Source organism: Pelobates fuscus, chromosome 2 (genome assembly GCF_036172605.1).
Source record: "Pelobates fuscus isolate aPelFus1 chromosome 2, aPelFus1.pri, whole genome shotgun sequence".
Taxonomy (NCBI): Eukaryota; Metazoa; Chordata; class Amphibia; order Anura; family Pelobatidae; genus Pelobates; species Pelobates fuscus.
The window spans coordinates 392665497-392737585 of NC_086318.1; the positions used below are offsets into that span (position 1 = coordinate 392665497).

Below are 72089 nucleotides of genomic sequence, written 5' to 3' on the forward strand. Positions count from 1 at the left end.
ATCTCCTCCCAGACCTGGACTAAAGCATCTGCCAACTCCTGGACAGTCTGTGGTGCAACGTGACATTGGTGGTTGGAGCGAGACATGATGTCCCAGATGTGCTCAATTGGATTCAGGACTGTGGAACGGGCGGGCCAGTCCATAGCATCAATGCCTTCGTCTTGCAGGAACTGCTGACACACTCCAACCACATGAGGTCTAGCATTGTCTTGCATTAGGAGGAACCCAGGGCCAACCACACCAGCATATGGTCTCACAAGGGGTCTGAGGATCTCATCTCGGTACCTAATGGCAGTACCTCTGGCGATCACATGGAGGGCTGTGCAGCCCCCCCCAAAGAAATGCCACCCCACACCATTACTGACCCACTACCAAACCGGTCATGCTGGACGATGTTGCAGGCAGCAGAACATTCTCCACGGCGTCTCCAGACTCTGTCACATGTGCTCAGTGTGAACATGCTTTAATCTGTGAAGAGAACAGTTACATTGTGTTAAGTGTTCCCTTTATTTTTTTGAGCAGTGTACTACATCAACACATATTATACTGTTGTTTAAAGGACAAATAGGGCTTTAACTTGATGTGACATATATGTAGTTCCAGATCAAAAAATACAAGGGAGTAATATAAAATTTCAATGCGGAGAAATTTTAGAGGTTGGTATGTTAGTCTTGTAAGTTTAATAGTGAAGACAAAAAATTAAATTGGCACATAAAAAGTATATATTTATAAAAAGTAGATATCATAAGCCATTTACCTAAAGTTATTATTTAACTGCCAGTTTCTGCTAAATATTGTTGTAAAATTTAGTTTTCATTTCCTAAAATGTTAACATATAACGTGTTTTTTTCATAAATAATTTGCAAACCTGATATGTGCTAGTACTGTACCAAACTCCCTATTGTATTTAGCTACATCTTTTGAGTACGATACCCGGAATGCCTGCCTTTCCACTATCCTGTGAAACTACAACGCCAAATACGAGACCCGACTATTTCAGTTTTTGCAGTTGCAATTTTTCTAGATGGATTTGACTGTTGAAATTACCCCACAAAGACCTACCATTTGTGAAAGTAGACATTCTGGCAATCTCATGTGGTGTATATTGTGCCTTGGCGTGCTGCAATTTTTTTTTTGCCAGTTTATGTAAAGGTTTGTGGCAATTTCTCCTTTCTTTATTTTTTTCACATAAAATTACAGAACATTACATTACAATTTAACTGCCCATTTCTGAAACCTTATATGTGCCACTCCCTGACCCCTCCAAACATGCTCAGCAAACTCTTCTGAACAAATACCCCAAATTTGCACTTACATTGCAATATAAGAGACCAGACTCTTTCAATTTTTACTATAAGACTTTTCATTGATTAATTTGTTGGGTCTATTACGCATTTTGGAGCATTGTAGCAGTTTTTCAATTCAAATCATGTCATAAATGCACGTCATTTGTAAAAGAAGACTCCACAGGCATGACATATGGCACATTTTGAACCTTATTTTAGCACCAATTTCTTTCTAAGTTTATAGTATTTTATTTTCACATTTTTGTTTTTACATGCACATTGCAATTTAGCGGTTTATTTTCTAAACTTCATATGTGCTACTGTAATAATCATTAAAATGTGCTCAGCTATATCTACTGAATACAGAATGACACCCTTTGCATACCCTTGTTAAGTTTTTGTGAAAATACAGAGCTGACTTTTTAACTTGCCCATTGCAATTTATAAAAAAAAAAAAAAATACAAAAATTGGCAAATTGAAGATGGTTGTTTCCCTTTGCTAATATGAGTACTGATATTGGCAAATGGAATTTAAACTAAAACAGAGTGGTATGTTGCTGCCATCTACTGGCTATTTTCAGTATGACAGATTTATATCTTTAACATTGAACAAATATACCCAATGAATTTCGATCAGTAAACCTAATAACATCCATCACTGATCAAAATACCATTGGAGCAGAGAAGGAGATCCTCCAGGGTCTGTTTAGACAATCGGGGGCTCGAAATCACCACATCAAGTGAAAGAACTGTGGCTATGCTTGATCACTCAGCTGAAGTGTTCTCTATGGATTTAAAGGGCTATGATCAGTAGAGATGTCGCGAACTGTCCGCCGAACCGTTCGCGAACATTTCGCCGGCGAACAATAGCGTGTTCGCGGCGAAACGAACATACACAATTTCCGGTCCGCCCCCTATACGTCATCATTGAGTGAACTTTGGCCCGGAACCTCACAGTCAGCAGACACATTCGCGAACGGTTCGCGAACGGTTCGGCGGACAGTTTGCGACATCACTAATGATCAGTAATAATTTTCAGCAATGCATGCAGCTCATCAAAAAGTATAGGGACACTAAAAATTGCCCCAAGTGACAGAGATAGGATTTAACCCTGCTTGCACTACATTGCTGTCTATGTGAATTTAAATCCCCATTGAAAGACCTACATGACAATTGCAATCTGAGCTTTGCTTGCAGCTCACCTGTCCGTCTGGGGCCACTAAACATGTCCCCCAGCTGACAGAGGGGATCTACAGGTATCAAAAAGTTCCTTGGTACCAGCAGGGATTTAACCCCTGAAGGTATTTTTACTGTATGTTTAAAGCCCTGCACTGCATGATGGTATAGGCTTTAAGTAGTGAGCAAGCTCAGTGAGTCATCTATGGGTTTATTTAGGTATGCAAAAAACAAAAAAAGGGGAACTTTAGGGAATACTCTACTAATGTACTCAGCAGCAGCAGACAGGGGAAAAAAACAAAAGAAAAACTGCATTTTAATAATTTCAAGTCAAGCAGATTTATTGAATAAAGAAATACCAACCTCTGTCCAAAATGTTTAGATCTCAAAGTATTACGCCTATTTTTGAACTCCTAGTTAAAAATAACCAACTTAAAAAAAGACTACTTTTTAGCAACTCCAAACAAGATAATGAAAAATTCAAACCAAAGAGGAAAAACCTGAATATATTTTCTAAATGTATATATATATTTTAATATAACATTATTAGATTGTTTAAAATTACATTACAGCATAGTGCTCTTAAAAAAACAAACAAACAACCCACACAAATGGAACGATATGTCAGTTTTATCCATACAATGCATTTACTAGCATTACTTTATTTTTTTCCCGCAATCTGGAAAGAAATTAAATGCTATAAGTCAATGCAAATTTTTTTTATCCAAAAGTTATATTGGAGAAGTCAGTCTTTACATTACCCAAGTGCAATATTTTCATACATATATATATATATTTTTGTTTCAATTCAAACACTGCATATATACAGACACATATATGCAAACTACTCTGCCTCGTGCAAATTATGCCATGTTTCTATAAAATTAAATATTTAGGATATGTCTATTTACTGTATCAGTGCTCAGTATAGGAGGATAAATAAACTATTGATAAATCGATAAGTTATTACTTGCATATGTAAACAATTAAGAATAAAAAAAAATGTATAATTTATAAAATGTATATTTGCAGAAAACCTGCATAGATGGTAAAACTCCTTTGGTTTTCCTATATTACAAAACAAGGAGCAGTTAGTACACAGTCTTTCTACATTTCCAAAATAAATAGTGTTTTTGCTTGTATGCTCAAAAAAAAAAAAAAAAAATAACTCTGTTTCTTTAAAATCTGGTTGCACAGATAAGCAGCCAAACAAATATTAAAATTCCAGCATGTTTTGAGATTGTTTATGGACATGCTAGAAAAGCTAATAAGCATTTTAAATTTCCATTTTCACAAGGCATAGTCTTGGCAGGAGGAGTCACTTTTTTTACGACGTGGAGAAGTGGTGGATTTAGTAGGAGATGGTGATGCTGTACCGGGTGATTCATTTCCACCATCCCCTGAACTTGGTGATGAGCCTAAAAGAGGTGCTTGAGAAATTTTTCTTCTTCCCAAAAAGGCTCCATCGAATCCACTTTTCTTTTTATTTTCTGACTTTGATTCGTTGTCATCATCTACAGATTTTTTCCGGACATCTGTGTTTTCCTGTATTTTACAAGCATCCATAATGCCTTCTAGAACTTTGCTAGCTCTTATCGTTGTTCCACCCTTTTTATCAAGGGAGCTGCTTTCCCAATCAGACTGTTTTGCTTCATTTTTAACCAAGACACTCCCATTTTCTGACATTGCCTTCTCGATCGGGTTTTTGCCAAAGCTCAAAGAATGAAAATCCCTATAGCTGTGAAAACTTTCTGTTCTTCTTGCCCTGGCTAACAGTGGGCTCTCACGATAGGGCCTTACGGAGCCGTAGGTTGCAGCTTCATGAATTGTTTCATGGTGAAGTTGTAAACTGAAACACAAATAAATGAGAGTTTTGTGTAATGAAATCTAAGAAGTTTTGTTACATCTATATTGTAATGCATCTAAAAATAATAAAATAATATTGTCTTGCACATGTGATTACGGTAGTCATTAAAGGACCACTATAGGCACCCAGACCACTTCAGCTCAATGAAGCGGTCTGGGTGCCAGGTCCCCCTAGTTTTAAACTTGCAGCTGAAAACATAGTGTTTACACTGCAGGGTTAATCCAGCCTCTAGTGGCTGTCTCCCTGACAGCCACTAGAGGCGCTTCCGCGATTTACACAGAGTAAATTGCACTTATTTGACGCTTATTGCACTCTGTAACTTCTGAAAACACCATAAAACCTGTACATGAGGGGTACTGTTATACTCGGGAGACTTCGCTAAACACAAATATTAGTGTTTTAATACAGTCACAACAATTATATCGTCAGTGTAAGTGCCATTTGTGTGTGAAAAACACAAAAAATGTCACTGTCACTGACGATATCGTCGTTGTAATACATTTTACTGTTTTGAAAAACTAATATTTGTGTTCAGCGAAGTCTTCCGAGTAAAACAGTAACCCCCATGTACAGGTTTTATGGTGTCTTGGAAAGTTACAGGGTTAAATATAGTGCTAGAAAATGAAATTCCCTGAACTTTTGGCCTGGGTTGTCAGGCAGGTCCTGCAAATTGTAATTAATAAAATGACCTAATTATGTAAAATTATTACATAAATATATACGTAGAAATATTATATATATATGTGTATATATATATATGTATATAATTTTCTTTTATTACTTTTATTTATATATAGGTATATATATCGTGATATACTTATGTATATAGATATATATATTATTTAGTTCTACATGTATTTTGATATCAATATACATATATTAATTTTAAAATACAGTTAGAATGAAATTACGCATGTATATATATTTTTTATCTATTTATTTTTTATTATTTATTTTATTTTTAAACGTATTTATATATTTATTTATTTTTTATTATATATAAATATATATATAATGAAAATTATATATATATTTAATCAATATCATTGTACGTGTATTTTGATATTAATATATATATATTTATATATAGATATATATAATTAGGTATATATTAATATTAAAATACACGTAGACAGTGTATGTATATTTATGTGTATGTGTGTATATGTGCATATATTTAATAAATATATATATGATCTAAGTATATATAATTTCATTTTACACTGTTTTAACATGTTTTAATTTTATTTTCAGACAGCAGGGGGAGTACCTGTCATTACAGGCACTCCTCCTGCTGGCATTGCCTTGCAAGGACCTGGCGATCACATGGCCCGGGGGGGCCGAAGAGGACGGAGGGGGACTCCCTGGGCTCCCAGGTAAGTCCCCATACCGCGATCGCCGGTGTGGGATCGCCGGCGACCGGGTAAGTACAAAAGATCGCAGGGCGTTCTATGCCGCCCTGCGGCATTTAGAGCCATCTAAATAAGGTCGGCATAGAACGCCCTGCGGTCTTAAGGAGTTAAGGATGAATGGGGGCATCTTAAAAGTTGTTACAGTACATCAACAGTAAAATTAGTTTTGGGAAATGTAGGAGAACAGTCAATAGACAAAGTGTACAATACAAATGGTCAAGAGCAGAGAAGGACATTGGTGAAGTGAAGTAGGCAGCAACACAACCCAGCCAGGGGTCTTGCTTCTCTGGCTAGAGGCAGTATGACTTGAGGTAAAAGTGGGAGTGGTGCCTTGGAAGTCCTGAGATGTAGATATATGAAATGTCAAAACATTGGACAAGGGGAAAATGGATAGTGTACTATATTCTTTCAAATAAGAGGCAATAAGTAGTAAAAAAGCATGCACACTTCCATGAGCTAGGGTCTAGCTGCAACATATGTGTTTAAACAATGTAATCTCTGCTCATGGATAGAGATGCACTTCTCCCTACATATAAAATTCTCAGCAATTGGAGGTAAACCATATAGAGCAGTATATTTGTGCATGATGGGTGCAAACATATATAAATGCAATGCAGGACGACCATAGAGACTAACAGTCTGTTTTCAAACACTGCCTGATCAAAGGTCCGTGTATTTGGCTGAAGTATCCAGTCATATACTAAAGGTAGGGATAAGTTTTTCCTTATTTTTTTACGTGTACTTCATTAAAAAAAATACTTTGAAAACTTGATGAAAGATTATTTTAAAAATATTTTTGAGGGCATTGTTGTTGGTTTTTTAAACATTACAGTGCACACTACATACGTATGTTCGGTTAATCATATAGAAGCTGAAGACATTGTAAGATAATATATCCTAGAGTGAGGATTATACAACTCCACACTAACTCCAGTATTGTTTGCCTTTAATTTGTTTCATACCCTGCTACGATTTGTAAATAAATAAGTGCTAGCTCCAGTGCACTAAATTCTAGCTCCTTAATATGCAAGTGTAAATTGCTTCTTAACATAACATTGCACTATAATTATTTTGCTTGCTCAAATTTTAGTCATTTTACATATCTGCACTTAAGGACGTCCAAAGCGCCACTCCTACTTTTTCCTTAAGACAATAGATAGAATGTATTTGCCAAACACCACGTAATTAACTTTCCGCCATGTCAGGTATGAGGAGAGGGGAGAAGTGGTTCTTTGTGCAACTAATATACTGATCAAACTGATGCCACTATAATTGCATTATTACCCTGCTTTAGCTAGTAGTATTGCCAATAAATAAATGTTAGAAGCTGCTTTGAGTTTATTGGTCATATGTTGTTCCAGAGTAATACTTGAACAAAGATAATTAAAATGCAGATCTCTGTACATTATTTACATGTGGTGAATGAGAACTAAAGATCTATAATCAACCCACCCAAGGATAACTGAATAGATGCAATGGAATGCAGATTATTTCCATGTATTAATAAAACATGCCGCATTAAATGTTAAATTTTTTACAGACAAAAAAACTATGGATATTTCTTACGGAAACTCAAGTAAATGTGTTTGATCCCTCATAAATGTCAATATAAGCAAATTCACACAAAAGCCATTTAGATTTTACCTTGAGCTAGAGTCACGAAGACGGCTTTGGTATACTACAGATGTGGCAGGACTGATGTTAGGTGTGGCACAGCGAGATGCACTGAGGTCACACTGATCCAATAACTTAAGCAGTTCTTCTTCTGTAGGGCCACCGACTTCTTAAAAAACAAAACAAAGTTAATTAGGCAAAACACTTTTCTACGTATCATGTTAATTTCAAATAGACAAGTTCACTGTCACTTTGTTTACCTTTGTCTTCTATTTTGGTCGCCATGTCCATTGCTGTAGTTAGATCCCACATTTGAATACTTCCATTCGAATGGCCAGTGAAGAGGTAGCGACGTGGTCGAGAACCCATTCTACTAGAACCTTCACATTCTCTGACAGTAAAGCATGTAATTGTAGTGCAATCGACTGCCTGAATTTCACAGATTCTGAAACAAACGATGTGACCAGAGGTAATAGTCACAGCAAAATACAGTGAGAATATAGAAGAACAGAAAAAGGTATGCTTATCTGTAGTGCTTATAGTAGAGCAAACTATTTCTAAAAAGATTTATTTAGTATACTTGCCCTTCCAAGAATGAAAAAGCTAATGAGGCACTCTTCTCCATTTTAGTAAATACTAGCTGCAGGGTGAATAATTTAAGTGTTTAATTGTTTACTTAAATGGACACTATCGTCAGCAGAACAACTACAGTTTATTTGTTCTGTGGAGTAGAATCGTTCCCTTCAAGCTTTATGCAGTAAACACTGTATTTTCAGAGAAAAGGCAGTGTTAACATTACAGCCTAGGGATACCTCCACTGGCCACTCCTCAGATGGCTGCTAGAGGTGCTTCCTGGGGCAGTGCTGCACAGTGTGCTGCACTGTCATTCAGTGTCTCCACCCTCGGCATGGAGAAACTGAACTTTCCTTATAAGGAAGCATTGATTCAATGCATCTCTATGAGGAGATGCTGATTGGCCAGGACTGTGTTTGGCTTGTGCTGGCACTGCTCTGTATTTGCCTCCTTGACACTTTCAGCCAATCCTTCCTATGGGAAAGCATTGTGATTGGCTTGGCACAAACACTTCTGATGTCAGCCAAGCAGGCATATCAGGAACAGACTGTAATAAAAGTAAGATTTTACTATATTTAGGAAGGGCAAGGGGGGTGGAGGGGGGATAGATGGTGTTTTTAGCACTTTAAGGTTTGTGTTCCTAACCCTATAATGTTCTTTTAATATTTGTTGTGTAAAGAGCTAGGTTATGCCATGAAGTAGCAAGTCCATAATGTCCTATGTATTTTGAACTCTACCAGTACGTATGCAATCAGTCAATTACATGTTTATAAACAACAGGGGTGATAAGCGTACTAAATGGGTAGTTTTTGTAGGCTGCAGTACACAGTACAAGGATTCCCAAACCTCGTGAGAGAACAAATAGCAAAAGAAATAGCGTATACCACACCCAAAATTAAATGTACAAGGAATACACGTACATAACTCTTCAGATGGTATAATACTGTAGACCTCAGAACAACAAAAAGAATACAATAATAGTGCAATACAGTATGGATAATATTATGTATAGATAATAATTGAGATAATAGCTCTGTATAAGATTCACTCACATTCTATTGAGCTATTATCTCAATTATCATCTATACCATACTGTATTGCACTATTATTGTATTCTTTTTGTTCTTCTGAGATCTACAGTATTATACAATCTGAAGATTTATGTACGTGTATTTCTTGTACATTTAATTCTGGGCGCGGTATATGCCATTTTGTTTTGCTAATTACATGTTCATAAAAATTTCAGAACGGTACAAGTTTTGAATTGAGTGCTTGTCCGAGATCCCACTGTGGCTGCATCAAGTTCCAATGGCCATAACTTATTCCTATACAGAATTGTTTTGGTGCTAGATATGGACAGGTTTTAAGACATGGATATAACATCTCTGTGAAGACAACTGGAGGACCAGGACTGCCTAATAATTGAGTCACTTCCTGATGCATGCAGATATACAAACTGAGTTTAATTATACAATATTCGAATTGCAATTATACATTTTTGTGTAAATTTAACTCCAGTGGTAACTAACTTTGTCACTGCAAATGTTGTTAAATTACAATACTGTGCTAAGGCTAGTAATTTATTTAAAGGATAGAGACAAAACGCAGTTGAGTTAATACTTACTATCATATGCTTAATACACATGTTGGAAATGTACGTAGATATATGCTATACCACTGGGAATCAAAAAATCTACTAAAGCAATTCTCCCTCATTCTCAACAAAACTATTCACAACAGCAGATGAAAGAATATGCTGAATGCATACAAAGAAAAAAAGGTCAATATAATATAAATGGTATATGCTCATACTATGTAGCTAGCTGTGACTAGCTTTCAGTCTCCTTTTTAAAATAAGGATATCTGGGGGTGGGGGAAAAAAATATCTACAGTTACCTTTTTCCAGTAGAAGAGAGTCTTACAAATAATTTGTTTGTTATTGGAACAACTTTTTGGATAAACACTTGCTGATCATCCCTTTCTCCAAAAGGACCTGTGAAGTAGATAAAGTTCTCAATGATAGGAAAATGTGGAAATAGAAAGAAGCTGGGAACTGGCAAATAAATAGGTAAAAACAGAAGCTGGTAAAACAGCGCTTCAGAGTAGTATAACTCACAGGGTAACATTTTGAGAGAAACTAACATGTTACCTATGTCATTTCCAGATGAATAGCTTCCATGGCTTTCAGTTTCTTCTAAAGACAAGATTTTGAACGATGCGAGTGGTGTTGAGCCTGGCTGTGTTGATATCATTCCTCTAAAGCGTGTTACTGTCCATGTCCTGACGTGATTATTATCAGCGCAAACTGTAAGATCAAAGAATAACAAATGCATCCACTATGTAAATTAACATTCCTTAAACCATGTCAAAACTTTACAGTGCAATAAAAGAGAATTAGATCTATATACTCAGCACAATGGCATTTGGCTGTTCAAACTCAGCTGTTTTAAACAAAAATTTGAAACGTGAAACACCAGCTATTCACAAAAGGCAAATTGCGTTACTTCAGCCTTACTTGCACTACTATTTTGGGGTCATTCAGTTAATTGTTAAAAATCTGTCACATTTGCTATTGTAGCTATTCACAAAGACTCGGACTGTAACCAATTCCTCTTATTTAGTTTGATCCAAATCCACTGATAATAATTTAGGGAAACTGCACCTAGCCCAAATCCCCCTAATCCGAAGCCGCCCTATATAATAATACAACCCTACTTTTACCTTAGTAATATTGTTTTCTGTTGTATTTATTTATTTTAATACCAGGTACATTTTGTTGCTGTTATGATTTGGGGGCTGTTTATCTATCATGATTTTAACAGACAATATAGTGAAATTGTACCTGTTTAAATGAAAAATCTTGGGAACAAATGAGCCAAATAAAAGTGGATGAATTTGTAAAGTAAATTCTATGCTTCATAAATAGACACCTGAAACAACAAATGGAATCTTACAACAAAAATTCTGCTCATTTTGTATGGAATTACAGACTGATATTTAACCTAACATGTGATCAATATGTTGACTTCAAAAACCTGCAGGTTTTAGAAATCTCTCTTATAACTGGGTCACACAGCAGATTATATGACCAGCAGGTTATATATTTAATTGAATACTCATTTTTGATGCGATCTGATCTGTCAAAGTTTGCTTAAAGGGACACTATAGTCACCAAAACAATTTTAGCTTAATGAAACAGATTTGGTGTATATACCATGCCTCTGCAGTCTCACTGCTCAATTACCGTATTTATTCGAGTATAACGCGCACACGTGTATAACGCGCACCCCTAATTTTAGATTAAAGATCGGTCTAAAATTTTATACCGATTTTTAATCTAAAATTAGGGTGCTTGTTATACTCGAATAAATATTCGAGTGGGTGCTCCGATAATACCGACCGCCGGGCTCATTACAAGCCCGGCGGTCCTGGGGGGGCGGGCAGCAAGCGTTTACTCACCTCCGTGCAGCTCCTCCAGCTTCCCAGTGTAAATCTCGCGAGACCCGCGGCCAGCTCTGACGTCAGAGCTGGCCGCGGGTCTCGCGAGATTTACACTGGGAAGCTGGAGGAGCTGCACGGAGGTGAGTAAACGCTTGCTGCCCGCCCCCCCAGGACCGCCGGGCTTGTAATGAGCCCGGCGGTCCTGGGAGATATAATCGGAGCACCCACTCGAATATTTATTCGAGTATAACGCGCACCCCTAATTTTAAATTCAAAATCGGTACAAAATTTTGCGCGTTATACTCGAATAAATACGGTATCTGCCATTTAGGAGTTAAATCAATTTGTTAATGCATCCCTAGTCACACCTCCCTGCATGTAAATTGAACGGCCTTCCTAAACACTTACTGTAAAGAGTCATCTAAATGTTTATTGTAAATTCTGCTTAATTTAGAATTGTATATCTTCTGCTTTAAAAAAAAAAAATCAAAAAAATTCTAGACCTTGCAAAAGCCTCCCTGTGTGAATACAGTTAAATTTAAAGAACAGGTGATAAAATTAAGAATAAGGAAGTTAACATCTGATTAAAATGAAACCATGTTTTTTCATTCAGGTTGTGCAAGTCACAACCATGGAAGGTGTGGCTAGTGCTGCATAACCAGAAACAAAAGTGATTTAACTCCTAAGTGAACTCCAAAGTACCTACTTTGACTCAGTATATCTCTTGACTGGGTTGGAAATTACAGTGAAATTCCAACAGAGTCAAAATGAGTATTTCATAAAGATTTTATCTTAATGAGATACACATTTTTCAAGAGGGGTGACAGTGCTGCTATAACGTAAAAATATAACAGCTGATCAATTTAATAAGGACAGAGAAGAGGCTTCCACACATACAATTGTGTCTGCATTTATCTAGTTGTTGATTGTATAATAAAACCACCCTCAAATTCCAGAAAGTGTTGGAGCAACCATGGTTGAAATTATAAACAATATGTTAAACTGTTATCAATCAGACCTGACACAAGATGTTTCTCTGATAACATGATCTTTGTAACAGGGCTTCGATGAACTGTAAATGTCTGGAAAAGCTGTGGGCCAGAGCCGACTGTCTCTGGATGCTGAACAATCACTCTCACAGCTCCAGAGCTTGTGCCATAAGCAATTTCTATCCAGTTCCCACTGACACCTAGGAGGAAAAAAAATACACAGACTGGTGAGAGAAAACAATAGGAGTAGGAAAAATATTGTTAAATGTTACTTTAAAACTTGATTTTCAAGTCATTTAAAAGTACTGGAAACATCAAAGGCAGGTAACACCATTAAAATGTACCTCTTTATTTAATAGTAAGTTATATTTCATCTATACATTGTGCTAGCGGAAATGTACTGTGTAAAAAATGTAATTAAAAATAAGTCCCTTATCCACCTGTCAAGCAATGTTTAGGGACAGACCTGTATCCCGAGAAATTGACTGGCAGGCTGAGCAGGAGAGACTCTTTGGCACATTAATCTAGGGTTAATTGAAAAGGGAACTTATAAGAGATCTAAGGACTTGGAATTACACAGTGTTACCGGTCTAAAGGGGTGTTGAGGGTTTCAAACTACCTGTCTTCAAGGTAACATGATCTGTAAGTCACATGATTCTCAGCAGGGCAAAGCTCCCCTTAACCCCATCTGTAAATAACTTAAAATATACCACGCAGGGTACAATGCCGAATTACAGTACTAGATATGGCAGTATACCTAGAGTTGTAATGATACATGGCATTACAAACAGCAATGTAACGCAACCAGTCTTTTTTGTGTGACTGGTTATCCATACTGTCATCTGAAAATTAGTTGAACAACTCAGTACAAGATGTTTAATCACTCAATCAAAGTGTAAAACAGCAGGTCTTGCTCTTTAACAGCACATGGTGGAACCTCAAACAACCATTGTTGTGGAAATGTAGTTGATATATCCTATGCGTGGACTTGAGACAATTCAGATCAGTTGTAATCACCCATGTTTCAGTTTATGGATAATTAAACTGGATTCTGCATTATACATTAGAACTTGGCATTCTAATCAATTGTTTAACTGTAAAGCTTAATCATTTTAGCTTTTTCTCGTTTTTAAGTACGCCTTTGGGTAAAGACGTTATTATACAAAGATAGCTTATTTTATCAACCTTGAAAAAGACCTAAGAGACTTCTGACAGGACTGAATCTTAGATCCTGAACTTTGGACAGGCACTATAGCTACGGAAATTAGAACACTATTCACCAAAAATCCAATTTACAAACAATGCTAACATATATTTATTTATTCAAATTTAAGCATTTTCTGTATGAACATTCATGTCCTCCACTCACTGGTTTTGGGGGTGAGGTAGACACTCAGCGCAGTGATAGCATCATTGGAGGGATCGTGATACAATTCAGTCACAAGAAGGTCATTGTCTTTCATTCGTAATGGGAATTTCTGCATATCTATGAAGACAGAAATTATACACACAATTATTATTATTTATTTTTTTTTTAAATAAAATGTATTAAAACAAAACCCCCACAAACGATTTGTATGATGAAATTTAACCCCTTAAGACCGCAGGACGTACCATGCCGTCCTTATTTGGGCGGCTCTAAACGCCGCAGGACGGCATGGTACGTCCTGGGCGGTCTTACCCCCCACGTGGCCGGCGGAAAATGGCCGCTGCAGATCGCGGTCGGGGGGCATGCCTGGCCCCCCAGGCAGCCCCCCTGTGCCTGGGGACCGCGGTCTGCAGCTTCCGATCGCAGTGACAGGCTGTCACTGCGATCGGTATTTACCATGTGTCAGCCGATTTTAAAATCGGCTGACATATGGAGCCGGCGGAATTCTCTGCAGCAGATCGCGGTCGGGGGACATGCCTGGCCCCCCAGGCAGTCCCCCTGCGGTCAGTGACCGCGATCTGCAGAGTCTGATCGCAGGGAGAGGCTGTCTCTGCGATCTGAATGCAGAGACAGCCTCTCCCTGCGATCTGATCGCAGTGACAGCCTGTCACTGCGATCAGAGTTACTATGTGTCAGCCTATTGGCTGACCCATAGTAACTGCAGGCAGGATCCCCCTGCAGATCGCGGTGGGGGGCATGCCTGGCCACCCAGGCACTCCCCCTGTGGCCAATTACCGTGATCTGCAGGAGGTGATCACAGTGACAGCCTGTCACTGTGATCACTGATCCTGTGTGTCAGCCAGTGATGTAAAATCACTGGCTGACACTGTCTCTGCCCCTCTCCTCCCCTATTAACCCCTTAATGTAAAAAAAATAAATAAATTAAAGTTAAAAATAAAATACACTTACATCATTTATATATATATATATATTATATATATGATCTATATATAATATATATATATATACGCACACATTTACACATACACTAAGTGTATTTTAATATTTATATATATAATTATATATATATATATATTAATATCAAAATACACGTAGAAGGATATTGATTAAATATATACATAATTATAATTATATATATATATATATATATATATATAATAATAAAAAAATATGTAAATACGTAAAAAAAATTAAAATAAAAAAATAAATAATTAAAAATATATATGTGTGTAATTTCATTCTAACTGTATTTTGATAATATATATATATATATATATATATATATATATATATATAGATATCAAAATACACGTAGAACGAAATAATATATATATGTATATACCCAAGTATATACGTATACATCACTATATGTATACCTATATATAAATAAAAATAATAGTAAAAAAATTATATACATATATATACATATATATATACACACACGTGTATATATAATAATTTTACATATATATTTATGTAATAATTTTACATAATTAGGTATCCTAATTAATTACAATTAGCGGGACCTGCCTAACAACCCAGGCCGAAAGTATAGGGAATTTAATTTGCTAGCACTATATTTAACCCTATAACTTTCCAAGACACTATAAAACCTGTACATGGGGGGTACTGTTTTACTCGGGAGACATCGCTGAATACAAATATTTGTGTCTCAAAACCGTAAAATTTATTACAACAATGATATCGTCAGGGAAAGTGAAATTTATTGCCTTTTTCGCACACAAACGGCACTTACACTGACGATATTTTTGCTGTCATACTTTTTACTGTTTTGAAACACAAATATTTGTGTTCAGCAAAGTCTCCTGAGTATAACAGTACCCCTCATGTACAGGTTTTATGGTGTTTTCAAAAGTTACAGAGTCAAATATAAGGCTTGCGTTTCAGTTTTTTCACAATGAAATTCGCCAGATTGGTTACGTTGGCTTTGAGACCGTATAGTAGCCCAGAAATAAGAATTACCTCCATAATGGCATACCATTTGCAAAAGTAGACAACCCAAGGTATTGCAAATGGGGTATGTTCAATCTTTTTTAGTAGCCACTTAGTCACAAACACTGGCCAAAATTGGCTTTCAAATTAGTTTTTTGCATTTTTCACACACAAACAAATATTAACGTTAACTTTGGCTAGTGTTTGTGACCAAGTGGCTACTAAAAAAGACTGGACATACCCCATTTGCAATACCTTGGGTTGTCTACTTTTGCAAATGGTATGCCATCATGGGGGTAATTTTCATTCCTGGGCTACCATACAGTCTCAAAGGCAACATAACCAAACTGGCAAATTTCAATGTGAAAAAACTGAAAAGTGTAACATGCTATATTTGACCCTGTAACTTCCCAAAACACCATAAAACCTGTACATAGGGGGTACTGTTTTACACGTGAGACATCGCTGAATACAAATATGTGTATTTTATTGCAGTAAAAGCAAACAGTATTATGACATTCACAGTTAGAATGTCACATAGAACTAAGAAAATTAAAAAAAAATCATATTTTCTCTAATTTTTTTATATTTTATTCATATTACGTTATGTTCCATACCTAAATATTTGATGTTAAATGAAAGCCCTGTTTCCCCTGAACAAAATGATATATAATAAGTGTGGGTGCATTTAATATGAAAGAGGTAAATTATTGTTGAACAGACATATAGTCAAAATCTGTGGTTTGTTTACATTTTTTTTGGTTCACAACTTGTACATTTGGCTGCGGTCTTAAGGGGTTAAAGACAAGAAAACATTGTCATTTAGTAAACAAACAAACAAAAAAAAAGGATATAAAATCATATTCGAAAAAAATTTAATAAAATTTAAACTAAAAGTTTAACTTAGCTCACCTATATAATAAATTGATCCATTGTTACATCCCAAAAGAAGGAAGGACCCGGCAGTGTCATAACTTGTTATAGGAACAACATCCTGAACCTAAGAGGAATGAGAACTCATCACTAAACTGCCATGGTATAAATATTTTATTTTACTTTTTATAGGTAAAGTAACAACATAGGGGTACAAAGAATTGGTCATACAATGAAACACGAGACATTACTTAATATACCTACTGACCTATGCATCCTATGATTTGGTTAGCGCCTCAGAGAGGACAAAGTCCCCTTTAGAAAGGGACATTATGTTGGTAAAATTACCAGTAAGTGAAGATTAAGGTTACCTAAAAGTAGAGTTGAATGTTAATGCTCCAAAGAACACCCAAAATGCATGTGGCTCACTCCCAAAATGCTATGTACAGTATTTTCATATATGCATTTGCTGGTAACTTGGATCGTTATTAAAAACCAACATCTTATCAGAAGGATATTGATACTTTTGAGAGAGTTCAGAGAAGGGCTACTAAACTGGTTCATGGATTACAGGATAAAACTAACCAGGAAAGTTTAAAGGGTCTTAACATGTATAGCTTGGAGGAAAGACAAGACAGGGGGGATATGATAGAAACATTTAAATACATAAAGGGAATCAACTCAGTAACGGAGGAGACTATATTTAAAAGAAGAAAAACTACCACAACAAGAGGACATAGTCTTAAATTAGAGAGGCAAAGGATTAAAAATAATATCCGGAAGTAGTGGATGCATGGAATAGCTATCCAGCTGAAGTGGTAGAGGTTAACACAGTAAAGGAGTTTAAGCATGCGTGGGATATGCATAAGGCTATCCTAACTATAAGATAAGGCCAGGGACTAATGAAAGTATTTTAAAAATTTGGGCAGACTAGATGGGCCGAATGGTTCTTATCTGCCATCACATTCTATGTTTCTATCTTCTACAAATATTTTTTTCCCTGCAAACAAGGAAGCTGAGAAACACAGTCTGTGTCAGGATTATTTTACTGAACATTCTTACAAACAGACAGTTAAAATGAAATACAAAAGTAACAAATTAACTTTAAATTTCACTTTGCAAATTTTAAATTATAATTGCACTTCAAAGTGCCAATACAGGCACCAAAATCAACGCAATTAAGCCATTTAGCATATAGATCATGCCCCTGCAGTCTCACTGCTCAATTCTCCAATGTAAAAAAGCATATAAAGAATAGGAGAAATGTTAAAAGTTTCTACTTCTTCTCTTCATTTGCAATGTTTGACCTGACTTTGCCTTATCTCAATTAGATCATGGCGTCATTTGATAATTCTTTATTGTAAAAATGGTGAAAGGAGCTTCACTTAATCAAAGCAGCCACCCGGTGCTCCGGAGCAGGACCATCAATCCCACAATTTATTGTGCTGCTTTGGTAATTCTTTAACATGAATTTAAAAGAAAAATTGAGCATCTAACAAAAAAAAGTTAAAATAAGTTATAGGTGATTGTCAGTATTCTATTCAGTGAATTGACAGTTCCCATTTAGAATATACAATTTGTTCTTACTCTGCTTCACTTACCTGCCAATGTTGGGTAACTGCATTCCACACTCCAACTTTCCCTGTGTGACTTGTGGCTACCAACTGGTTACCAATAAAGAAAAGTGCATCCACTGGCACTCCAAGACTGAACACACCTACAACATCACACAACAGGTGCACATTACAAATAAATATATATTATTTTAATATTCTACATTTCATGCAAGACCTGATAATCAAACAATATGCCATGCAGTGGGCAATTTAGGTCTGAAAGAAGTACAAGAAGTGCTTTTACTTTATTAATGAAAAAAGGACAGTCTAAGCATGAATACAATTACATCTCAATCTAGTGGTGCACAATGGTGCTGTCCCTCTTGTTTCATATAATCATTTTACTTAGAACACACCTCTAGTGACTATCGAACAGCTACTAAAGGCATTTTCTCATTAAGACCGTAGATTTGTTTTTTAATATTTCAAGTTTATTGTCATCACTCATAGCATGATGATCCTGAAGGTCACCAATGCTTCTTGAGGACCAATGGATTGGTAGAGTGTGACAATTAAAGGGACACTCCAGACTCTAAAGCACTTTAACTTGCTGAAAAACTGAATGTTTGTCCTCATTTTTTCATTTTGCAACAAGTGTAGATTTCAATAGAAATGTGCAGTTTTATAAATTAACCTGATTACAACCCCTTGGCTTTCAAGCAGACAGGTCCTATTACTTCCTGGTTTGGTTAGCTCAGAGGAACAAAACTCAAGAATCAGCAACTGCCCAGAGTACCTGTCTTACAAAGATTTTTCATTGAGCTGCATTGGCAAGTCTGTGATTGGATAGTCACAGGAATCTGGAGAGAAGGGCTTGCAAAGACTGCAGACAATAGACATGTAGGTTTTGCAAGTTTAGATATGCCCCCAATGAAAAAATGCTTAATTAAATGCATGCACATTTTAATTTGGGGAACATCTACTAAACATTGATTTCTATTTATGTTGTATTTTGGCGTATTTTGTATTTTTTTCTTTAAGGATGACCTTCACCTGAGTGAAAATGTTAAATTATGGCATATTAAAAAAAGTGCGTGTTATATTAACTGCTCTGTAGTTTCTTATACACATAATTTCAAGTAAAACAAATAATGTTATGGGTATTTTGGATCCATCTCACATGTTTAGCGTGACAATTAATGACAAGTATCACAAAGGGATCAGATGCAGGGTGAGAAATTATTTTTCAATATAAGTAGGCATTTTATTCAGCTGTAGAACAAACTGTACGAACATTTAAGAAAGCTAGCATATTTTGTAATCGTATTAATTTCAAATGATGATAAACATTCTAATTACACAATGTTTCCACCAAGGATTTTTTGCTGTAAATGCTCATACTGCTGATAAATGCTGATATTAGGCAGCTTTGCTAAATTGATAGCGGGAACACAAATGGAGGAAGAACAAAAAATTAAACCAAAATTTGAGAAAGTAGCGTATTTGAGAGACTCAAAAGCACCATAATCAATACAGCTTATTGTAATTATCTTATATGCAAAGAATCTTTGGGTGAAGGCCTTCATTTAGTTTTGTTTTCTGCAATTCATTCAAGTAAACACATTTTAAATCTTTCCCTCATCCACTCCTGCATTATCAATACAAATTTGAACAGCAATGAGAGGATGCATGAACTTTAACAGAATTACAGAATTTCGCATGATGCTAACTGGATAATTCTGCAATAGTTTTAAACTTTGCAAAGATCAGACAGCTGGTATATGGCATTTACATTAAACATTTAAAAAGGAAAATGGAGGTGAGGGGGGCAAAGCTTTAGATTTGGAAAATTTATCTATAGTCGGTCACATTGTGTATCTGAATTTTTTTTAAATGTTCAGAACTATTTAATTAGTAATAATACAAAAAATATGCATTAAGAAACTACATGGCAATGACATGTACACAATAATAAAAACAGAAAAACAAGTAGAATTGATTACTCCAGAGAAGAATGAAGTTCAGGGAAATCAAAGACGACAGCCTGAATGGTCTGAAAGAATTTAAAGTGTCACTCCTGCTTAGGCTCAACAATCTTGACTGTTATCCACAGGGAGGAAGATGGTATAAGTAATGACATATTCCTGTCTTAAGGGGCCCTCTCAGTAAAATACTGCTTATAGCAGCAATCTGGTAGTGGTGTCTTCAGTAAGTAATATTGAAGGCACAGCAGCCTAGGGGACAGTTCTATCACAGAGATGCCAGCCTTTGTAATTTTCTTTAGATGGTGTTACTGAGGTCTGAAGTGTTTGTAACAACAAATTGTTTCTTTTACAGGGTATGAACAAAGAGCATCTTTGTAATCCCCACATGTAATCCCAAACTATCATTTCCAACAACAGCAATCAAAAGAGAGTAAAAGAGCACTTCATTATTAAATAAAATGGAAACCTAATTGCAGTGGATTCTGGCAATTTCCTTACACCTCAACCCTAGTGTCCCGAAATCAGATTGCCCTGCATGACATGCTGAGATTTTTTTTATACAAACCACCAGCATTGAGATAGAAACTAGTATATTGGCTGCAGCATGTGAATGCTCTCACAATGCCTAGAGTGGGGCTGCCCACATTACAGATCACATCAGCTGCAAGCGTGTATAACACTGCATCAATAGATTACTGTGGGCAACTTCACTCATTTACAGGCATTTTTTTTTAAATTACCCGACGGATGTTTTGTCATTGACGTGTGGGTGCCAAATCCAGTTGGAACTGTGTAAAAATTAATTATCAGCTAGTGAACAGAGATCACCATATGTGTGCAGTGTAATGTTGTTTATGTAAATATAAGGCTACGGAAAGCCTTTGACTGAAATTCTTAAAGAAATTTACCAAACCAAGAAATTTGTCAAGGGACATTCTGTTAAAGAAGGTACTTGTAACTCAATATAACTCTGTCATACCAGAACATACCATCGTTTATCAAATCGTAGCGACTTCAATTACAGCCACATTCCCAACAGTATTTGAGGTGACATTATTTCCTATTTAAAGTGATGGACTTTGGGCTGTCATGCTCACAAATTGCATTTACTTTTTCTATTTCTGAAATGATCAATACCTGGTCCAAATAACATTTACTATTTCTGTTTAAAACAGTAGAATTTGAGTATTGGGTTAAATAACTAGAAATGTATATGGTGCAGTAAATAGAGAATTAGCTAAATATGGGGTGTGGAGAAGTGTTCTACAATTAAAGGTTTACTCCAACCACCATGACCCCTTCAGTAATTGAAGTGGTCATAGTGGTAGGAGTCTAGATGTGCACTGTTTCTGCTTGAATCACAGCACATCAAGAGATATATTACCTTTTGTGCTGAAGGTTAGTTACACCCCTCTGGCACAAGTGAAATTAGCAGCCTAATGTGAATTCTATGCATACTTTCTGTCGGTCGTCAAATCTCACAGCACACTAGAAGATGTAATAATCTTCTCCATTGCATGTAGGACACCTATAAGGTAAGCTTGCTTTCCCCTCCCTCACTCCATGCTAAAAAGTAAATACCCATCTAAAAAAAAATATACAAGAAATTCCTCCCTCCCTCTCCTCGGCTCTATGAGAAGTCAGTTATGGGACCCTGGCAGGGCTTCCATGATGTCAGTTGGAGATCTCTGCCGGGAGGTTCACCTGGTGGTGGATTGCAGGTAATTTTTACAAACCATTTTTTTTCCAAAAAAAAAAACTTTAAGGGGGATGGTGGACTTACCTTGAAATACCCAATAGGGCATCATTCGTTAAAGAAAACCTCATGAATAAAACCGGTTGGAGTAACTCTTTAAGCAGCCTATTTTGAAAAATTTTCCATGACTTTCCAAATTATAATCTGTTTTATAACTTTTTTTTTTTTTTTTTAAATGATGTAAGTACCAGCCATTTTACATTTCCATTATGCTCCCTGCTTTGGACACTTACTGCAGGGATAGAGCGAAGAACCTTCTCTGACTCAGTGGCTTTAAACTTTTAACCCCTTAAGGACCAAACTTCTGGAATAAAAGGGAATCATGACATGTCACACATGTCATGTGTCCTTAAGGGGCTAAAGGGACACTCCCGGCAGCTAAACAAGCCAAGCATACATTAAAGCTAGTAAGCTCAAATACCTGTGGTTAGTTTATTTTTCTTTCAATTGTGTGTAGGTTTTTTTCTGCAGTGCTGTAAAATGTTTTGAAATGTATTCAATAAAAAAATAAGCAGTCACCAATCAGTAAGCAGTCACCAATCAGCAGAGTTTTGAACTTCAATTACCTCTTTTTCGATCTACATGAACTGTAGCTGAATTTGTGTGTCCGGTTGCCATAGAGATCAATGGCCGCTGGAACGCATTTGGAATGCAAATGTACCCGCGACGTTACTTCCGGTTTCGGCGATGACGGCCACTTCCGGTTTTCTGCTGAAAAAGGGCGCCAACTTTATGGAGAAGCTAGAAACAGCTGATGAAGGAAGGTTCATTCTCCAATCCAAATTGAAGAGGATCTACACGCCCACTGAATCCACCAATGGACTTAGAGATTAGCCCTATTTAAGGACACAGGGAAGGGTTTTTTTTTAGGATATGTTTGTTTGTAATATGTATTGATACATTTCAATTGTTTTTATTGCGGTCCCTGAGGAAGTTCATTTAGAACGAAACGCGTAGGACTTTTTTCCTGCTCTTCATATCCTATGCTGATTGATGACTGCTTACTTTTTTATTGAATACATTTCAACATTTTTTACCCTGACCTGTGGAAGTCCTGTGGTGGAATAATTATCTGGAGGTGATCAGAGAGATCTGTTGGCCCCCCATTACATCGGGGGAGGCACCTTGAGAATGCTTACACTTATCTACATCTAGTGAGTGCAAATATTGCTGCGCATAACAAAATTGTGTTGTTACAATATTACACAATGTTTTATTTTTTGTCTTTTCTGTAGATTTACACGGCCATATTCCGAATTGTTTGTTGTGGTTTTCTATATATGATATAGGTCGCTTCTGGGTAACGACCTAGGGAGGCTGTTATTCGTGATCTAAAGCTAAGTACTACTCATTGTCAAATATTTTACTATTTGTGTTCTTCACCGTTTGGTGATATATTTGTTGGTTATCTGTAAAATGTTTTGCTGTTTTTCTCTTACATCTCAACATGTTTCTGATTCCCAGTCTCCGAAAGAAACAGACCTTTTTCAGCAAATGAAAATAGAGGCATGTCGTATCTAGTTTAAGGAATGCTCACAACACAGACTGCACTGCAGAGACAAGGCTAGAGCTAAGCACAGTGTATGTCATATAGGTTTTGTTACTCCTTTGCCTTCACTTCTGTTTTTCTTTTCTTTTTATTTGTTTCATAGCTTTGATGTATCCTTATTCTGTTCTGATTCATTTCCTCCTTTCTTTGATATCCTCCCCCCCATGTTCCCAGCCATTCTATATGTGCCCCTCTTCCTCCCTCCCTGTAATGCAAGTAATACATTCCCTTCCAACCCTGTCAACCAACCTATCTACCCACTGTTAATTCCTTCCCATCCAGCCCCTGTTAATCAACCTCCCTACCCACTGTTAACCTCTTCACCGCCAGTTACAGTTATCCACCCATCCAACTGGTAACCCTTTCCCTGCCAGTACCGGTTATCCGCCCATTCCGCTGGTAACCCCATCCCTGACAGTTCCTGCTATTCACCCATCTCGCTGGTTCCGTTTCCCTGCCAGTCACTGTTATCCATCCCTCTGGTAACCCCTGCCCTGCCAGTCCCTATTATTCACCCATCCCTCTGCTAACCCCCTCGGTGCCACTTCCTGTTATCCACCCATGCCGCTGATAACACCATCCCTGCCAGTCCCTGTTATCTGCCCATCCCTCTAGTAACCCCTTTCCTGCCAGTCCCTGTATTCGCCCATTCCTCCGGTAACCTCTTCCCTGCCAATCCCAGTACAGTTAGCAGACAGGCGTCATGTATCCATCGTTCTTTGTACTTAGTAGTGCAGTATTTGTACAATGTATATATTACAGAGCTCGACAAATCCAAGGTGCCAGGTCGCCATGGCGACCTGGAAATTTGTCCTGGCTCCTGTGATTTGTGATCTTGTTCAGCCCGAGGTGACTGGCTGAGAGCAGAGGCGGGCAGCTGACTAAGTGCAGTGGCAAGGGAGTTGTAATATCCCTGCTTCGCTCCCTCAGCCACCCTCCAGTGATGCCGAGTGCCAGGTTATGATGTCACTCTGGCCCCACATCACTAAACAGTGCACGAGAGGGAGCCGAGCAGGGAGATGACAGAAGCCCCACTGCACCCCAGGGTAACTGATCCACTCCAGCTCTCCCAAAGGTAGGGAGGTTCGGTGGATTTAAATGAAGATTAAAAAAGTAATTATTTGTGAGTGAGTATGTGTGTGTGTGTGTCAGTCTGTCAGTGAGTGTGTGTCGGTCAGTGAGTGTTGTCTGTATATGTTTAGGTGACCAGACGCCTTCCAATCACATGGGAAAAGTGTTTTTACTCCCCTTTTTTCCCATGTTGTGCTGGTGACATTGTGGCTGGCCCCCACTCCATGGCTGAGATAATCAATCTTGCCGATCACAGCCAATTCAATGCTTCCCCATAGGAAAGCATTTGGAGACTATTGAACATGCATGTCAAAATACCACTGTGACAATCAACTTCTCCTCATTGAGATGCACTAAATCAATGCATCCCTATAGAGAACATTAACGTAGGTGCTGCACAGTGTTAAGCACTGACCCAGGAAGCACCTATAGAGGCCGTTTAAGTAACTGTCACTAGAGGTGTCACCAGGTAGCAACGTAAACACTGCCTTTTGTCTGAAAAGCGTTCAGGGACAGGATATAGACTTTAGAACAACTACATTAAGCTGTAGTGATTCTGGTGACTATAGTGTCCCTTTAAGAATTGTATTTTTAGGGGTGAAAAACCTGGCTCCTGCCTTTTTTAGCTTGGGGAAATGTTTGTGTGTGTGTGTGCACATGTGATGTGGTATGTAAATTCTCGTGTCTGATCCCTGTATTTGTAGTGTAACTTAGGTTGTATACTTCATGGGCAGGCAATGTGGGCATGTGTTGAGTTATGCAAATTGCGTGTCATTACTGATTCTCATAGAGAATCACTAGAACATGGCCATTGGTGGACAATCGGGATAAAATACAGGAAGCAGGGAAAAAGCAAAGGGGGGAATGGCATGCAATCAGAGAAGAAGCAGAAAATCTGATCAAATTAAATGTCATAATGGTACTTCTAAAGCTAATTTGTACACTATTTAGGGAAAAAAGCATTTAGTGACAGTAGGTTTACTGTTGGGTGAGAGAGATATAATTTTTTTTTTTACCTATACATTTCAATTAAAGATCTCTCTCTTTAATATTAGTAAGCAAGATCCTCTCTATTCTCAATATCTGTATTAATGAAATAAGAGCACATCTGTTTTTGTTAATCTAAGACACAGGTTGCCAATGCACCAAGAACCACTGTGTTTGCCTTTTTTCCTCCATACATCTGGCACAACTTTGTAGGCAATAACTCCTACAACACACATCTAAAAGATGACAGTCCCCCATTGGACGAAACACGTTGGACTTTACAATATTTGGACTTTTATCAATTGTATTTTATTTCATTTTGTTTTATTTTTATCCTGCTGCTGTTGGTAATTTTTTTCCTGAGATCTACCACGCTGCTGCTGCTGCATTCCACGTTGAGTGGAGATATGCTTATGACTATATACCTGTCTGTAAGTGCATTCTAATAAATCTTTTTCAAGTTTTAATTTTACTTCACCATGTGCGGTCTCTTTTCCCTTATCCACATAAGGAGTTTCATCATTTGAAGACTTTTCCTTTTCTGGATCCGTTTAACCCCTGGTGGGGTGAGAAGCCTGTTTTTTATATTTAATTCCGACTGAATTACGCCAAGTTCTATTTGTGTTTATTATTATTATAGATCTCCATTTGATCTACTCACCCTAGTCCTCATTTCCAGGTTGTCTTTTTCCCATTTTCTTTGTCTTTATTGTATAATAGGTGTTTTGTGAGGTACACCTGGGAACACTTCTAGTTTTTCTACGTATAGTATTCTGCTTATCCTAGTGTGTATATTCTTTTCGGTTTTCATGATTATGTTCATATTTGGGCTGCACATTTGGGCCCAAACACTAATTCCACATTCTTAATGAGAAGTCTCTGATTGGTCATTTCCTTGAGTCCGACCTAAAATCTGTTCTGATGGAAAAGGGGAGATAAATTCTGGTCTGAACAGAAATTACGCAAGGAATTTTCACTAAACTGGGAAACTGATCAGTAAATGTCAAAATCTTTGACAAAAATAGCCAAACCAGAAAAAATGGTACAACACAGGTAGAGCTTACAATTTGCAATACCCCAAATAGTTACAATAGATAAACTCTACTTAGTCCAATATGGACCAAGTACAGCAGGACACTGGGTCTCCTGTTCTGCACACTCTTGATGTTGTATTTGTGCCGAACTTCACAAATTGGATGCTGATCCTTCTGGCCATTCATTGGCCGATAGCGATCAGATGATCTCAACCAATGAATGCGAGTTTCTGCACAGAAATCCATAAGTCTATTTCTGGGCTGGCTAAAGGCGTCTCAATGATGCTGTCCAGCAAAGGGTTTAAACTCCATATACACAGTGTTTCATTGCAAAACGTTGCATACAGACTCCAAGTACCATGACCACTTCAAATAACCACTCATGGTGCTTGGAGTAATACATTTCTGGTCTGTATCAATGCAAAGTTATACTGTACACATTATCACTCTACATGCACTGGTACATAAGCCTAGTAGACTAATAGTATTAAGAGAAAAAGCACACAAACAACACAGGGTAAATAAGTTCTAAGCAGCATTTCATGTTTGTATACAGTTGACTCTGATTTTGTGAATTGTCTAATAGGAAAGAGTTTCACAAAAAACAAAACACACATAAAAAGGAAATAAAAAAAATAAAAACTACTGAGAGTAACCAAAACCCAAGCACAATTTAACCCTAGGTTTGTACATTTAATAAAGTGCCGATATCAGAGCCACCTTAATTTAACCCTAGGTTTGTACAGTTTATAAAGTGCTGATATCAGAGCCACCTTAATTTAACCCTAGGTTTGTACAGTTTATAAAGTGCTGATATCAGAGCCACCTTAATTTAACCCTAGGTTTGTACATTTAATAAAGTGCTGATATCAGAGCCACCTTAATTTAACCCTAGGTTTGTACAGTTTATAAAGTGCTGATATCAGAACCACCTTAATTTAACCCTAGGTTTGTGTAGTTTATAAAGTGCTGATATCAGAGCCACCTTAATTTAACCCTAGGTTTGTGTAGTTTATAAAGTGCTGATATCAGAGCCACCTTAATTTAACCCTAGGTTTGTACAGTTTATAAAGTGCTGATATCAGAGCCACCTTAATTTAACCCTAGGTTTGTACATTTAATAAAGTGCTGATATCAGAGCCACCTTAATTTAACCCTAGGTTTGTGTAGTTTATAAAGTGCTGATATCAGAGCCACCTTAATTTAACCCTAGGTTTGTACAGTTTATAAAGTGCTGATATCAGAGCCACCTTAATTTAACCCTAGGTTTGTACAGTTTATAAAGTGCTGATATCAGAGCCACCTTAATTTAACCCTAGGTTTGTACAGTTTATAAAGTGCTGATATCAGAACCACCTTAATTTAACACAATTCTACTGAATGCTTCTAATCCATTATAGAAGCTTACCGATTTCACTTCCGCTGCTCCCATCCTGAATGCTCCAAAGAATGATGCTGCTTTCTGATGCGACTGCTACCATTTTGTCCTTATCCCCATGTGGTCCTCCAACAACTTTAGCATTTAGGGCTACACGTTCAATAGTCCAGTTTAGGTAAGGACTTGAAAAAACCTGTTGCCAGCCAGAAGACTCCTTTATCCTGTAAATAGGTTAGAACTATCATGATACGTTCTTCTTACATGTATATATTTTTTGTACATATATGTATTTTTTATATCCCTCTATGCTATCTTCTATATCCCAAAATTTGCAAATAGAAGAAAGAGGATTACATTTATCTGGTTATATACTTTTAAAATAATTAATTTGTCTATTTTATAGTTGACATTGTCATTATTTATATGATGAATTATGCACAATACATTTACATGTCCTTTTTTTCTATTTTTTTTCCCCTTTGTTTTTTGTCCTTCTCCCCTATTTGGATACGTGTGGTGAGAGTGGGAGTTCCCTATAAGGAAGTATGGGCAGGCTATATTTAAAAATCTGCCAGTAAACCCACCCGTTCTGGAAGTGATGAGCGGATTCATTCCACCGCGTCACTTCCGGTTTCCAATTCAGGGTGTTTTCCCACAAGAAAAATGGCCGTGGTGAATGCGGAAGTGACGCGGACTGGGAGACCGCGAACTCCCGATCACCCTAAAGGACTACAGGTGAGGCACTCCACCCCACTACATACAGCAATCTGATTGGACTATGAGAACGTAGGACCGCCCACCGGGAAAAGAAGACCGGCAGATTTAAGCAGCAAGGCAATGGAGACAACAAACCCAATTGAAAAAGCCCACAGAACGCGTCTCGGAACTGAAGCCATCAACTGGGACTTTACATTTATTTTTTATTATTACAGCATTGTTTTATTATCTTTTGATTTTAAATTTAGAATACATTTATTATTTTTTACTGCATCCCATTGGCTTTCTATCTTACTTTGCTGCTAAAGAAGGATTGGTGCCCCCCTCCAGAGGCACCCAAGTCTACCATCTAGAGCCAGGTTCTCATTGGCTCAGAAAAAGGTGAGCACTACCACAACCACTGTATGTGCAATTGCAAGTTGAAACATAGTACACTAGGAGGTTTCTCCCTTTTTTCTCTCCTTTTCTCCCCGAGGAAATTCATTCCAGTTAAAGGGTGCAGTGTCTCCATACGACACCATTGTGGAAGTGATTGGAGCCTGTCCTTTCTTAGGCTCTAATCCATGTGAGTTTGATTATTGACAAATTATCACAATATCCTCACTATCTACAGATTTACACTACATTGTGTTGTATTGTTTTTGTTTCATTTTCATGTATCAACATATACCTGAGATTTAACCCTGAGTCAGGGTAAGTTTAATACTTGGCTGGCTTAACATCAACTGAATTGCAGGTGTGTAACCTGAACAGTAAGTACACTATAGCGTAAGGAATATATGCTTGTATACGGCTTTCCTCTATTGGTAAATTTCACATCGCACACCTGTCTGTATTTTAATATTTGATGCTCAGAAACTGGAATTCTAAGTCCCTGTGTTAGATGTTTACAAATACTGTGTGAGTATTACAAGACAGAACATAGAAACATAGAATGTGACGGCAGATAAGAACCTTCGGTCCATCTAGTCTGCCAAGTTTCCTAAATACTTTCATTAGTCCCTGGCCTTATCTTATAGTTAGGATAGCCTTATGCATATCCCACGCATACTTAAACTCCTTTACTGTGTTAACCTCTACCACTTCAGCTGGAAGGCTATTCCATGCATCCACTACCCTCTCAGTAAAGTAATACTTTCTGATATTATTTTTAAACCTTTGTCCCTCTAATTTAAGACTATGCCCTCTTGTTGTGGTTGTTTTTCTTCTTTTAAATGTACTCTCCTCCTTTACTGTGTTGATTCCCTTTATGTATTTAAATGTTTCTATCATATCTCCCCTGTCTCACCTTTCCTCCAAGCTATACATGTAGTTTTACTCTGCAATCCAGGAACCAGTTTAGAATGCCTTTATGAGTTTTCTTTAATGTTTCTTTAATTTTACATATTTATGTTATATTGTATATGTGTTAATAGATATGGGAGCAAAATGACTTTATAGTAACAATAGAGGTAACATATTGCACAACATAAACATTTGCATAAAAGATACATAATGTATTAACACATAATAAAAATAAGTAAGAATAAAATTGATGAATTGATGAAACTAGACTTTCTGACTTAAGTGCTGAATTTACTGCTGTGCCTATCTTGTAAATGTCATATCCTAAAAAACTAATACAAAAATGGGAAACTTTGATGTGGATTTTCGTATTGTTGTCCAATCTTTTCAATGTGGCAATCTTTAACATGGCTGCACAGTTTTTTAAAAAAAAAAAGTTTTTGTTTTTTCATAAAAAAAAAATATTAAAAAAAGATTGTAAATGAACAGATTATTAAGTTCCCATAGTAACTTCATGCTGTTCCAAAGGAGAAATTGATCATGCTGTGAAGGACAAGGTGCAATCTGGGAAAATAATCAGGGACCAATAACAAACACATGAACAAAATAAATTGTAAATGAATAATTCATACCTGTAGCAGACCACAAAATGAGCATATGCGGCTACAATCCAGTTGTGATGGCCTGCTACTATTAGCACTTTTCGAGGATCCACTGGGAGCCCTACAAAATACATGTTGAGAGAGAAAAAAAATACAAAGTCACAGCATTTGACAGCAATTCCACAACAAACCTAAAGAAAAATGACAGAACAGGACACTTTCCCAAAACAGTCAAATGATATTGTCTGCAGCTTCTTAATAATAGTCTGCCGTTTGCAATTTAAATCCCTCCCCTCAGCCCACAATAAAGTAAAATTATAGGTTGTTTGTGATGTTGCCATCTTGAATGCCCCCAATAGAAAAGAAATTGGATTTTCGAAATGAGAGAGGGCGGCCGGCTGCTTTGTGGGATGAATGCAACCTTGAAGCAGAAACAGAGTTTGTGTTCACTGTACTTCCATTTATCTCCAAGTCAGGTATGTTGCTGGCAAGTTCCATAATTGCATCACCATCAACAATCCATCAATGTATCTCAGATCCGAACTCATGAGACCATCCTCCAGTGAAATGCGGCTATTGAAGTTGACACGTTCACTAAATCATACGTCTCTTAAGTAGAAACTGCCAGCCATACTTAATAACTATAGTTTTGCTCAAACACAGCTATGTCTACAACTACATCGCTTTTAAACATTTGTTCTGTATTTATTTTCCAGGATAACGACTGTGAAAAGCTTTGTTCGGGGCTCAGATGGAATTTTACTCATGAAATGACTAAAATGTTAAGATGTCACTGAACGACAGAACTGCAATAGGGATCAAAATGGCTTCCCATTTATTGTCAATAGTGCGCACATTTTGTTAGAACGAATGGTTATTGCAAGTATTAAGTGCAATGTGTGGGTTTTAAGCTGTACAAGGTAATGGAAAGCAGCCTCATGGAGTGAACAAGGAAATCGCCTGAAATTGAATACGAGATGGGGAAAATAACATAGATAGCAGCTGTGTTATGTATGCAAAATACTTCAGTGGCTGTTGTGCATATGTTCTGAAACAAGTCCATACAAAACACTCAGCAGGACAGCCTTCTGATGTCATCTGCAGTGCTCCTATCTTCTGCGACTATTAAATCCTAAATTTAGCTTTTAGGATCAGAACGTGAGAGCATAAAGAGGTGATAAAACGCAACTCAAAAAGCCTTCTTTGTCTAAAAAAAAATAAATAAAAATAGATGGAACTGAGATGCAATAAAAATCTGGTTTGGGTTTTAAAGTCCTACTATATACAAATATTTCTACTTATTTTAACTCTAGCAACTATCATAGCTTGCAGTGATTCTGCAAAACACTATATCATAGAGTGGTATGAGGTTAAACCTACCCAACTAGTGACAATACACATCTAAAACAACACGCAAGCTGTTTTGTACATCTGAAGCAGGGACAATACTTCTCCTGTGGTTCAACATTGAGCTAGTTGTGTAGTTAATAATAACATGAGTTATTTTACTTTACTGTTACATACGAGGCTACAGTATTGGAATAACGTATTTACACAATATAAACATTGCTGTTCACTTTTAGATTTTTGCTATAACAATATGTACAAGCAGCATTACTACACGCTGGCATTGTTATTCACTGAAGTGAGAATTCAAAGTGAATTTAAAATTCATGGATAAAATAGCCAAAGTCAAAAAAAAAATTGTGTAAGTCAGGTATGCTTCCAGTTTGGCTGCTTTGGCCTAAAATGTGGGATATCTTGGCACAACCTAAATCTTGTAATCTATACATCTATGTAAAGTACATAAGGCTATTTCAATAATACTGTCCTCACAAGTATCTTATGCATTAATGGAAAGGTTATTTTTCTTCTTTTTTAGCACAATTATTAGACACTTTGCAAAAGAATAGGAAAAAAGTAAGTAATCATACAGTCCGAGTATCTAGCTGTGGTGTACATAAATCCTGGGCTTGCAGCCACCGTGCACGTGCATCCTGGGCTTGCACCCACCATATACAGACAATCAGGGCAATCAGTAACCCCAAACATGCATGCCAGATGGTACATACACTGCAATAATTTAGGTACGGTGTACATACATCCCAGGTAAGCATGACTTCCATGAAGATAAAGTATAGAACACAGCCCTTACCAAGTCTAACTACTCCTTCTGCAGCTGCAAGTGTTGGCTGTACAGCAGTTCCTTGGGCAGTTCCTTCACAGAGTGTAGGCCCTGCATTACCATCTGGCGAAGGGTCACACGTCAATTTACGACTGGGAATAGCTGGAGATGGAGTGTAAATAAACAGTTTGAATGATAGGACTTTATAAAAATATATATTGTTGGAAATCTAACGGATCAGAAAAAAAAGTACAAAAAAAAAAAAATGCATATCTACAGGACAGAAAATGGTGTGAAAGGTAGTCCCTGCAATGGCACACGTGAACCTACACTTATTTAAGATGCATTACATGATTTTATCTAGGGATTCTAAAACATACCACAATAAAAGAACAGCTAACTCAAAACTTTGATTTAGGTCCAGTTCAAATATTCCGTATTTAAAATTATTTTTGTTTAAATATAATTACTATATATAAAGCTGTTTTACGGTCTCTTCTCCATACAAAAGAAGGCTCAATCCAAAGATCAGAATTTATTAATTTTATTAAAATGAAAAGGACATGCGGCTAGGACATATAGGGAGCAGCAAAAGGACCACACGGACAAATTTTGGATTCAAAATTAAAACATTTTTATCCATGTAAGCTGTGTCATAGCCAGGGGAGATGTGGCTAGGGCTACATAAACAAAAACGATTTAAAGGGACTCTATAGGCACCAAAACATACATGGCATAATGAAGTGGTTTTGGTGTATATTCACGCTCACTGCTAAATTCTCTGTCATTTAGGAGTTAAATCACTTTGTTTATATAGCTCTAGTCAAACCTCCCTGCATTTGACTTGCACAGCCTTCCTAAACATTTCTTGCAAAGAGGGATCTAAGGTTTAAATTTCCTTTATTATACATTCCGTTTAATTAAGAATTCCTTATCTCCTTCTCTACTAATAGCCTTCCAGACCCTGCAGGAGGCTCTTGTGTGTGTTTGATTAAAGTTCAATTTACAGAGCAGGAGATAAAAAGTTTAAAGCAAGTTAATAATTTTATTCAAAATGAAACCTTTTTTATGCAGGCTGTGTGAGTCACAGCCAAAGCAGGTGTGGCTAGGGCTGCATAAACAGAAACAAAAGTGAATTAACTACTAAATGGCAAAGAATTGAGCAGTGAGGCATGATCTATACACTCAAACCGCAACATTAAGCTAAAATGTTTTGACTACTAAATGGCATAGAATTGAGTAGTAAGACTGTAGGGACTGTATGCTGCTGCATTAAGCTCAAGTTGAATTGGTGCTTAGATTGTCCCTTTAAATTGAACCACAGTTTGCTTGTTTTTTTGTCTTTTTTATGGACAGTGTTCTTTCATTTCTTTCTTAAATAAATGTTACCTGGTGGGGGTAGGTATCCATGAAATAAGACGCTGCCACATGATGACCTCTCAAGCTCCTCACAAAGTAGCAACCTTCTTACTATAAAAATATACACAGGTCTGTTAAATCAAAATATATCAGACAAAAATCCCAAACAGTTCAACTTTTGTAAATATACGTGTGCCACAAACTTATCTCTGTACACTTTAGAATTGTGTTGCTTACAGAAGAGGCTTCAAATTGGGGCAATTAAAGTGGGAATCAACAAATGTTTCTGTAAATTCCTTTTTATGGTAGGCTGCTCATATTGCACATATACATACAATGAAGACATATTGTGAAAATCTATTTACTTCCCTATAAGTAGAAATGCATTTTATGTAGCAAAAAAATAGAACAGAAGTTCACACTATGCATTAGAGAAAAATGTGTCAATTCTATTTTCCATTTTTTATTATCAGGACATTTACAAAGTTGGACGCCAATGTATACATAAGTTACCCAAAGGTGTGATTCCATAAAATTCTGCTTCGTGACGTAGAACATTCAAACTGACACCCCTAAAACAAAGAATACAGAGTCATAAACGTAATACTAGTGGTAGAGCAGCGTTATTTTACATAAATCAAAACAGGGCTATCAGCCCAAAATATTGTCAATACACAAAGCAAACATTAAGTGTATGAGATTAGAGAAGGTACCACTGTCCAAAGACATGGAGCCCCAAACTCGGAAGTGGGTACCCCCATAAGGGACTGTAAGGCGCTCTGCCCAGTTGGGGTGTGTCATGTACGTATCAAGTAGTGTTGCATGCCATAGTTAATTTAGACTACTGCTAGATTCTAAATTAGCTATGGCTTTCATTCTTGCTGCACTTTTAGGAGTGGGCCACAGTATTCCTTTGAACTATGTGTAGGCGGTCCCCCAAGTATAAGAGGAAAAAGTATCAAGGCTTTTCCATGAGAATAGAAAGGGAGGGTCAGGTGAAGAGAGGTGAAGAGAAACTAAAGAAAGAAGAGGTGAGGTAAGAGAAAATTTTATGTTTCACTCTCTCAAGCAGGGGTGTCTCATCTTTCAGCCAATACTGAGTGAGAGATCTGTGAGACGCCAACATGATTCTATTCATGAGTTTATGCTCGTGAAAGCTGAATCGATTTGAAGGTTTGGATAGAATGAATTTCCAAGGACGCTGGTCTCTGGAGGATGCAGGATGTAAGAGATCTCATTCCTTCCCAGAATGATGCCACTACTAGATATGACCACATGTGATGATAAATGTCCGTGTCCACAACACCTCCATTGTCATGCCTTCCGCATATGAAATAATTTAACAGGTGTGGTGTACCAGCAGAACAGGGTTTTAAATAATTGTTCCTGCAATGTAACACAGATGGAGGATTTAGAGTTTGCCTCCCATACCCCTCCAGCCCATCCCCTTTCCCCCCAATGTCCAATTCAGGTCTTGTTCCCACAGTTCAGCGTATCAGAGGATGCCCTATTAGTTTTATTAAGTGTAGAGGTGTGTGTAGATCTTGGAGATCAACCCATTTTGGGGGGCTTCCTATGTGCATAGACTTTCGAATGTTGTTAGGGAAATCTGGGTAGCTTGTTTCGTGTTGCTACGAGCAGCAAAGTCTCTTAATTGAATAGATCTGAAGTGATCTCTTAAGGACAATCTTACCCTGTGTTGTAACTCATTGAATGGTATGAAGTAGTAGTTTTACGATAAGTAACCACACCTTTGCAGTCAGGCATAATCCAGGTCCCTGAAGTCTTTAGGGTTAATGCCAGGAGAAAAGGCTTGTGTTTTAGGTACGTGGTCGGAGAGGAGGTCAAGGAGAACTTTGCTCCAAAGTGGGGCACAAAGTGGGGTCCAAAATGCGAAGGGAGCTTAGGACTGCTGTACAATTAGTGTGTAGTATTGGGGTCTGTCCCCTTGGTACACTTATGTAAAATAGAGGGAGATCAGAAAGCAGCGAGTAGTGACTCCAGATCTACCTGCTTCCTTTGATCTGGAGGGGAATGTCACATGACTACTTGCGTCAACTGGGCAAATAGGTAATAGAGATATAGATGAGGTAGCCCCAGCCCACCTGCCTGTCTTGGCTGGTGTAAAACCCAACAGGCCACCATGTTCCTTTTTTTAGACCGAACTGGCAAAGACTGAAGTAGAAAGACCAATGTGAAGGGGGCGATATTCATTTTCACAAACTATTCTGGAGATATGGCTTGTCCACCCATATGTCTAGGTCTCTGAACAGGGCTCAGGAGAGTAATTATTTTCATATAGTGTGTTAGGCCTAGCTGTTGTGTAAATTCCAGGTATTTAAATGACTCCATAGTAAACCAGATGGGATAGGTAGACTTAATGAGTGCCATGCTTGCTTTGCCGAGGCATTTGTAAGGTTTAGTTTATAACCTGAGAGTGTGCCAAAAGTTTCGAGAGCAGAGTTCAAATACATGTTTGCACAATTTTCATTGTGCTGCCTGTCTGCGAGAGATTTTCATTTTTTTTTTGTGTAATATATTTGGTAGTATAACATTTACTACACAATAGACTTACATTTTTTTCCTCTTAACAGTTTAATATCTTCAAGGTAACAATATGTTTTATATCCACTTTATAAATAGAGAGGTGAAGTTGGAAATTACATTGTATGCACTTCGAGTGGTTAATACGCGTATATAATGGCAACTCTGCACTTTAGTAGGTGCCTGAAACACTTTTTATGTACTGTAAAACCTACGTAGTGTTTCTCTTACTGTGTCAATATTTTATATTAACTCTCCCACCTTTTTTCTTTTTTTAGAACACTTGTCAGTCAATTCTTTTACAATCAACTATCTTAGGTCATCTGTTAAAATTAATGGTCCCCCCTTATCTGTTAAACTTAGACATTGCACTAATCCTTACTTTTATTTCACTGTCGAAACAGTCCAATCCTTCCCCACTAAGGATTGGATGACTTTTGTTCAATCAAATGTTTTTCATGGACAAGATTTCAGGACACACGGGCGCATAAGCAGCAACTGGCACAATCTGACAATCAAGCACTTCTCTATAAACTGTTCAGTTGCTGCCTTTGACTATTTACCATTTTTATTTTTTGGTGATTTGTGTGTAAGTCTTTCTTATTTACAAAAACAGTAACTTGGTAACACAAACCCTTTAAACGCCCCAGTCCAAGAAACATGGAAGCTATTATCTGTATTTGCATTCAACAGTGTCGATTGATGTTATAATCTATTTCTAAGGGTTAGAAGTACTAAAGGATCACAGTAAAAATGGTGCAGTGTTATTCAACTTCACCATTCAACTATAATCGTTGACTTCTCTGAAACACAAAGGGGTTTATTAACACCAGCTAGGTAAGTTTATTAACCTCTAAAGTTCAATTTGAAAAAAAAAAAAAACCTTTGTGTCTTCAGTTTTCTTTTTCTTATTTTCCAATTTAAACCTTGCTGTCCAAGTTGCCATATCTCATTTTAAAATATGGAAAAACAACGGTCAAAGAATTTTAAATGAACATAATACAGAAAGAAGATTATTTTATTTCCCCTTACCTTAAATCAAGCTCCTTTGTTCGGAGAAAGTTTAAAATTGGTGCAAAAGCAGTTGGATCTCGATCAATAAATATCTGTTAAAATAAATAAATAAAAATGACCACAAGAAGAATTACAGTAAAATAAATAGCAAGAACTTACTGGTAGAAGTGTTAATTCCAAAAACACACGTCCCATTTCCCCATCACCAATAAACTTCCACTTACGTTTTCTTGAATATGCATTTTATAGAGCCAATTAAACTTAATAGACCTCTTAACATATTCATGAAAAAACACTTAAAACCTTAAGTAAAATGCAATATATTTCCAAATCATTATTGCCCCGTAAAGATTTTTTTCTTTTTTTTTTATCATTACACTGCAGAATGGAAGCACTATGTCAGTTTTGTCGCAGGAAGTGAGTATGAAGCATAAATATGAATTTGAGATAGGCCATATCTGCAATAGGATTACATTAAAGACGATCAAGAACACTAATATTTAATTAAAAATTAGACTCTGTTACTTAAACAAGGGCTTGACAAATTTGGTTTGAATCTAGGAGCCAGCTAAAAAAAAGTTAGGAGAGTATTTTCTTATTTTTTTTAACATCGCTTTATTTTCAACAACAAAAATACACTATAGTCACCAGAACCACTACAGCTTAATTTAGTGATTGTGGTGTCTATACCCTCTCCCTGCAGGCTTTTCAAGGTAAGTGCTGCATTTTCAGAGAAAATGCAGTGTTTATATTGCTGCCTAGTAATACCTCTAGTGGTAGTCACTCACGCAACCACTAGAGATGTTTCCTAGTCAGTACTGCACAGTGTGCAGCGTCTCCACGCTCTGCATGGAGGCGCTGAACATTCTCCATAGTGATGCATTCATTTTATTACATATCAAAAAGAAGATGTGGACGCGTGCAGCGTGGCGTTTTGCCATGCATGCACAAGAGCCTCCCAATGCTTTCCTATGAGAAAGCATTGGTTTGGCTGAGATCATCAAGACTGAGGATCTCGGCCATGAGCCGGGGCCACCCGTGGCAAGATAGGCACGACATGAAGAAAAAAAAAGGTAAGTAAAAACACCTAAATAATTAGTTTAACACTATAGTGCAGGAATAAAGGTTTGTAGACTAGAACCAAGAAGACTAGAACCAAACGTCATAGGCATTTAACTTATTATTCAGATAATAAATATATTCTGATGTGACACACCAGATGTTTTATGCAATGTATACGTTTTTTCACTTGGCTTTTTGTGGCCATGAACTTGCCTTGTATTTTTAGAATTAAAGCATCAATTCTCGCACATACTCACTGACAGACATAAACATACACACAAATATTTTTTTAATTTTAATTTAAGTCCACCCAGCCTCCCTGCCTTTGGGAGAGTTGGAGTGGATCTGATCCAGTCATCTTCAAGCTCTTCTTGCTCTGCTCCCTCGCGCATTGTTTAGAGATGCCGGAATAGCGTCATACCCCAGTATCACAGCAGGGCATGCAAGGCAGCAGCATTACTGCTACCCTGCCACCTGCCTCCACTGCTCACAGCCCCCCAACTAAGGAGGTGGCCAGTGTTGAAAATGCTGACAAACACCCACGTGCAACGACAAACTTTCTAGTTGCCATAGCAACCTGATGCCTGGGCTTTGTCGAACCCTGAGTAAACCTAAATTCTATTATTTCATAGCCAAAAAAAAACCACAAAGAAAATAAATGTTGAAATTATACATTTTTTAATGTATTATAAAAAAAGTAACATATCGAGATAAGTAATGTTAATTCTTTAATACCAGTTAAAAGCAGGTTGATATTTCACCATTGCTATGTAACATTGTATTTCACTGATGCATACAATTTGCTATTGTTAAACTATAAACTATATTTGCTATTGTTAAACTATAAACTATATTGTTTGTAGGTTTTATGTAATGGAAGATTCAATGGAGCTTATGTACCAAACATTACATTGGGTCTATAGCAATGATGGCTAGCCTATGATGCCAGTGCACAGCATAGGGGTACATGCACTGTTTTAGCATGCATCAGCGATCAAAACAATCACAAGCCAGTTTGTTTAAAGACACTATTGCTGATAGCAGAGGGAGGTTCATCTCATTACAGTGAAAGTTCTCCAATATGAATCAACTATTACTCAATCATTTTTATTTATATAGTACCAATATTCAACAGCATTTTACAGTTTTGCATTCGGAATATAAAAAAAACAGATACATTAGTTTCATCAGAAGTATATGGAGTAAAAGGCAATACTGAAAAAAACTTCCAATCTAGAGGACAGGGAGTAAAATAAAATGGAAGCACAATAGGGCAGAAGGTAGGTGATACCATGCATGATGGCTAGTAAAATGTATGGAAAATAAAATATGTGGAAAAAGGAGGGCAGTGGAAATATGAGAGCGGCAACCTGCTTCTAGCAAGCCTATCCCATTGTAAAACCCATAATAAAAAGAATATGCATTGTAAGGGTTAATAAAATAGACTCTGGTTTATATAGTTCTATCATTTCTACCAAAGGATATACGTACAATGACAGTAATTTAGAACATTTTAGCTCTAAGCAGCAATTCTTATAATTACCACTAGATGGTGCAGTAGACAATAAAACCAAGCAGTATGATGAAACAGATTATACAATAGACTCAGATAAGCAATTATAAAGCCTTACTAAAAATCTGATGGGAAACATTTTGATTAGTCAGCACTAGCATTCAAAAACCATCTGTCCTTTAGTTTCTGAAAGACTGAAATGTGTAATTCTAGAACGTACACAATCCTTCATTAATCTACAATAAAAAGTTCTATTTGTGAATATGCGCAAGATTATTCCCAATTAAAAACATTAGAGCGAAAAATTTAGCCTGAAAGAGGAATAACTTTTAAAGTGATGGTGCATTACAATTAGTTGTGCTTTTATGTTTTTTGTTTTTTTGGGGGGTAGGGAGCAGTCTTATATCTAGAGACCGAATAAATGGGTAAAAGGTCCAATTTTTGTCTGCATGTGGCCTGTGACTGTGAATGCAGGGAGTCCAGGAAGATGCATGACTATGTATAGCACCTGAGAAAGGACATGTAGCATAATGACTGGAATGCACTGGAGGTGCAATTTAAATTTGCATTTCACCTTGCAACATGTCAGTTTACCATGTGAGGGAAGCAGAAACTACCACCACCGAAAACAGATTTTGATTTGAAATTTAGACTTTTGATTTATTTGCACCTTTCAAAGCCATGTTTGTCCTGCACATTATATTAAAGCAGCAGTGTCATTTGTGAGATTTTCACAAATATAATCTTTCTGAAAAACCTGAAAGAAAGCTTTAGCATTACACTGACATATAAAGCAAAACGGCAAAAAAATGCTGGAACTTTAACAGTTGTCACTGCTGTCTGACAGCTGATGAGCTGATGTGAAATGGCTTTATACTTTTTGTGCATTAAATGTCTATGGCCCTGCCCCTCACTGCGCTGCAACATTTACTTAAGATCCTGCACTTTTACATAGACCATTATTTTTTTTACTTTTGCAAATGTATGACAGTACACTAGAGACACAGTTCCTGTTAGATTAAACCTCTAGGTTCTAAAAACCAATAAAGAAGGTAGTGGAGAGAGGAGAGATGATCAGTTAAGATCCCTCTCTCTGTCACTGTAACAAGTGACAGTTACAAAATACATAAAAAAAAGTTGATAAACACTGGCTTAAAGATGAGTCTATATATTTACAATGCCCACTGAATGGGACAGCAAGGTAGGAAAAGAAGGGACTTCTTCCTCTCTCAGTGTTACATTATTATTTTTTTGTTTCTTGGCAAGCCAGAAGCCATATCACATATACATTTCTCTCGTATAGTTAAAAAAGTCAAGTTATTCATATTCTTTGGAAGATCTGGTAAAAGTCTTTACAGATAATTTTTGTGTTTCTGCCAAAAAATGCCATGCAAGAGGATGCCATTTTTAATAGCCATCACTCCGAATGGCTGATAGGAAAAGTCGAAGCAGGAATGTTGGAAATAAACCAATATTCAGGTTCTGCCATCTCTAAAAGCAAAATAACATGGAAGATGTACTTACTAATCCTGGACGGCCTCCACCTTTAGCTTCCCAAATTGTAGTAAACAAATGAAAGAATCCTTAGTCCGAACTGTGCTGGTAATGGAGTATATTCAACCTATAATACTGACGAGGGCTCCACAAATACCTCCCAAAAGGTCAAAACATGGCCAGTTCAGTTTCGCAAGTGAATAAACTTTAATTCCAGTATAATTTGGAGTAAGGATTCTTTGATTTGTGTGTGTAGTTTTTTTTTTTTACTATATCCAAAGGCATGAATGCAACCACAATTCCAATGCAACCTAAAGGTAGCTCGTAATAAAGAATCCTTCTATGGATAGAGTGATACTAAACAAAAGGAAATCCTTTAACCCCTTAAGACCGCAGCCAAATGTACAAGTTGTGATCAAAACAAAACCTGGCATTTGCGCTATTTGTCTGTCCAACCGTAATTCACCTCTTTCATATTAAATGCACCCACACTTATTATATATAATTTTATTCAGGGGAAACAGGGCTTTCGTTTAACATCAAATATTTAGGTATAAAACATAATTTAATATGAAAAAAATATAAAAAAATGGGAGAAAATAAGAAGTTTTAAAAATGTTTTAGTTCTACGTGACATTTTAACTGTGAATGTCAAAATACTGTTTGCTTTTACTGCAATAACATACACATATTTGTATTCAGCGATGTCTCACATGTAAAACAGTACCCCCTATGTACAGGTTTTTTATGGTGTTTTGGGAAGTTACAGGGTCAAATATAGCATGTTACATATTTCATTTTTTTCACATTGAAATTCGCCAGATTGGTTACGTTGCCTTTGAGACCATATGATAGCCCAGGAATAAGAATTACCCCCATGATGGCATACCATTTGCAAAAGTAGACAACCCAAGGTATTGCAAATGGAGTATGCCCAGTCTTTTTAAGTAGCCACTTGGTCACAAACACTGGCCAAAGTTAGTGTTAATATTTAAAAATGCAAAAAACTAATTTGAATGCAAATTTTGGCCAGTGTTTGTGACTAAGTGGCTACTAAAAAAAACTGAACATACCCTATTTGCAATACCCTGGGTTGTCTACTATTGCAAATGGTATGCCATCATGGGGGTAATTTTCATTCCTGGGCTACCGTACGGTCTCAAAGGCAACCTGGCGAATTTTAATGTGAAAAAACTGAAATGCAAGTTTTATATTTGACTCTGTAACTTTTGAAAACACCATAAAACCTGTACATGAGGGGTACTGTTATACTCGGGAGACTTTGCTGAACACAAATATTAGTGTTTCAAAACAGTCGAACGTATCACAACAATTATATCGTCAGTGTAAGTGCCATTTGTGTGTGAAAAATGCAAAAAATGTCACGACGATATCGCCGTTGTAATACATTTTACTGTTTTGAAACACTAATATTTGTGTTCAGCGAAGTCTTCAGAGTAAAACAGTACCCCCCCCCATGTACAGGTTTTATGGTGTCTTGGAAAGTTACAGGGTTAAATATAGTGCTAGAAAATTAAATTCCCTGAACTTTCGGCCTGGGTTGTCAGGCAGGTCCTGCAAATTGTAATTAATAAAATGACCTAATTATGTAAAATGATTACATAAATATATACGTAGAATTATTATATATATATATATATGCATATAATTTTTTTAAATTATTTTTATTTATATATACGTATATACTTATGTATATAGATATATATTATTTCGTTCTACATGTATTTTGATATCAATATATATATATATATATTAATTTTAAAATACAGTTAGAACGAAATTACGCATGTATATATATTTATCTATTTATTTTTTATTATATATAAATATATATATAATGAAAATTATATATATATATTTAATCAATATCATTGTACATGTATTTTTGATATATATATAATTATGTATATATTAATATTAAAATACACGTAGACAGTGTATGTATATTTATGTGTGTATATAAATATACTTAGATCATATATATATATACATATATATATATGATCTAAGTATATAATTTATTTTTACACTGATTTAACATGGTTTTTTTTTTTTTTCCAGGCAGCAGGGGGAGTACCTGTCATTACAGGCACTCCCCCTGCTGGCATTGACATGGACGGCTATGCCGTCCATGTGATCGCGAGGTCCTCGCAAGGACCTCGCGATCACATGGCCCAGGGGGGCCGAAGAGGACGGAGGGGGACTCCCTGGGCTCCCAGGTAAGTCCCCATACCGCGATCGCCGGCGACCGGGTAAGTACAAAAGATCGCAGGGCGTTCTATGCCGCCCTGCGGCGTTTAGAGCCACCAAAATAGGGACGGCATAGAACGCCCTGCGGTCTTAAGGGGTTAAAGGAACATTATAGTGTCAGGAATACAAACATGTATTGCTGACACTAAAGTCCTAAAAAAGCTGTTTCGGTGTCTGACCCCCCATTAACAAGGTGATTTTACTCACTTTATTTCCAGCGTAACACCGGTCTTGTAGCAGCTGGCCCCGCCTCCTTGGCTGAGATCATCAAATTTGACGATCTCAACTAATTTACCATAGGAAAGCATTGGGAGGTTATTGTGCATGCATGGCAAAATGCACTGCTGTGCCAGTCAGCATCTTCTCATAGAGATGCATTGAATCAATGCATCTCTATGGGGAGCGTTCAGCATCTCCAGTGGCACCTCTAGTGGCTGTCTGAGTGACTGTCACGAGAGGTGTTCCTGGGCAGTAGTGTACACATTGCCTTTTCTCAGCGACATGCTGTAGACACCAGAACAACATTAGGTTGTGGTTCTGGTGACTATAGTTTACCTTTACACTCACACATTATTAATGAGTTACTTTAAGCACCGTAAGCACTTTAGGGAAAACTATGTAGGTGAAACTTAGCCATTGAAAGGACCACCTCGTACAACAGAGAAGTCACTTATCCAATCATGCCAGAAATATTAACTCTAGGTATCATACGAGATATCAATACTGGTAAAAACAAAAACTTACAGCTCCAGTTTCATCCCGTAGTGTTGAAATTCTTCCGCTTAGCAGACTGCAAAAACACAAAATCTTAATATTGTACGTTTACATTCTAAATCTTTAGTATCATAATACACATATATTAGATTTTCTAAGGATACTCTAACAGTAGTAATATTAAAGATGGAGAAATATCAATTAAGTACTGAGGGCAAAATATCATAACAGGTTTAGTTAACTTAGTAAACTTTTCTCAAGAAGGAGAATCAAAGTTTTAAAGCAGCATTTTGGATTTAACTAAATCACTAGTTATTTCATGTACGACAATATTAGCTAACTTGGGCCTCAATTTACTATTGTTGAATAAGCTTTTTAAATGATTTTATATTTTTGTATAAGCTTTAAAAATGCTTTTTCAAAATATCTTGTGGATAAAAATATATAAATATAACAAAATTAAAATATTTTTCATAATATTTAATCATTTTAAAAGTCCGTCCAAAAAATATTAAATCACTAGGATATCTTATCCAAAAATAGTAAAATTGAGGCCTTAATCATACTGAAGGGTGAAAAGCGTGATGTAGTCTGTTGGGAACCAAACCTGGCTTAGCTATTTTATATGCTTTAACTATCTCACTGGGTATTCCACATACCATACAACATATGTACAGTGGCTAATTAAATAGTTTTTTTTTAATATAGTTAGAATTACTAATGTTCTAGATTTTTGTTAGAGTGTGAACAATAAGGTGAACATTTTTTTTTTACACAATATACAACCAATGGATCTGTGTCTGCAGTGGGAAATAATTAAATTGGTTGTATCCCTTCTCAGGACCATTAAATGAGTGCAAATGGGTTGGGCAATAACATCTACACGCCAACAGAAAATATTTAGGGACTACTTTGTCTTATGTATTTTTCCAACGATTGACAAATGTGACAAAAGAGTGGAGTCTAACTAAGCACCACTTCCTTTATCACAGAAAATTGTCCAACGGAAGTGGAGCCAAGTGGGCATGACAAGACAGTCTTGGAGTGGGAGAAAAGGTGACTAAAATCACCTTTCCCATGTGATCGGTGGGAAGCTAAACAGTTAAAGAGGCACTATAGGCTCCCAGACCACTTCAGCTCATTGAAGTGGTCTGGGTGCAGTGTCCCTATTGCACCTAGTGCGGCAATGTAAAGCACTGCAGTCCCAGAGAAACTGCAATGTTTACATTGCAGCACTAAGTCTGCCTCCAGTGGCTGTCTCCCAGGGTCAAATATAGCACGTTACATTTGAAATTGAAATTCGCCAGATTGGTTACGTTGCCTTTGGGACTGTATAGTAGCCCAGGAATAAAATGTACACCCATAATGGCATACCAGTTGCAATAGTAGACGAGCCAAGGTATTGCAAATGGGGTATGTCCAGTCTTTTTTAGTAGCCATTTGGTCACAAACACTGGCCAAAGTTAGCGTTAGTATTTGTTTGTGTGTGAAAAATGCAAAAAACGCCAATTTTGGCCAGTGTTTGTGACTAAGTGGCTACTAAAAAAGACTGGACATAACCTGTTTGCAATACATTGGGTTGTCTACTATTGCAAATGGTATGCCATCATAGGGGTAATTATCATTCTTGGGCTACCATAGGGTCTCAAAGGCAACGTAACCAATCTGGCGAATTTTAATGTGAAAAAAATGAAACACAAGCCTTATATTTGACGCTGTAACTTTTGAAAACACCATAAAACCTGTACATGAGGGGTACTGTTGTACTCGGGAGACTTCGCTGAACACAAATATTTGTGTTTCAAAACAGTAAAAAGTATCGCAGCAATAATATCGTCCGTGTAAGTGCTGTTTGTGCGTGAAAAATGCAAAAAACGTCACTTTTACTGGCGATATCATCGTTGTAATACATTTTACTGTTTTGAAACACTAATATTTGTGTTCAGCGAAGTCTCCCGAGTAGAACAGTACCCCCCATGTACAGGTTTTCTGGTGTCTTGGAAAGTTATAGGGTTAAATATAGTGCTAGCAAATTAAATTCCCTTTACTTTCGGCATGGGTTGTCAGGCAGGTCCCGCTAATTGTAATTAATTGGGATACCTAATTATGTAAAAATATTACATAAATATATGTGTAGAATTAATATATGTATATATATATATATATATACGTATGTGTATATATATGTGCATATATATATATAATTTTTTTTACATATTTTTATTTATATATACATATATATATATAGTGATATACAAGTATATATTTATGTATATAGATATATATATTGTTTTGTTCTACGTGTATTTTGGTATAAATATATATATATATATATATATATATATATTAATATCACAATACAGTTAGAACGAAATAACACATCTATATCTTTTTTAATTATTTATTTTTAATTATTAAAAAAAAAATTTGACGTATGTACATATTTTTTTTATATAATATATTTACATTTATATATAACAATTATATATATATATATTTAATCAGTATCAGTCTACGTGTAATTTGATATTAATATATATATATATATATATATATATATATATATATATAATTATATATATATTAATAGTAAAATACACCTAGACAGTGTATGTGTGTGTATGTATATATATATATACTTAGATCATATATATATATATATATATATATATATATATATATATATATATATATATATATATACACACACAGACACATCTATCTAAGTATATTATTATTTTTTTTTTACACTTATTTTAATTAATTTTATTTTATTTCCAGCCAGCATTACAGTTAGTCCCCCTGCTGGCAATGCCTAAGCCAGCTAACCCGGCCATGTGGATGCCCCCAGGAGGACGGACGTGCCGCTTAAAATAGGGCGTAATAGTACGCCCTCCGGTCTTAAAGGGTTAATAAAAACATGTTTTGAAAAATTTATAATTACAAGAAGACTCATAGTGTCTTTCAGTGAAGTGTGAATTCAAAGTGAATTTTAAATTGTAGTCCAAAGTAGCCAAACCGAAGCATATTTAAAGCAGCACTATAGGGTCAAGAACACAAACATGTATTCCTGACCCTATAGGGTTAAACCCACCATCTAGCCACCCTGGTCCCCTCATGCCTCCCTAAAAATAGTTAAATCTTACTTGTATTCAAGCCTGAAGCTGTAACTCTGCATGCGGTTTGCTTCAAAAAAACAAGCTGTCTGCTGACATCATCAGAAGTGGTGGCCTGACCCAATCACAATGCGTCCCCATAGGATTGGCTGAGACTGACCAATATGCATTTTTTTCATTGGGAGTCTATATAAAAATAGCTTGCAAAAGGGGCAGAGCCAGCACAATTCAAACACAGCACTGGCCAATCAGCATCTCCTCATAGAGATGAATTGAATCAATGAATCTCTATGAGGAAAGTTCAGTGTCTGCATGCAGAGGGAGGAGACACTGAATGTTTGGATGCATTTTAGGCAGCCATGACCCAGGAAGGATCTCTAACAGCTATCTGAGGAGTGGCCTGTGAAGTTATCACTAGGCTGTAATGTAAACACTGCATTTTCTCTGAAAATACAGTGTTTACAGCAAAAAGCCTGAAGGTAATGATTCTACTCACCAGAACAAATCCAATAAGCTGTAGTTGTTCTGGTGACTATAGTGTCCCTTTAATATGAAAATCCTGTTGAATTCTCACTATAGTGAATGACTTTGTAATTTATTTTTTTAATAGCACCCCATCTCAACAATGTAAAAATGTAGTCACGCAGTTTAACTAACCTGGAAAAGAAAGAGTCGGGAATCCACATTAGTGTTTGCCTTGATGTACTGAACCTGAAAAAACACAAAATAAAATTGTTGTTTAGACACAGACTGCAGCAGCAAATGTGTACTATAAAATAATTATTGCTTGGAGCAATAAATGTAAAAAAAATAAACAACTTTCATAACTTCCTACTGAATTTGAACTCTTGTGTTCCTTTATATACACAACTAAATCATTCTAATACAATACTATGCCCTGGATATTTGTAAATAAATGAGAAAAGTAGAGTTTATATTGGCTCAAGACAATACATTTTGCAATCCCTACACCACTAGCTCCGGTCAGAAAGCCACTAGGGGCTTCACACTATAATAGATTTAATAATTAGTACCGTATATAAGCAATGAGATTTATGGTGTCCACATCTCAAACGAGAGTAGCGTGCTAGTTCAACAATATATCATATACACTGGCCCTTATAGAGGGGGAGAGTCAGTACTCCATGAGACACAGAAGGAGACAAGAAATAAAAATAGTAATATTGCTTTAAAAAAATTACATGTTTTATGTGTCTGGATTTTTTAAAAATCATTGTAAACTAAGATTATATAAATGTGTGTATAAAGGAAAAATTATTTCAATAAAGAGAAATTTAAACTAAACAAATGATATGCGATATACACTGAAAACATGAAAACGCACATATGAGACTATTTGTTTTGCAGTGATTAATTTTGTTCATCCAAACTCTGAATTACTTAAAGAGACACCTCTGCTCAAAAAAAAAGAAAGTGAAAGTGAAAATGAAAACATGCATGCATTCAAATATGCATTTATTTCATTGGGAGTCTATATAAAATAGCTTGCAAAAGCTGCAGATATCTTGTCTGTAGCCTTTGCAAACCCTTCCCCTTTTTCCCAACCCAGACTTTCTGTGCATGTCGTATTACAGGCTTCGCAATGCAGCTCAGTGAGAAGTTTTTGCAAGTTAAGCACTCGGAGGGGGGAGGGAGAGAGGCTAAGGATGTAGTAAGTTGGAGAAATTCTGAGAGAGTGTATAGCTAGGATATGCAAAAGGCTGCAGGTGCAATTACCCTGGCCCACATCAATGGAATTAAGCAAACCACTGAAAGTGATTTGGTTGCAATTTGGCGGTTTGTGCAAACAGGGCTGAAATTTATTTGCCTTTTGTGAATAGAATGAACAATTATGCATGCATAAGTATATGGGAGCATTTGCTTCAGCATGGTCCTAAAGGCTGGCTCTTTACCAGGCAGGCCCATTACTATTGATGTGGTTCACCTAGTCCTCATTCCATGGGTCTCATGTTGGGAGGTGTGGCATATGGCCATTAAGCCTTGTTCTGCATTGTTATGAATCATTATAGTTTCACTCTGATAGTAATGTTCACATAGAGAGCAAAGTTCTGCAAGCAATTAAAGGAGAGCAAAATCAGACAGTGTATATTACACTTGTTTATCTTGAATGTGTATCCCAGACACTTCTTTTTATTGCAAATGCCAATAAAGAGACACTAAGCTTTTGAAGTTTTTCCCTCTGTCCTTCCTTATTGTGTATATGTTTGTTGAGTGTCGGCTGGCTGTAATGTGTGTGGTGTGTGACGGGTGCATATAATGTGTGTAGTGTTTGCGGTGTATGCTGGTTGTTTGAAATGCATACAGTGTGTACTAACTGCATATGACTTGTGTAGTGTGCGGTGTATGCTGGCTGTATGAAATGAATATAGTGTGTACTAACTGCATGTGGTGTGTGTAATGTGTGCGGTGTATGCTGGCTGTATGAAATGCATACAGTGTGTACTAACTGCATGTGATGTGTGTAGTGTGTGCGGTGTATGCTGGCTGTATGAAATGTATACGGTGTGTACTAAAAGCATTTAATGTGTCTGTAGTGCGCTTGTCGTATAACGTGTGTGGTTTGTGCTGGCTGCATATAGTGTGCGTTTGTGTTGCGTGCTAACTATATGTAGTGTGTGGGTACTTTCTGTTGCTTGCCCCTTCCTACTTAGCTGTCCTGGTGGATTTTTCAGGCTCTCTGGTTGTCCTGCTGGGCGTCATATTCCCTAGAAGTCTAAAATGTAAAGAGAGGCGAATGCAGATTTCAGGAATAGCTCTTTTGCAGTTTGCTGTCAGTCAGAAAGCATGCTGGGAATCCTGGAAACTGCACTCAGACTCATAAGAGCGATAACCGAGGTCTGCACCCACTAGAGATGCAGACATCACACTCCCTGCCATGAACTTGTCTCCGTATAGCCGTCTTGCTGCTTGCCTGTGGCAGAGCTAATGGTTAAAAATAAATATGGATGCCCAGCACCTGAAATACATGTTTCGGGCATCAGGCGATACAAAGTCCACATCGCTCAACCAAATAATTTTCTTCTCTATGTGTTTGAACACTTCTCTGGGTTGTCAATCAGCCCACCAGTAAACTCTCTTAACATCTAGCAAAATAAGTTTTGTGCAACTTCTGTGTCTGGCAACAGTATTTACAGCATGCTAACCCCAGACAAGATGGCAGGCTCTCTCTTACACTGCCAGTAATGGCTCAGTACGAACAATAGCAGCAGAAACAGATTTATTCAGCAGTGGTGGAATGGTATACTTATGAACTGCATTGAAATTATTCCTGCCCCATATGATAAGTCCCTAAAAATGTATAGAATGGCCATCCTGTTGCTCTGATGTAATGTCACTTGGCACCCCAGCTGTCCTGGGAATTACTTCACCTTAATGTTTGCCATATCAACTACTATAAAGTAGAGATTCATTTCTTTTAGCAGCCCAGCTGTTACACACTGATTTCTTCCCCCATATGTTCTGCAAGGCACATATAAACCTATTTCTAAATATGTTTTTCTCCTAATCAATACATTTGCTAGCAAAGCTGCCAGCACAATGTATAGACAGAATCTTATGAGCATACGTTGTTTGGGGCATGACAGGTCCTGTTATGACGTAAAATGTTTAATTTCCTTGTTGTTTGTCCACAATTCCTGCTGTAGTGAATAACTCTAAAAGGGTTTACAGGTAATTTGAGGTGAACTGAAAGCAAATACAAGGATAGAAATAGTCTGTTTGACAAAAGTACTGTAGTTAACAATTTAAGAATGTTTCAGACTAGGGTATTTTAGGGCTAAATGTTGTCACTTGGTTTTCGCCACAGTATAATTACCTTCACTGTTTAGTGAATAAGTCCTAGCACATTTTACAGGGTGCTCAGTCTGTGCAAATTCTGTAATTTCCATTATTTTATCAGGGTTTTTTTTTTGCCTATGAAGGGGGTTATGTGTTCTAATTGGTAACATTAACCCCTTAATTTTAAAATATGGAGCACGGTAATCAAACCATAACTAAAATGCTAAAACACAGTAAAATCTCTAAGTCAGAAAGGACTAATAGAGTGCCCTTTACTCTTCTACTCTGGCAGGCTGGGCATCATGGGAAATGTAGTTTATAACAGCTGGGGTCCCACAGGCCAGTTCCATTCCTTCCTATGATATTAGTGTGTTTATTTGGAGAGCTCAAATATAGAGCCCTGATAAACTGACAGGGAGGGCATTATGGGAAATGTAGTTTATAACAGCTGGGGTCCCACAGGCCAGTCCCCATTCCTTCCTATGATATTAAAGTGTTTATTTGGAGAGCTCCCCCATCGAGCCCTGATATACTGACAGGGAGGGCATTATGGGAAATGTAGTTTAAAACAGCTGGGGTCCACAGGCCAGACCCCATTCCTCCCTATGATATCAAAGTGTTTATTTGGAGAGCTCCCATATCGAGCCCTGATATACTGACAGGGAGGGCATTATGGGAAATGTAGTTTATAACAGCTGGGGTCCCACAGGCCAGTCTCCATCCCTTCCTATGATATTAAAGTGTTTATTTGGAGAGCTCCGATATAGAGCCCTGATATACTGACAGGGAGGTCATTATGGGAAATGTAGTTTATAATAGCTGGGGTCCCACAAGCCAGTCCCCATTCCTTCCTATGACATTAAAGTTTTTATTTGGAGAGCTCCCATATAGAGCCCTGATATACTGACAGGGAGGTCATTATGGGAAATGTAGTTTATAATAGCTGGGGTCCCACAGGCCAGTCCCCATTCCTTCCTATGATATTAAAGTGTTTATTTGGAGAGCTCCCATATAGAGCCCTGATATACTGACAGGGAGGTCATTATGGGAAATGTAGTTTATAATAGCTGGGGTCCCACAGGCCAGTCCCCATTCCTTCCTATGACATTAAAGTTTTTATTTGGAGAGCGCCCATATAGAGCCCTGATATACTGGCAGGCTGGGCATTATGGGAAATGTAGTTTATAATAGCTGAGGTCCCACAGGCCAGTCTCCATCCCTTCCTATGATATTAAAGTGTTTATTTGGAGAGCTCCCATATAGAGCCCTGATATACTGACAGGGAGGGCATTATGGGAAATGTAGTTTATAATAGCTGGGGTCCCACAGGCCAGTCCCCATTCCTTCCTATGATATTAAAGTGTTTATTTGGAGAGCTCCCATATAGAGCCCTGATATACTGACAGGGAGGTCATTATGGGAAATGTAGTTTATAATAGCTGGGGTCCCACAGGCCAGTCCCCATTCCTTCCTATGATATTAAAGTGTTTATTTGGAGAGCTCCCATATAGAGCCCTGATATACTGACAGGGAGGTCATTATGGGAAATGTAGTTTATAATAGCTGGGGTCCCACAGGCCAGTCCCCATTCCTTCCTATGACATTAAAGTTTTTATTTGGAGAGCGCCCATATAGAGCCCTGATATACTGGCAGGCTGGGCATTATGGGAAATGTAGTTTATAATAGCTGAGGTCCCACAGGCCAGTCTCCATCCCTTCCTATGATATTAAAGTGTTTATTTGGAGAGCTCCCATATAGAGCCCTGATATACTGACAGGGAGGGCATTATGGGAAATGTAGTTTATAATAGCTGGGGTCCCACAGGCCAGTCCCCATTCCTTCCTATGATATTAAAGTGTTTATTTGGAGAGCTCCCATATAGAGCCCTGATATACTGACAGGGAGGTCATTATGGGAAATGTAGTTTATAATAGCTGGGGTCCCACAGGCCAGTCCCCATTCCTTCCTATGACATTAAAGTTTTTATTTGGAGAGCGCCCATATAGAGCCCTGATATACTGGCAGGCTGGGCATTATGGGAAATGTAGTTTATAATAGCTGAGGTCCCACAGGCCAGTCTCCATCCCTTCCTATGATATTAAAGTGTTTATTTGGAGAGCTCCCATATAGAGCCCTGATATACTGACAGGGAGGGCATTATGGGAAATGTAGTTTATAATAGCTGGGGTCCCACAGGCCAGTCCCCATTCCTTCCTATGACATTAAAGTGTTTATTTGGAGCGGAGCAGCCAGCCCGGTATACCTGGTCCCCCCGACATTGAGCTGGATGATCTCCCCGGTGCCCGGGTTGAAGCTGTTGCAGTTCCCGGCCATGCCAGCGGCGGCCTGCGGTCTGTCCCGGGCTCCCCGCGCCTGTCAGGGCGCTGCTCAGTCACTGCCGTCCATGGAGGGTCAGGGGGGCGGTGGGGTGCCGGCGCTCTCCCGGCCTGTCTCCTACAGGCCCGGTAGGGCCGCGCAGGGCTGAGGGGGGCTCTCCTGCCAGCTCGGTGACCCGGTGGGAGGGTGACAGAAGCCGCTTCCCATTGATCCGGGCTGGGCTGCGTCAGTCACGGCCTAGGCCTCAGCGCTCGGCCCACCGTATCCATGGCAACCACCCATGAAGGATCGCTGGCTGCTGATTGGCTGCTGATTGGCTGGAGGCAGGGAGGCAGGGAAGGAGGATAGACAGAGCTGGGAGCACTAACATCTGGGGATACAGGCAGGGATGGGAAGCCTTTTAGCATCCTCAGCTGTGCTTCATGGGGAATGTAGTCCACAGCAGCTGGAGAACCAAAGCTTGGACATCAATGGGATATAACAATCATGACATGAATTATTATTATTATGGTATCAGCACTTAGAGGTACCTCCAAGGATCCCTGTTGTAGGATGGACAGTTTTGCCGACGAGGCCTAATGAAGGACAATCAGTTCCGTCTTATTTGGGCCTCGTCAGGAAGGTGTAGCTAATATCCCTGTAAATAGGGAGAGCCCAAGTTAATGCATTGCAAAAAAATACAGAACATTAAAACTATGAGAGCTGACAAGAGCTCAGAGAACAATTGAAGACTAGGGGAGAGTCTGATGGCGGTAGGCAGGCTATTCCATAGGAAAGGAGCCGCCTGCGAGAAGTCCTGCAAGTGCGAGTTGGCCGTATAGGTGCGAGTAGCGGTCAGGAGGTGGTCACGGCAGATCGGAGGGAACTAGGAGGGGCATACCTATGGATCAGTGAAGACATATAAGAGGGGCTAGAATTGTTCAGTGCTTTATATGTATGGGTTAGCACTTTGAATTGACTCCTATAGGATACAGGGAGCCAATGTAAGGACTGGCAGAGGGGCGAGGTGTGAGAGGACAGACTAGAGAGGAAAATCAGTCGAACTGCAGCATTCATTACCGACTGTAGCGGGGCAATACAGTTTTTGGGGAGACCAATCAGGAGAGGGTTATAGTAATCCATGCGGGAAATTACTAGAGCATGGACAAGGAGCATCCGTGTTTCAGCACATCCCACAGATGCTCAATTGGATTGAGATCTGGGGAATTTGAAGTCCAAGGCAACACTTTAAACTCTTTGTTCTGTTCCTCAAACAATTCCTGAACAATTTGTGCAGTTGGCAGGGTGCATTATCCTGGTAAAAGATGCCACTGCTATCCGGGTACACCATTGCCATTGGCCTGGAACAGTCTCTATGTAGGTGGTATGTGTCAACGTAACATCCACATGAATGCCAGGAGCCAAGGTTCCCAGCAGAACATTGCCCAGAGAATAAAACTGTGCCGTCTGACTTCCTTCTTCCTATAGTGCATCTTGTTGCATCTTTTTCCCCAGATAAGTGACACACGGCTATCCACTTGATGTAAAATAAAACGTGATTCATCAGATCAAGAAACCGACTCCCATTTCTTCATGGTCCATTCTGACCACATACCCACTGTGCATAGAGGTGTATCATCTACACCTCGCTAACAAGGCCTAAGGAAAGATGAAACAATCAGTTGTTGCTTATCTTGTGCAGTGGGCATTCGCCTGAATTTTGAATTACCTCAAAGGAAATATTTAAGGATTGGATATACTCTTTGGTACACACTCACTGATGCACACTGCATACTCACATCCACTGAAACATACATACACACATAGAGATTGATGCACAAAGACACACACACACTGACACACACCGAACCATATATATATAAACATTGAACTACACACACAGAGACTGACCCACATTTAAAAATACACACACTTACTGTCACACACAAATAGTAACCCATACAGGCATTGGCTGACCTAAACATGAACCATACACACGCACACACTAACTGATCCATATACAGACAGCAACTAATACACACACTCTGACCCATACAGAGTGCACACTCACCAGCAGCTGCTTCGTTGTCTTACTTGGCCAGTGTTGTGACTGATCTCCCCTGAAGCCCCTCATGTTCTTTACCTTGTGTACATAACTGAACTCCCTGCACCACTTCCTCATCCCACCCTTTGCTCCTAACCACCTCCCTCCATACTTTTTTAAATTTTGTGTTTACAAAAAAGTCTCCGTCCCCCGCCACTCCCTCTGTCTCCCTCCCCGGTGCGCACACACTCTGAGCCGGCAACTGGTCCAATCACAGGCTTCTCTATAAAAAGCCTGTGATAGGACCGTGCACGGCCGTAGTGACATCAGAGGGGGGCACGGAAAATCAGTGCCGAGAGCTATTTCAGGTGTTTTATTGAGAATTTGCGAATTGGGCATATTACGCCGGAAAGGTCCCCCCTCACAATAGGGTTATAGTACCCCTTTAAATATGTTATATCACATGCGTTTGCTGTTAAATATAGTATTTATCAGCCCAAATACATGTGACAAAATCAAAAAAAGTTACCTTTGCACTATCCTAACTACTGTGGATATTTTAATAGCAGTTTTTAGTACCAATTAAAATGTCCATTAAAGTGTAGGCTCACCTGTCACATCAAGGAAAACCTCTTAAGTGAGTCAGTCCTATACTAATAATTCACCTTGCTGCTTTCCGTTAAAAGGCAAAATCACATCTCCAGTGAGACAGAAATAGGTATTATTATGAACCCCTAAAACTAATTAACCATTTAAAGGGCACACATGGGGTGGGTGGTGCTGTATCATTAACTATAATTACTTTTAAAAAAAATCTTACATTTTGACCACATAAATATTTGCATGATATGCACAAACGGAATGTGTTTTGCCGAGAGGCTCTATAATGGAGTTTCAGCTACACACGTTCACTTAAGTCAACTCTGGCAAGCGTTGTGATGAATGAGGGATGATGGGTTATAAACTGCATATGACATAGATAGATTCTGGACAGAAGAGCAAACTCTTAGTATGAGACTTAGTCCCTATAATCAACATGCCGACAACAAAAGCAACAAGCCCCTCTTTCTGGGCTTTAAAAGGGCTCTTTGCTGTTTCTGCCAGCATGTGGATTAGCAGCATGTGCATTAATATTTAAGGTATTTTCTTTATTTTTCTATTATATGTATTTTTATTCTGTTGTCATAAAATGTATTGAAGCACGGGGTCACCTCTAAACCTTTTTAGTTACCACTCTGTAAAATTTCCCTTACCTGCATTCTATACACTGTGCACTAGATGTCAGAGTTGTTCCACTTAAGATTTTTAGGAAGCTTAAAACGTTAAATGAACTCTGTAGGCACTTAAGCAACTTAATCATATTTAAGTTGTTATATTGTCTTAAATATGTTCCCTCTTCTCTTATTGTTTAAATATGTTCCTTTAATCTGTATCTGTATCAAGGCTTTATATGGTGTTCCTTTAGCAGTGAATTTATACGTCTCTGGAACTTACACTACAGTGTCCTGGCTGCTTTAGAATTGATAAAGGAATGTCACTAAAACTTTGTGTTTGTCCAATAAAAAGGGTATTAAAAGATACTTCAATATTTCACTATATCAGGAAAAATCCGGGATTTGTGAGCCTGTTCAGCCTCAGAGGTGACCGGCTGCCTCAGAACAGAGGCTGACAGTCGGCTCACTGAAGGCTGAGGCAAGCGGCTGAGTGAGGGAGATGGGCAGGTGACTGAGGGATGGAGGGGGTGGCCGGCTTGCTGGCTAATGGAGAGCTGAGGGAGGCGGGAGGCTGACTTAGTGCCGCAGCAAGGGAGGGAGCTGTAATCCCCCTGCTCTGCCCCCTCGCGGGGCTTGTAGTGATGCCAGGAGCCGGATTATGATGTCACTCTGGCGTCTGGCTCATCAAACAGTGTGCAAAAGGGAGCTAACTAGGGAGATGGCAGCAGCCCCACTGGACCCAGGGAAAGCATATCCGCTCTCCAAAGGTAGGGAGGCTGGCTGGATTTAAATTAAAATAAAGAGTTATTTGTGTGTGTCTGTGAGTGTGTGTGTGTGTCTGAATGTCTGTGTGTTGGTCAGTGAGTGTGTGTTCCCTCCAATCACGGGAAACGTGTTTTTACTCACCATTTTCAAATGTATGTAGGATATAGAATGCACACCATAACAATCTCAAAAAAATATTTAAATTTTATCATGTACAAAAAAGTACCAGAATGTAAACATATAAGAAAAAATAAATATAAACAAAGTAACAGAAGTAAAGGCAGATACAATAAAATAATAGTAATAAATTACCACAAAAATCCTTACAAGCCTCAGACAGAAACACGAGTCACCAAACCCCCCCAACGTTTCGGCACCAACTGGCTGCCTTTATCAAGGGTACCTAAAGGCAGCCAGTTGGTGCCGAAACGTTGGGGGGGTTTGGTGACTCGTGTTTCTGTCTGAGGCTTGTAAGGATTTTTGTGGTAATTTATTACTATTATTTTATTGTATCTGCCTTTACTTCTGTTACTTTGTTTATATTTATTTTTTCTTATATGTTTACATTCTGGTACTTTTTTGTACATGATAAAATTTAAATTTTTTTTGAGATTGTTATGGTGTGCATTCTATATCCTATATACATTTGAATATTTAAAGCACTTGAGGGAGTGCTTATATGGTTTGCACCTGGCTGTTTTTATATTGTTTTGTCTCTCCATGTGCTGTTGATTTACTCACCATTTTCCCCACGCTGTGCTGGTGACGCCGTGGCTGGCTCCACCTCCATGGTTGAGATCATCAATCTTGAGGATCCCAGCCAATCCAATGCTCTCCCTTGGAAAGCATTGGGAAACTATTGCGCATGCTCGGCAAAATGTCACTGCGCCAATTTAACTTCTCATAGAAATGCTTTGAATCAATGCATCCCTAAAGGGAACATTAACGTGGGTTCTGCCCAGTGTGAAGCACTGAACCAGGAAGCACCACTAGAGACCGTCTCAGTAACTGTCGCTAGATGTGTCAGCAGGCAGCAATGTAAACACTGCCTTTTGTCTGAAAAGTCAGTGTTTACATAAAAAAAAAGCGTTCAGTTACAGGATATAGACCACAGAACAAATTCATTAAGTTGTAGTGGTTCTGGTGACTACAGTGTCCCTTTAAGAATTGTAAGTTTGACGTTGATTTCTCTGGCTCCTAATTGTTCTAGCGGGCTCCTAGATTCCAAACAAATTTGTCAAGCCCTGCGCTACATTATATATACATAATACATTACTGGACTAATATGGCAACTCAAATATCCAATAGCATTTCTACGTCATTATACAGCCATTTTAAACCACTGATAGAAGCAATTATTGCAAGGTGCATGTACCATTAGATCTGGGGATGTCCCCACTATGTTTGTCAATGACAGGCATGCAATAGCTGGGGCGGGAGCCCCCCGCGGCAGATCTTCCTCCTCCGGTCCCCCCTGGTCATGTGAGAGTGAGGTCCTTGCGATGACCTCACAATCACATGGCCGGGATAGCTGCCTGGTGCATTGCCAGCAGGGGGACTAACTGTAATGACAGTTAGTCCCCCTGCTGGCTGGAAATCAAAAAAATAAGTTAAATAAGTATAAAAAAAATAATAATATATACTTAGATCATATATATGTTATATATATATATGATCTAAGTATATATATATACACAAATACACACTCACACATACACTGTCTAGGTGTATTTTAATATTAATATATATTTAATTATATATATATATATATATTAATATCAAATTACACGTAGACTGATACTGATTAAATATATATATATAATTATTGTTAAAAATGTAAATACGTAAAAAAAATAAAATAAAAAAAATAATTAAAAATAAAATATTACAAAATATATAGATGTGTTTTGTTTCGTTATAACTGTATTGTGATATTAATATATATATATATTTATATCAAAATACACGTATAACGAAATAATATATATATATATATCTATATACATAAATATATACGTATATATCACTATATATATACCTATATATAAATAAAAATATTAAAAAAAATTATATATATACGTATATATACACATATGTATATATATACATATATTAATTCTACACATATATTTATGTAATAATTTGACATAATTAGGTATCCTAATTAATTACAATTAGCGGGACCTGCCTGACAACCCATGCCGAAAGTATGGGGAATTTAATTTGCTAGCACTATATTTAACCCTATAACTTTCCAAGACACCTTAAAACCAGTAGATGGGGGGTACTGTTTTACTCGGGAGACTTCGCTGAACACAAATATTAGTGTTTCAAAACAGTAAAATGTATTACAACGATGATATCGCCAGTAAAAGTGACTTTTTTGCATTTTTCACGCACAAACCGCACTTACACAGACGATATTATTGCTGCAATACTTTTTACTGTTTTGAAACACAAATATTTGTGTTCAGCGAAGTCTCCCGCGTACAACAGTACCCCTCATGTACAGGTTTTATGGTGTTTTCAAAAATTACAGCGTCAAATATAAGGCTTGTGTTTCATTTTTTTCACTTTAAAATTCGCCAGATTGCTTACGTTGCCTTTTTGACCCCATGGTAGCCCAAGAATGAAAATTACCCCTATGATGGCATACTATTTGCAATAGTAGACAACCCAAGGTATTGCAAATGGGGTATGTCCAGTCTTTTTTAGTAGCCACTTAGTCACAAACACTGGCCAAATTTGGCGTTTTTTGCATTTTTCACACTCAAACAAATACTAACGCTAACTTTGGCCAGTGTTTGTGACCAAATGGCTACTAAAAAAGACTGGACATATCCCATTTGCAATACCTTGGGTCGTCTACTATTGCAAATGGTATGCCATTATGGGTGTAAATTTATTTCCTGGGCTACTATACAGTCTCAAAGGCAACGTAACCAATCTGGCGAATTTCAATTTCAAATGTAACATGCTATATTTGACCCTGTAACTTCCCAAAACACCATAAAACCTGTACATAGGGGGTACTGTTTTACACGTGAGACTTTGCTGAATACAAATATGTGTATTTTATTGCAGTAAAAGCAAACAGTATTATGGCATTGACAGTTAAAATGTCATGTACAACTAAAAAAATCTTATTTTCTCCCATTTTTTTCATATTAAATTATGTTTCATAGCTAAATATTTGATATTAAATGAAAGCCCTGTTCCCCCTGAATAAAATGATATATAATAAGGGGAGGGTGCATTTAATATGAAAGAGGTGAATTACGGTTGGACAGACATATAGCGCAAATGCCAGGTTTTGTTTACATTTTGTTTCGTTCACAACTTGTACATTTGGCTGCGGTCTTAACCCCTTCACGACGGGTGACGGACGAGGTCCATCATCCAGGGGATACCCTTAACGACGGATGACGGACCTCGTCCGTCACGCGGTAAAATTAACCCCAGATCGCCGCAATCGCGGCGATCGTGGGGTTAATGGTGCTCCGGTCTGCCTCTGCATTAGAGGCAGACCGGGAGCACCGTATCGGGCTGTCCCAGTACATGTGCCCGCTCTGACAGCATGCCAGAGCGGGCACATGTGCTCTGTATACTTACCTTCCGCCTCCCTGCACTTCCGGGTTCAGTGTGAAGTGCAGGGAGACGGATCAGTGCTGATCCTGCCCCCTGGTGTTCAAAAAATAAAGTTTATTTAAAATCCCACCCCCCTTTACCCCCCCTTTACCATTTTAATAAAAAATTAACCCCTTCCCTGCCAATTGATCACTGACTACAGTGATCAATTGGCAGGGATTACATTTTAATATGATCTGATTTTTTTTTTAACCCCTGAGGGTTAATTCTTTTTTTTTTAACCCTCAGGGGTTAAATTTATTTTATTAATTAATTTAAATATTTTAAAATTATAAATTTAGCTAGCTGGGGAGGGTGGAAGTTAGTGGGGAATTGGGGGATTTAGTGTTAGGCTAACTAGGGGTTAACGTTAAAAAAAGTTTTAAAATAAGCTTTAAAAAGTTAAAAAATTAAGTTAAAAAAAGTTTTAATAACGTTTAAGTAAAAAATTTAAAAAAAAATAAACCCTTTACCCAGTCCAAATAAAAATTAACCCCTTCCCTGCCAGTCTATCACTACCTACAGTGATCAAAATACAGATCACAGTATTATACTGTGATCTAATTTTTTTTTTAACCCCTGACGATTAACTTTTATTTATTTTTTAACCCTCAGGGGTTAAATTAATCTAATTAACTAATTTAAATATTGTATAATTAAATATTTTGCTAGCTGGGGTGGGTGGGAGTTATGGGAAAATGGGGAATTTACTGTTAGTGCTGCTTACTGCTAGTTAGGGGTTAACGGTAAAAGAAAAAGCTTAGAAAAATGTTAAATCTGTAAAAAAAAGTTTTACGAAAGTTTAGGAAACTTTAAAAAAATGAATAAGCAAAACAAAAGTTGAAAAAATAGTTTTAAAAAGTAAAAAAGTTTGAAAAAGTTAAAAAATTAATTTAATAACGCTCATTACCACTACACCTGGTACAAGCTAGCGGAAAAATGATCCCACGCTAAGGTTCAAAATATGCCTTTTGAAATACCCTGGGGTGTCTACTTTAAGAAATGGTATGGCTTTATGGGGTATTTGGATTATATAGCCTGGTAAAATACTCTAAAATGGGACATGGGCACAGCGTAAAAATTTAAAGTTTGAAAAATAATGGAATGGCTGTGTCCCAAATGTGCCCCTCCGATGTCCACTTATACCTGGCAAAGGTACATACGGGGGTATTTTTGTACTCAGCCGACATAGCTGAGCAACATATAAAGTATTATAGAGTGGTGGTACACATAAGGTTTGCAAAATATACTGTGCAAACTCACTTTGTGTGTCAAAAAGGCAGAAACAACGCTTATTACCACTACACCTGGTACAAGCTAGCGGAAAAATGATCCCACACTAAGGTTCAAAATATGCCTTTTGAAATACCCTGGGATGTCAGAAATGGTATGGCTTTATGGGGTATTTGGATTATATAGCCTGGTAAAATACTCTAAAATGGGACATGGGCACAGCGTAAAAATTTAAAGTTTGAAAAAAAATGGAATGGCTGTGTCCCAAATGTGCCCCTCCGATGTCCACATATACCTGGCAAAGGTACATACGGGGGTATTTTTGTACTCAGCCGACATAGCTGAGCAACATATAAAGTATTATAGAGTGGTGGTACACATAAGGTTTGCAAAATATACTGTGCAAACTCACTTTGTGTGTCAAAAAGGCAGAAAAAAACGCTTATTACCACTACACCTGGTACAAGCTAGCGGAAAAATGATCCCACACTAAGGTTCAAAATATGCCTTTTGAAATACCCTGGGATGTCTTCTTTAAGAAATGGTATGGCTTTATGGGGTATTTGGATTATATAGCCTGGTAAAATACTCTAAAATGGGACATGGGCACAGCGTAAAAATTTAAAGTTTGAAAAATAATGGAATGGCTGTGTCCCAAATGTGCCCCTCCGATGTCCACATATACCTGGCAAAGGTACATACGGGGGTATTTTTGTACTCAGCCGACATAGCTGAGCAACATATAAAGTATTATAGAGTGGTGGTACACATAAGGTTTGCAAAATATACTGTGCAAACTCACTTTGTGTGTCAAAAAGGCAGAAAAAACGCTTATTACCACTACACCTGGTACAAGCTAGCGGAAAAATGATCCCACACTAAGGTTCAAAATATGCCTTTTGAAATACCCTGGGATGTCTTTGTAGCGGAATGCAGTAAGCCTGTCCTGCAAAATGCCTGTGTGACTGTGTCCGTATAATTTTTCCCTATGTTAAAATTGCTGTTCGTCTGTTTATTATGTGAATTATATGTTATTCGGTAGTTTCCATCCGTACTACATACTTATGGAAACTACCGAACGGAGGGGCCACCCCGGAGAGAAGTGTGCCAGCAATTAAGGCTCACATTCTTTCCCAAACCACAAGTTAACCGGCATTAACCTTGTGTCTGGGTGGCCGCCATTCGGCATGCGTACACGTGGCGGCGGCCATCTTACGCATGAAAATCCCAGCGGTGTTTGGTCGTCGAGTGCCTGGAACTCAAATCGGACACTCAGACAACCAAACACCGCTGAGACCTCCAGAGCTCCGTAACTGCCGAACGGAGAGACATAACGAATCCCCATTCGGTAGTAATAAAGTACCGAATGAGGGAATCACTATCTAGGCGAATATAAATGTGGATGGCAATTGTAAATGTCTATTTTAACTACTGAACGGAGACCGACCGCAGGGCCCATTCTCATGGAACCCTTTTCGGATACCAACTCGTGTGCGGTCGGTCAAACTTCACTTGCCGGTAACTGCCGAACCCCTGGTCCGATCTGGGTGAATTTTGGATATTATATTCACCCAGATCAGGGCTACCCAGCGGTACCCTGATATTAAAGCTATATGATATTTTAGAGGTACATCCAAGTTTGGGGTAAACTACTGTACAACTTAAGGGGATTATGACCCACTCTGAGGGGAGGAGATGTGTGGGAGGTAACAAGAATGTTATTGGTTACTATCATAATTGTTGTAGTTCCCTCCCTTGCATGGGAGCAGGCTTTATAAGAAACCCTGGAATAAACGATTGCTAGTTCTACTCCTGAAACTGTGTGTCGTCCAGTTATTGGGAGTGCTGTGGGGATATTGCTGTACCGTTTTACCTGCTGGAAACTCTGCTGTGGATTTACTAATGACTTGTTCCTGAGCCTTCCTTGGATCTAAAGTGGAGAATAGCTGCGAGAAATCAGCTCTCCGCTACATTGGTTGGCAGCGCTGGGATCCAGACTCACAGAGGAACAAGGATTGATGGAGATTGACCTTTCTACGCTAAAAAGAACCACCTTGAAAGATCTTCTGGAAGCAAAAGGTGTTTCTGCCAGCAGCAAATCCAAAGCAACGCTTATCACCGAAGTAATGGCAGAATACAGAGCAGAGGAGGTCCAGGCCACGGAACAAAGACCTGAAACAGAACAGGAGGAGTTCCAAAGGCAATTACAATACAGACTGGCCTTCTATGGGGAAAACCCACCCACAGAAATCATCTCTAAAACCATGACAGAGGTGCAGGAATTTGTAAAGAGAAACAGGAGACCACAAACACCAGAAAGAGGTACCGCAGGAGCTATAGCACAAGAGGGTAAGCCCAAAATTCCCTACCAAGCTTTTAAAACGTATGTGGAAGCAGAGGAGGATATAGATGCCTTCCTACAGGACTTTGAGAGACTATGTACACTGCATAACATACCAAGGGAAGAGTGGGTACCCATATTAGCGGGACGGCTGTCAGGAAGGGCAGCGGAAGCCTACCGCACTGTACCAGATGTGGAAATTAGGAACTATAACCGGGTGAAAGAGATTATCTTGGCCCGGTATGCAATAACAGCAGAGGCATACCGGAGACGTTTCAGGGAACTGAAAAAGGTGGACAAAGATTCACATGCGGAGTGGGCTTGCCGACTAGAAAGGGCAGCCCTTGGGTGGATGCAGTCGAGTAAAGCGAGGTCCATGGAGGACTTATTACAAATGCTGCTGTTGGAGCAGTTTTATGAGGGGATATCCTCAGAACTGCAGGAGTGGGTGAGGGACCGTAACCCCACCACCCTCACCGAGGCTGCCAAAAAGGCAGATGACTTTATGGATGCTCGCAGACAAACCAAGACAGTCGGTAACAAACCGGCCATGCGGCCACTGGGGGTAAATTCATTTTCTCCTAACCCTCAACCCCCACCAAGATCCCTTCCTCCACCAGCACCAGCCGCAGCGCAGCCGAGATACCGCACACCTGCTTCTGTGCAATGCCACCGATGCCAGAGGTGGGGACATTACCAACGAGATTGTCCGCAGTCCAGGGAACGCAACACCTGGATCCGACCAGGGCCCCCACCACCACCACCGAGAGCAGCAGCGCATCATTACCAGGACGAGGTACCACTTCCCTACAGCTCTGCCGTTCCAGTCACGACTGTGGAACAGTGGGAAGTGCTGCATGAGGCCAACCCCTTACAGGCACAGGCGGATAACCGCCAGCACCATAGGCAAACCGTATATCTGGAAGGGAAGCCTATGCAGGGGCTCAGAGACTCAGGAGCCACCATCACCCTGGTGCAAAGCCATTTGGTTCCAGATAAGGCTAAACTGAATAAGACTGTGGCTGTCAGGGTTGCAGGGGGAGCCGTGTATCGGCTAGACACAGCCAGGGTACATTTGCATTGGGGTGCGGGGTACGGGAATGTGGAAGTGGGACTAATGCCGCAACTACCTGCTGAGGTGGTCCTGGGGAATGACCTGGGCAAACTCACCTCCGCATTTGAACCACAACCTACTGAAGAAGCACACCCAGTAGTCACCAGGCAACAGGCCCGCACCCAACAAAATAACGCACTGCCGGAGGTCCAGGTAAGAGATTCCTCCCCTTCCCTAGACTGTATCCCTTGGGCCCCTCCTGACGAGTTTGTAGCCGAGGTAGTCACTGACCCCACTTTACAGGTATACCGAGACAAGGTCACCTCTATCCAACCGGGGGCGGAGGGGGAAAGATTTGTATGGGACCGACAGTTATTATACCGGGAATCAAGTAAACAAATAGACGGGTCAGACCCCATTACCACAAGACAGCTGGTGGTACCTCAGAGGTACCGAACCGAATTACTCCGGATAGCGCACGATATTCCGCTATCCGGACATTTGGGGGTCAGCCGTACCAGATATCGATTGACCCAGAGTTTCTTTTGGCCAGGGATTAGCCAGGAGGTACGCAGGTACTGTAATACCTGCGACACGTGCCAGAAGGTGGGAAAGAGGGGGGATAAGCATAAGGCGAAGCTGCACCCCCTACCCATAATTGAGGAACCCTTTCATAGGGTTGCCGTAGATATTGTAGGTCCCTTCCGGAAACCTAGCCCCTCGGGCAAACGGTACATCCTGACTGTAGTGGACTATGCCACGCGCTACCCCGAGGCGGTAGCTTTAACTAATATACATGCAGAGACGGTGGCTGAGGCGCTGATGCAGGTTTTCTCCCGGATGGGGCTACCCAGGGAGATCATCTCGGATCAGGGCACTCAGTTCACGGCAGAGGTTACCCAACAACTCTGGAAGTTCTGTAAAATTAAGCCTATAATTAGTGCTCCGTACCACCCCCAGACTAATGGGCTCTGCGAACGGTTCAATGGCACCTTAAAGCAAATGCTCCGAACCTTCGCAGAGACTCACCGAGACTGGGAAAAATTCCTGCCGCACTTACTGTTTGCTTACAGGGAAGTGCCGCAGGAATCTACGGGATTTTCCCCTTTTGAGCTGCTATTCGGGAGGAGAGTAAGGGGACCCCTAGACTTGATTAGAGAGCACTGGGAGGGAGACCGTAGCGTGGACGGTACCCCTATTGTACCATATGTGTTGGCCCTCCGAGATCGCCTGGAAGCACTCACCAAGACGGTAAAGGAAAACCTACAGGCAGCTCAGACGCGGCAGCGCACCTGGTACGATAGAGGCGCCAGGGACCGCAGCTTTCAGGTCGGACAGAAAGTTTTAATTTTAAAACCTGTTCGACACGATAAGCTACAGGCCGCCTGGCAAGGTCCTTATAGAGTGGTAGAACAACGATGTGACACCACGTATATAATTGGCCACTGCGCAGGGAATGGGGGGCGACGCATGATCCATGTGAACATGCTGAAACCTTACCAGGAACGTTCAGAGGAGGTGACAGCGATCTGCGCCCCCACCTCTGAAGAGAGCGACAGCCTACCCCTCCCCGATCTGTTAGAAGACGGACAGCTGGCTGGGGATTTAGGAGCAGTTGTATTGGGGGATCGGTTGAGCCCACAGGAGCGTATCGAGGTACAGCAGCTACTGCAGGAAAAGCAGGAAACCTTTTCTAATGTACCTGGATACACCCCTCTGGCTACCCACCGAGTAGACACCCCAGGTCAACTCCCCATGCGCCAGACCCCGTACCGCATCCCTGAAGCGGTCCGGGAGAATATGCGCAAAGAAATTGAGGAGATGATACAGTTAGGAGTGATTGAGCCCTCAGATAGTCCCTGGGCATCTCCAGTGGTCCTCGTACCAAAGCGGGACGGCACGACCCGCTTTTGCGTGGACTACAGGAGACTGAATGAGAAGACCGTATCCGACGCATACCCGATGCCTAGGATCGATGAGTTACTAGACCGGATGGCCAGGGGGCAATACCTTACCACGATTGATCTGTGCAAAGGGTATTGGCAGATTCCCCTGGCCCCGGACGCCATCCCCAAGTCCGCCTTTGTCACCCCATTCGGCCTGTACCAATTTAAGGTCATGCCGTTTGGGATGAAAAACGCGCCAGCTACCTTCCAGCGGATGGTGGACCGTCTCCTAGATGGGTTCCAAGACTATACCTGCGCATATCTCGATGATATTGCCATATTTAGCGATACCTGGCAGGAACACTTGGCCCATATAGGAGCGGTCCTAGACAGGATCAGGGAGGCTGGTTTGACCCTAAAGCCAGCTAAGTGTAGTATCGGGATGGCCGAGGTACAGTACCTGGGCCACCGAGTGGGCTGTGGTAAGCAGAAGCCGGAACCCGCCAAAGTAGAGGCGGTATCCCAGTGGCCTACCCCGACGACTAAAACCCAGGTGTTAGCCTTCTTAGGGACAGCAGGGTATTATCGGAAGTTTGTCCCCAATTATAGTGCCCTGGCCAAGCCCCTCACTGACCTGACCCGTAAAAACCTTCCCCGCCAAGTAACCTGGACCCCGGAGTGTGAGCAGGCATTCCAAAACTTGAAAGATGCACTTGTTAATGCCCCTGTCTTGGCCGCTCCCAATCCAACTAAACGTTTTCTTGTCCACACAGACGCTTCTATGTTTGGATTGGGGGCAGTATTAAGCCAAGTCGGGGCCGATGGCGGAGAACATCCCGTGGCTTACATCAGTCGCAAACTTTTACCCCGGGAAGTAAGCTACGCCGCCATCGAGAAGGAATGCCTGGCTGTGGTGTGGGCCTTGAAGAAATTGCAACCCTATTTGTATGGACAGGCTTTTTCGCTGCTCACGGATCACAACCCGTTAGTCTGGCTGAACCGGGTGGCGGGGGACAATGCCAGGCTGCTGCGCTGGAGTTTGGCGCTACAGCCTTTTGACTTTAACATTCAATACCGCCCGGGTAAGCAAAATGGAAACGCCGACGGGTTGTCGCGACAAACTGATCTGGAGAAATGATCCGTGAGCACCCCGGTCATCCCCAAGCCGATCCGTGGTGGATCAGACTGTGTATGCCGGCTTGTGGGCAAGGGGGAGCAGTGTAGCGGAATGCAGTAAGCCTGTCCTGCAAAATGCCTGTGTGACTGTGTCCGTATAATTTTTCCCTATGTTAAAATTGCTGTTCGTCTGTTTATTATGTGAATTATATGTTATTCGGTAGTTTCCATCCGTACTACATACTTATGGAAACTACCGAACGGAGGGGCCACCCCGGAGAGAAGTGTGCCAGCAATTAAGGCTCACATTCTTTCCCAAACCACAAGTTAACCGGCATTAACCTTGTGTCTGGGTGGCCGCCATTCGGCATGCGTACACGTGGCGGCGGCCATCTTACGCATGAAAATCCCAGCGGTGTTTGGTCGTCGAGTGCCTGGAACTCAAATCGGACACTCAGACAACCAAACACCGCTGAGACCTCCAGAGCTCCGTAACTGCCGAACGGAGAGACATAACGAATCCCCATTCGGTAGTAATAAAGTACCGAATGAGGGAATCACTATCTAGGCGAATATAAATGTGGATGGCAATTGTAAATGTCTATTTTAACTACTGAACGGAGACCGACCGCAGGGCCCATTCTCATGGAACCCTTTTCGGATACCAACTCGTGTGCGGTCGGTCAAACTTCACTTGCCGGTAACTGCCGAACCCCTGGTCCGATCTGGGTGAATTTTGGATATTATATTCACCCAGATCAGGGCTACCCAGCGGTACCCTGATATTAAAGCTATATGATATTTTAGAGGTACATCCAAGTTTGGGGTAAACTACTGTACAACTTAAGGGGATTATGACCCACTCTGAGGGGAGGAGATGTGTGGGAGGTAACAAGAATGTTATTGGTTACTATCATAATTGTTGTAGTTCCCTCCCTTGCATGGGAGCAGGCTTTATAAGAAACCCTGGAATAAACGATTGCTAGTTCTACTCCTGAAACTGTGTGTCGTCCAGTTATTGGGAGTGCTGTGGGGATATTGCTGTACCGTTTTACCTGCTGGAAACTCTGCTGTGGATTTACTAATGACTTGTTCCTGAGCCTTCCTTGGATCTAAAGTGGAGAATAGCTGCGAGAAATCAGCTCTCCGCTACAGTCTTCTTTAAGAAATGGTATGGCTTTATGGGGTATTTGGATTATATAGCCTGGTAAAATACTCTAAAATGGGACATGGGCACAGCGTAAAAATTTAAAGTTTGAAAAAAAATGGAATGGCTGTGTCCCAAATGTGCCCCTCCGATGTCCACATATACCTGGCAAAGGTACATACGGGGGTATTTTTATACTCAGCTGACATAGCTGAGCAACATATGAAGTATTATACAGTCGTAGCACACATAAGGTTTGCAAAATATACTGTGCAAACTCACTTTGTGTGTCAAAAAGGCAGAAAAAACGCTCATTACCACTACACCTGGTACAAGCTAGCGGAAAAATTATCCCACGCTAAGGTTCAAAATATGCCTTTTGAAATACCCTGGGGTGTCTACTTTAAGAAATGGTAGGCCTTTGTGGGGTAGTTTGAATTCAAAACTTACGAAGATGCTTGGAAATTGCACATAGGCCCAGCGTCAAAATTCAAAGTTCTGTAAAAACTGATATGGCTTGGTCTCCAATATGCCACTGTAGCTTCACAAAATAGTGCCAAAGACATTCATTGGGGATGTCTTTTTACTCAGAAGACTTAGCTGAGCATAATTTGGAGGTTTTGAACTTAGTGGCACATATGAAATATACAAAATGCCCAGAAAAAATGCAATCCGTATGTCAAAAAATGCACAAAATTATTTTTTACCACATACTTTGGCATATATTGGTGAAAAAATGGGGGCATGCTAAGGCACAATATGCACCTTATGATATACCCTGGAGTGTCTACTTTTACAAATGGTAGGCCTTTGTGGGTTTTTTTTGAACATTCAAACTGTTATAATACCCCAAATGGAAGCATAGGCTCATTAAATCCGTCTCTCAAAATTCTACTGTGAATACTGAAAAGGACAGGTCTCCTGTATGGCACTGTAGCTTCACGAAATAGTGCCATAGACATACAATGGGGGTGTCCTTTTACTCAGAAGACTTAGCTGAGCATAATTTGGGGGGTTTGAACTTAGTGGCACATATGAAATATACAAAATGCCCAGCAAAAATGCAATCCGTATGTAAAAAATGCACAAAATTATTTTTTACCACATACTTTGGCATGTAATGGTAAAAAAATGGGGGCATGTTAAGGCACAATATGCACCTTATGAGATACCCTGGAGTGTCTACTTTTACAAATGGTAGGACTTTGTGGGGGGTTTTGAACAGTCAAACTGTTATAATACCCCAAATGGAAGCATAGGCTCATTAAATCCGTCTCTCAAAATTCTACTGTGAATACTGAAAAGGACAGGTCTCCTGTATGGCACTGTAGCTTCACGAAATAGTGCCATAGACATACAATGGGAGTGTCCTTTTACTCAGAAGACTTAGCTGAGCATAATTTGGGGGGTTTGAACTTAGTGGCACATATGAAATATACAAAATGCCCAGCAAAAATGCAATCCGTATGTAAAAAATGCACAAAATTATTTTTTACCACATACTTTGGCATGTAATGGTAAAAAAATGGGGGCATGTTAAGGCACAATATGCACCTTATGAGATACCGTGGAGTGTCTACTTTTACAAATGGTAGGCCTTTGTGGGGGGTTTTGAACAGTCAAACTGTTATAATACCCCAAATGGAAGCATAGGCTCATTAAATCCGTCTCTCAAAATTCTACTGTGAATACTGAAAAGGACAGGTCTCCTATATGGCACTGTAGCTTCACGAAATAGTGCCAAAGACATACAATGGGGGTACCGTTGTACTCAGCAGAAGTAACTGAACACATAATAAAACTTTGTACAGGAATAGCACACACCAACTTTACAAAATACAC

General features: G+C 38.9%; 1 protein-coding gene across 1 annotated transcript; it reads right to left on the reverse strand.

Moving 5' to 3' along the window:
- Positions 1–3179: 3179 nt before the first annotated feature.
- Positions 3180–54105, reverse strand: KCTD3 (potassium channel tetramerization domain containing 3). The gene is made up of 18 exons (XM_063443829.1): positions 53768–54105; positions 48363–48416; positions 44620–44665; positions 37554–37627; positions 34491–34549; positions 34008–34088; positions 32649–32780; positions 30524–30614; positions 27921–28111; positions 18176–18291; positions 16614–16701; positions 13728–13844; positions 12388–12558; positions 10078–10233; positions 9825–9921; positions 7616–7800; positions 7386–7524; positions 3180–4311 (listed from the first exon to the last, which is right to left on the reverse strand). The coding sequence occupies exons 1-18, from the start codon at positions 53836–53838 to the stop codon at positions 3753–3755; spliced, it is 2427 nt and encodes an 808-aa protein (XP_063299899.1). The 5' UTR covers positions 53839–54105; the 3' UTR covers positions 3180–3752.
- Between the last annotated feature and the right edge of the window lie 17984 nt (positions 54106–72089).

Excerpts from the sequence above, each read along its gene's own strand:
- KCTD3 (XM_063443829.1), bottom strand. The coding sequence starts at position 53,838 with ATGGCCGGGAACTGCAACAGCTTCAACCCGGGCACCGGGGAGATCATC. Across the intron at positions 34,550-37,553 it reads ACAAAGGAGCTTGATTTAAG|GGGTGTCAGTTTGAATGTTC; the intron begins GTAAGGGGAAAT and ends TCTTTGTTTTAG. Across the intron at positions 28,112-30,523 it reads CATTTTGTGGTCTGCTACAG|GATAAAGGAGTCTTCTGGCT; the intron begins GTATGAATTATT and ends ACCTATTTACAG.